This window comes from Colletes latitarsis, chromosome 5 (assembly GCF_051014445.1).
Source record: "Colletes latitarsis isolate SP2378_abdomen chromosome 5, iyColLati1, whole genome shotgun sequence".
NCBI lineage: Eukaryota > Metazoa > Arthropoda > Insecta > Hymenoptera > Colletidae > Colletes > Colletes latitarsis.
Genome location: NC_135138.1, coordinates 13,794,991 through 13,867,079, shown reverse-complemented (window position 1 = coordinate 13,867,079; position 72,089 = coordinate 13,794,991). Strand labels below are relative to the sequence as shown.

The window sequence follows — 72,089 nt, the reverse complement described above, 5'->3', positions numbered from 1 at the left end:
TTTTTTATACATACTAGTAATTTCACTATAATTTTACTATAACTCTGACAATTAAATATTCACTCAATTTCAATGATCAGATGAAATTGAATGATTTTAATTTCATTATTAAGTAAATTTTTTTATACATACTAGTAATTTCACTATAATTTTACTATAACTCTGATAATTAAATATTCACTCAATTTCAATGATCAGATGAAATTGAATGATTTTAATTTCATTATTAAGTAAATTTTTTTATACATACTAATAATTTCACTATAATTTTACTATAACTCTGACAATTAAATATTCACTCAATTTCAATGATCAGATGAAATTGAATGATTTTAATTTCATTATTAAATAAATTTTTTTATACATACTAGTAATTTCACTATAATTTTGCTATAACTCTGATAATTAAATATTCACTCAATTTCAATGATCAGATGAAATTGAATGATTTTAATTTCATTATTAAGTAAATTTTTTTATACATACTAGTAATTTCACTATAATTTTACTATAACTCTGATAATTAAATATTCACTCAATTTCAATGATCAAATGAAATTGAATGATTTTAATTTCATTATTAAGTAAATTTTTTTATACATACTAGTAATTTCACTATAATTTTACTATAACTCTGATAATTAAATATTCACTCAATTTCAATGATCAGATGAAATTGAATGATTTTAATTTCATTATTAAGTAAATTTTTTTATACATACTAGTAATTTCACTATAATTTTACTATAACTCTGATAATTAAATATTCACTCAATTTCAATGATCAGATGAAATTGAATGATTTTAATTTCATTATTAAGTAAATTTTTTTATACATACTAGTAATTTCACTATAATTTTGCTATAACTCTGATAATTAAATATTCACTCAATTTCAATGATCAGATGAAATTGAATGATTTTAATTTCATTATTAAGTAAATTTTTTTATACATACTAGTAATTTCACTATAATTTTACTATAACTCTGATAATTAAATATTCACTCAATTTCAATGATCAGATGAAATTGAATGATTTTAATTTCATTATTAAGTAAATTTTTTTATACATACTAGTAATTTCACTATAATTTTACTATAACTCTGATAATTAAATATTCACTCAATTTCAATGATCAGATGAAATTGAATGATTTTAATTTCATTATTAAGTAAATTTTTTTATACATACTAGTAATTTCACTATAATTTTACTATAACTCTGATAATTAAATATTCACTCAATTTCAATGATCAGATGAAATTGAATGATTTTAATTTCATTATTAAGTAAATTTTTTTATACATACTAGTAATTTCACTATAATTTTGCTATAACTCTGATAATTAAATATTCACTCAATTTCAATGATCAGATGAAATTGAATGATTTTAATTTCATTATTAAGTAAATTTTTTTATACATACTAATAATTTCACTATAATTTTACTATAACTCTGACAATTAAATATTCACTCAATTTCAATGATCAGATGAAATTGAATGATTTTAATTTCATTATTAAGTAAATTTTTTTATACATACTAATAATTTCACTATAATTTTACTATAACTCTGACAATTAAATATTCACTCAATTTCAATGATCAGATGAAATTGAATGATTTTAATTTCATTATTAAGTAAATTTTTTTATACATACTAGTAATTTCACTATAATTTTACTATAACTCTGATAATTAAATATTCACTCAATTTCAATGATCAGATGAAATTGAATGATTTTAATTTCATTATTAAGTAAATTTTTTTATACATACTAGTAATTTCACTATAATTTTACTATAACTCTGATAATTAAATATTCACTCAATTTCAATGATCAGATGAAATTGAATGATTTTAATTTCATTATTAAGTAAATTTTTTTATACATACTAGTAATTTCACTATAATTTTGCTATAACTCTGATAATTAAATATTCACTCAATTTCAATGATCAGATGAAATTGAATGATTTTAATTTCATTATTAAGTAAATTTTTTTATACATACTAGTAATTTCACTATAATTTTACTATAACTCTGATAATTAAATATTCACTCAATTTCAATGATCAGATGAAATTGAATGATTTTAATTTCATTATTAAGTAAATTTTTTTATACATACTAGTAATTTCACTATAATTTTGCTATAATTCTGATAATTAAATATTCACTCAATTTCAATGATCAGATGAAATTGAATGATTTTAATTTCATTATTAAGTAAATTTTTTTATACATACTAGTAATTTCACTATAATTTTACTATAACTCTGATAATTAAATATTCACTTAATTTCAATGATCAGATGAAATTGAATGATTTTAATTTCATTATTAAGTAAATTTTTTTATACATACTAGTAATTTCACTATAATTTTGCTATAACTCTGATAATTAAATATTCACTCAATTTCAATGATCAGATGAAATTGAATGATTTTAATTTCATTATTAAGTAAATTTTTTTATACATACTAGTAATTTCACTATAATTTTACTATAACTCTGATAATTAAATATTCACTCAATTTCAATAAATCAAAATTTATTTATAATATAATTAAATTTTTATATATTACAATAAAAATTAAATTAATTAAAGAAAATAATCAAAATTTATTTTATAATATAATTAAATTTTTATATATTACAATAAAAATTAAATTAATTAAAGAAAATAATCAAAATTTACTTTATAATATAATTAAATTTTTATATATTACAATAAAAATTAAATTAATTAAGGAAAATAATCAAAATTTATTTTATAATATAATTAAATTTTTATATATTATAATAAAAATTAAATTAATTAAAGAAAATAATCAAAATTTATTTTATTTAAATAATAATTTTTATATAAACAATAATAATTAAATATATAAATATGTATTTATTACATTAAATTTTTTTTTTTTTTTTATATTAATAAATTTTTTAATATGAATAATTCAAATTATAAATTCATAAAATATATAATTTATATTTTATAATATAATTTATAATTTAATAATAATAAATTTAATATAATAAATATTTATCTATTAATAAATATTTAATCGATATATATATATATAATTATTGTTATAAAGAAAAAAAAATAAATTATAGATTAATATACATATTATACATAATAAATATGTTAATCTATATATAATTATCTATAAATCTTGAGATCTATATACATCTATCAATATATACTAAGAGTCTAATTATACATAATTATCTATGGATTTATCGAATATATAATTTATATTATAAAATATAATCCACAATTTAATAACAATAAATTTAATATAATAAATATTTATCTATTAATAAATATTTAATTGATATATATATATATAATTATTGTTATATAGAAAAAAAAATAAATTATAGATTAATATACATATTATACATAATAAATATGTTAATCTATATATAATTATCTATAAATCTTGAGATCTATATACATCTATCAATATATACTAAGAGTCTAATTATATATAATTATCTATGGATTTATCGAATATATAATTTATATTATAAAATATAATCCACAATTTAATAACAATAGATTTAATATAATAAATATTTATTTATTAATAAATATTTAATTAATATATATATATATAATTATTGTTATAAAGAAAAAAAAATAAATTATAGATTAATATACATATTATACATAATAAATATGTTAATCTATATATAATTATCTATAAATCTTGAGATCTATATACATCTATCAATATATACTAAGAGTCTAATTATATATAATTATCTATGGATTTATCGAATATATAATTTATATTATAAAATATAATCCACAATTTAATAACAATAGATTTAATATAATAAATATTTATCTATTAATAAATATTTAATTGATATATATATATATAATTATTGTTATAAAGAAAAAAAATAAATTATAGATTAATATACATATTATACATAATAAATATGTTAATCTATATATAATTATCTATAAATCTTGAGATCTATATACATCTATTAATATATACTAAGAGTCTAATTATATATAATTATCTATGGATTTATCGAATATATAATTTATATTATAAAATATAATCCACAATTTAATAACAATAGATTTAATATAATAAATATTTATTTATTAATAAATATTTAATCGATATATATATATATAATTATTGTTATAAAGAAAAAAAAATAAATTATAGATTAATATACATATTATACATAATAAATATGTTAATCTATATATAATTATCTATAAATCTTGAGATCTATATACATCTATCAATATATACTAAGAGTCTAATTATATATAATTATCTATGGATTTATCGAATATATAATTTATATTATAAAATATAATCCACAATTTAATAATAATAGATTTAATATAATAAATATTTATTTATTAATAAATATTTAATCGATATATATATATATAATTATTGTTATAAAAGAAAAAAAATAAATTATAGATTAATATACATATTATACATAATAAATATGTTAATCTATATATAATTATCTATAAATCTTGAGATCTATATACATCTATCAATATATACTAAGAGTCTAATTATATATAATTATCTATGGATTTATCGAATATATAATTTATATTATAAAATATAATCCACAATTTAATAACAATAGATTTAATATAATAAATATTTATCTATTAATAAATATTTAATCGATATATATATATATAATTATTGTTATAAAAGAAAAAAAATAAATTATAGATTAATATATATATTATACATAATAAATATGTTAATCTATATATAATTATCTATAAATCTTGAGATCTATATACATCTATTAATATATACTAAGAGTCTAATTATACATAATTATCTATGGATTTATCAAATATATAATTTATATTATAAAATATAATCCATAATTTAATAATAATAAATTTAATACAATAAATATTTATTTATTAATAAATATTTAATTGATATATATATATATATAATTTATTTTTTTTAATATAATATTAATTATATACATATATATATATATATAATTTATTTATTTATTATATAATATTAATTATATATATATATATATATCAATTAAATATCTATTAATAAATAAATATTTATTGTATTAAATTTATTATTATTAAATTATGGATTATATTTTATAATATAGATTATATATTCGATAAATCCATAGATAATTATGTATAATTAGACTCTTAGTATATATTGATAGATGTATATAGATCTCAAGATTTATAGATAATTATATATAGATTAACATATTTATTATGTATAATATGTATATTAATCTATAATTTATTTTTTTTTCTTTATAATAATAATTATATATATATATATCGATTAAATATTTATTAATAGATAAATATTTATTATATTAAATCTATTGTTATTAAATTGTGGATTATATTTTATAATATAAATTATATATTCGATAAATCCATAGATAATTATATATAATTAGACTCTTAGTATATATTGATAGATGTATATAGATCTCAAGATTTATAGATAATTATATATAGATTAACATATTTATTATGTATAATATGTATATTAATCTATAATTTATTTTTTTTTCTTTATAACAATAATTATATATATATATATTAATTAAATATTTATTAATAAATAAATATTTATTATATTAAATTTATTATTATTAAATTGTGGATTATATTTTATAATATAAATTATATATTTGATAAATCCATAGATAATTATGTATAATTAGACTCTTAGTATATATTGATAGATGTATATAGATCTCAAGATTTATAGATAATTATATATAGATTAACATATTTATTATGTATAATATGTATATTAATCTATAATTTATTTTTTTTTCTTTATAACAATAATTATATATATATATATTAATTAAATATTTATTAATAGATAAATATTTATTATATTAAATTTATTATTATTAAATTGTGGATTATATTTTATAATATAAATTATATATTCGATAAATCCATAGATAATTATGTATAATTAGACTCTTAGTATATATTGATAGATGTATATAGATCTCAAGATTTATAGATAATTATATATAGATTAACATATTTATTATGTATAATATGTATATTAATCTATAATTTATTTTTTTTTCTTTATAACAATAATTATATATATATATATCGATTAAATATTTATTAATAGATAAATATTTATTATATTAAATTTATTATTATTAAATTATAAATTATATTATAAAATATAAATTATATATTTTATGAATTTATAATTTGAATTATTCATATTAAAAAATTTATTAATATAAAAAAAAAAAAAAAATTTAATGTAATAAATACATATTTATATATTTAATTATTATTGTTTATATAAAAATTATTATTTAAATAAAATAAATTTTGATTATTTTCTTTAATTAATTTAATTTTTATTATAATATATAAAAATTTAATTATATTATAAAATAAATTTTGATTATTTTCCTTAATTAATTTAATTTTTATTGTAATATATAAAAATTTAATTATATTATAAAGTAAATTTTGATTATTTTCTTTAATTAATTTAATTTTTATTGTAATATATAAAAATTTAATTATATTATAAAATAAATTTTGATTATTTTCTTTAATTAATTTAATTTTTATTGTAATATATAAAAATTTAATTATATTATAAATAAATTTTGATTTATTGAAATTGAGTGAATATTTAATTATCAGAGTTATAGTAAAATTATAGTGAAATTACTAGTATGTATAAAAAAATTTACTTAATAATGAAATTAAAATCATTCAATTTCATCTGATCATTGAAATTGAGTGAATATTTAATTATCAGAGTTATAGCAAAATTATAGTGAAATTACTAGTATGTATAAAAAAATTTACTTAATAATGAAATTAAAATCATTCAATTTCATCTGATCATTGAAATTAAGTGAATATTTAATTATCAGAGTTATAGTAAAATTATAGTGAAATTACTAGTATGTATAAAAAAATTTACTTAATAATGAAATTAAAATCATTCAATTTCATCTGATCATTGAAATTGAGTGAATATTTAATTATCAGAATTATAGCAAAATTATAGTGAAATTACTAGTATGTATAAAAAAATTTACTTAATAATGAAATTAAAATCATTCAATTTCATCTGATCATTGAAATTGAGTGAATATTTAATTATCAGAGTTATAGTAAAATTATAGTGAAATTACTAGTATGTATAAAAAAATTTACTTAATAATGAAATTAAAATCATTCAATTTCATCTGATCATTGAAATTGAGTGAATATTTAATTATCAGAGTTATAGCAAAATTATAGTGAAATTACTAGTATGTATAAAAAAATTTACTTAATAATGAAATTAAAATCATTCAATTTCATCTGATCATTGAAATTGAGTGAATATTTAATTATCAGAGTTATAGTAAAATTATAGTGAAATTACTAGTATGTATAAAAAAATTTACTTAATAATGAAATTAAAATCATTCAATTTCATCTGATCATTGAAATTGAGTGAATATTTAATTATCAGAGTTATAGTAAAATTATAGTGAAATTATTAGTATGTATAAAAAAATTTATTTAATAATGAAATTAAAATCATTCAATTTCATCTGATCATTGAAATTGAGTGAATATTTAATTGTCAGAGTTATAGTAAAATTATAGTGAAATTACTAGTATGTATAAAAAAATTTACTTAATAATGAAATTAAAATCATTCAATTTCATCTGATCATTGAAATTGAGTGAATATTTAATTATCAGAGTTATAGCAAAATTATAGTGAAATTACTAGTATGTATAAAAAAATTTACTTAATAATGAAATTAAAATCATTCAATTTCATCTGATCATTGAAGTTGAGTGAATATTTAATTATCAGAGTTATAGTAAAATTATAGTGAAATTACTAGTATGTATAAAAAAAATTTATTTAATAATGAAATTAAAATCATTCAATTTCATCTGATCATTGAAATTGAGTGAATATTTAATTATCAGAGTTATAGCAAAATTATAGTGAAATTACTAGTATGTATAAAAAAATTTACTTAATAATGAAATTAAAATCATTCAATTTCATCTGATCATTGAAATTGAGTGAATATTTAATTATCAGAGTTATAGTAAAATTATAGTGAAATTACTAGTATGTATAAAAAAAATTTATTTAATAATGAAATTAAAATCATTCAATTTCATCTGATCATTGAAATTGAGTGAATATTTAATTATCAGAGTTATAGTAAAATTATAGTGAAATTACTAGTATGTATAAAAAAATTTACTTAATAATGAAATTAAAATCATTCAATTTCATCTGATCATTGAAATTGAGTGAATATTTAATTATCAGAGTTATAGTAAAATTATAGTGAAATTACTAGTATGTATAAAAAAATTTACTTAATAATGAAATTAAAATCATTCAATTTCATCTGATCATTGAAATTGAGTGAATATTTAATTATCAGAGTTATAGTAAAATTATAGTGAAATTACTAGTATGTATAAAAAAATTTACTTAATAATGAAATTAAAATCATTCAATTTCATCTGATCATTGAAATTGAGTGAATATTTAATTATCAGAGTTATAGTAAAATTATAGTGAAATTACTAGTATGTATAAAAAAATTTACTTAATAATGAAATTAAAATCATTCAATTTCATCTGATCATTGAAATTGAGTGAATATTTAATTGTCAGAGTTATAGTAAAATTATAGTGAAATTATTAGTATGTATAAAAAAATTTACTTAATAATGAAATTAAAATCATTCAATTTCATCTGATCATTGAAATTGAGTGAATATTTAATTATCAGAGTTATAGTAAAATTATAGTGAAATTACTAGTATGTATAAAAAAATTTACTTAATAATGAAATTAAAATCATTCAATTTCATCTGATCATTGAAATTGAGTGAATATTTAATTATCAGAGTTATAGTAAAATTATAGTGAAATTACTAGTATGTATAAAAAAATTTACTTAATAATGAAATTAAAATCATTCAATTTCATCTGATCATTGAAATTGAGTGAATATTTAATTATCAGAGTTATAGTAAAATTATAGTGAAATTACTAGTATGTATAAAAAAATTTACTTAATAATGAAATTAAAATCATTCAATTTCATCTGATCATTGAAATTGAGTGAATATTTAATTATCAGAGTTATAGTAAAATTATAGTGAAATTACTAGTATGTATAAAAAAATTTACTTAATAATGAAATTAAAATCATTCAATTTCATCTGATCATTGAAATTGAGTGAATATTTAATTATCAGAGTTATAGTAAAATTATAGTGAAATTACTAGTATGTATAAAAAAATTTACTTAATAATGAAATTAAAATCATTCAATTTCATCTGATCATTGAAATTGAGTGAATATTTAATTGTCAGAGTTATAGTAAAATTATAGTGAAATTACTAGTATGTATAAAAAAATTTACTTAATAATGAAATTAAAATCATTCAATTTCATCTGATCATTGAAATTGAGTGAATATTTAATTATCAGAGTTATAGTAAAATTATAGTGAAATTACTAGTATGTATAAAAAAATTTACTTAATAATGAAATTAAAATCATTCAATTTCATCTGATCATTGAAATTGAGTGAATATTTAATTATCAGAGTTATAGTAAAATTATAGTGAAATTACTAGTATGTATAAAAAAATTTACTTAATAATGAAATTAAAATCATTCAATTTCATCTGATCATTGAAATTGAGTGAATATTTAATTATCAGAGTTATAGTAAAATTATAGTGAAATTACTAGTATGTATAAAAAAATTTACTTAATAATGAAATTAAAATCATTCAATTTCATCTGATCATTGAAATTGAGTGAATATTTAATTATCAGAGTTATAGTAAAATTATAGTGAAATTACTAGTATGTATAAAAAAATTTACTTAATAATGAAATTAAAATCATTCAATTTCATCTGATCATTGAAATTGAGTGAATATTTAATTATCAGAGTTATAGCAAAATTATAGTGAAATTACTAGTATGTATAAAAAAATTTACTTAATAATGAAATTAAAATCATTCAATTTCATCTGATCATTGAAATTGAGTGAATATTTAATTATCAGAGTTATAGCAAAATTATAGTGAAATTACTAGTATGTATAAAAAAATTTACTTAATAATGAAATTAAAATCATTCAATTTCATCTGATCATTGAAATTGAGTGAATATTTAATTATCAGAGTTATAGTAAAATTATAGTGAAATTACTAGTATGTATAAAAAAATTTACTTAATAATGAAATTAAAATCATTCAATTTCATCTGATCATTGAAATTGAGTGAATATTTAATTATCAGAGTTATAGTAAAATTATAGTGAAATTACTAGTATGTATAAAAAAATTTACTTAATAATGAAATTAAAATCATTCAATTTCATCTGATCATTGAAATTGAGTGAATATTTAATTATCAGAGTTATAGTAAAATTATAGTGAAATTACTAGTATGTATAAAAAAATTTACTTAATAATGAAATTAAAATCATTCAATTTCATCTGATCATTGAAATTGAGTGAATATTTAATTATCAGAGTTATAGCAAAATTATAGTGAAATTACTAGTATGTATAAAAAAATTTACTTAATAATGAAATTAAAATCATTCAATTTCATCTGATCATTGAAATTGAGTGAATATTTAATTATCAGAGTTATAGTAAAATTATAGTGAAATTACTAGTATGTATAAAAAAATTTACTTAATAATGAAATTAAAATCATTCAATTTCATCTGATCATTGAAATTGAGTGAATATTTAATTATCAGAGTTATAGTAAAATTATAGTGAAATTACTAGTATGTATAAAAAAATTTACTTAATAATGAAATTAAAATCATTCAATTTCATCTGATCATTGAAATTGAGTGAATATTTAATTATCAGAGTTATAGTAAAATTATAGTGAAATTACTAGTATGTATAAAAAAATTTACTTAATAATGAAATTAAAATCATTCAATTTCATCTGATCATTGAAATTGAGTGAATATTTAATTATCAGAGTTATAGTAAAATTATAGTGAAATTACTAGTATGTATAAAAAAATTTACTTAATAATGAAATTAAAATCATTCATTTGATAAAATTTTAGTTTATTATAAAATTTTTCTATTACGATGAAAAGATTTAATTAAAAATTAAAAGTTTTAATAAAAATTTAATTTTAGTTTTATTATTAATTAATTATTTTAATATTTATATAAATTTTTTTTTTATTATAAATTTTTAAATAAAATTTATAAAAATTATTTAAATTTTATATTTAAAAAATAAATGAAAATTTTATTTAGGAAAAAAAAATTAATAGAAGATAATTTAGTGCCAGCATCTGCGGTTAAACTACATCTATAAATTAATAATAACAATTTTAAATAAATTTAATAAAAAAAAATTAAATAAATAATTAATTATAATTTTAGTGAAATAATAATATAATTTTAAATTTATTTATTAAATTTAGTTATTTTGTAAATTTTATTAAAAACTAGGATTAGATACCCTATTATTAAAAAAGAAATTATACAATTGATTATTAAATGTTAATCATTAAAATTAAAATATTTGGCGGTTAAATAATATTTTAGAGGAACTTGTGAATTAATTTGATGATCCACGATAAGATTTACTTAATTTAATTTTTATGTATTGTTGTTTTTAAAAATTTTAATAAAAATATTTTTATTAAATTTAATTTAAATTATAATTCAAATCAAAATGTAGAATAATTAAGATTTAATGAGTTACAATAAAATTTATATTTAAGGATAATTTATTTTAATATAAATTTTAAAAAGGATTTAAAAGTAAATAATTTTAAATTAAAATTATTGAAAGTTGTAAATTTAATGTACAAATCGCCCGTCATTTTCATATAAAAATTGGAAAAAGTCGTAACAAAGTAAAAGTATTGGAAAATGTTTTTAGTTTAAGAATAAATAATTAATTAATAATTTATTTTTAAATAAATTTAAATAATAATTTTTATTCTAAAAATATTTATTTTATATATATAATATATATATATATATATATATATATATATATATTATTTTAAAGTTTAATTTAATTTAATAATAATTAAAGTAATTTTAAATATAAATTTGTTTAAGTAAATATTTTAAATAAATTTTTTATATTAATAAGTATTGTAAAAGTTTTAAATAATTTTAAATAAAAAAAAAAATTATTTTTGTACCTTTTGTATCAGGGTTTATTAATTATAATTATATATATATATATTTCTCGAAAATAAAAGAGCTAAATAAATATAATTTTTTATGTAAAATAATTAATTATTAATATTTATTTAGAAATTATACGTTATTCGATTTTATTGATATCTAGTTTTTTTTGAAATGAATTTAATTCATATATTTAATAAAAATTTATTTTATAATAAAATAAAATTTATTAAATATAAAAAAATTATGGGATAAACTTTAATTTTAAAATTATTATTTAAAATATTTATTTAAATATATTTATATTCATAAAATTTGTTAATATTAAAAAAAATTTAATAATTTATAAAATTTAAATATTTAAAGATTTATTAATAAAATATAAATTAATAAAAAAAAATTAATTAAAATTAAATTAAATTAATTTATAATGATAAAATTAGTAAATTTTATTATATTAATATATTTATTTAATTTATAAATATAATATAGGAATTAAGCAAAAATTATATTCACCTGTTTATCAAAAACATGTCTTTTTGTTAATAATTTAAAGTCAATTCTGCTCAATGAATTAAATTTTAAATAGCTGCAGTATTTTGACTGTACAAAGGTAGCATAATAAATAGGTTTTTAATTGGAATCTTGTATGAAAGAGTTAATGAAATATAAACTATCTTTATTATAAAAATTAAATTTTAATTTTAAGTAAAAATGCTTAAATAATATTAAGGGACGATAAGACCCTATAGAATTTTATATAATTTTATTAATATTAATATTTTAAATTGATATTAATAAAATTATATTTTATTGGGAGGATATTTAAATTTATTAAACTTTAAAATAATTAATAATCAATAATTATTGTTTAAATAAATGAATTTTATTAAAAATTAATAGATAAATTACCTTAGGGATAACAGTGTAATATCTTTGGAAAGATCATATTAATAAAGATGATTACAACCTCGATGTTGAATTAAGATAAATTTTAAATGCAGTAGTTTAAAAATTAAGTCTGTTCGACTTTTAAAATCTTACATGATTTGAGTTCAGATCGGCGTAAGCCAGATCGGTTTCTATCTTTAATAAAAATAAATATTTTTGTACGAAAGGACTCTATATTTAAAATAATTTTTTATTAATTAATAAATATTTTTATTAATTATTTTAGCAAATTAGTGCAATTAAATTTAGAATTTAGTATAAATATAATTTATTATATAAATAATAATTTATTCTTTATTAAATTATATATATATAAGTTTAATTTATTTATTTTTATTAATTTTAATAAATTTAATAGCTGTTGCATTTTTAACATTATATGAACGAAAAATTTTAGGTTATATTCAAGATCGAAAAGGTCCAAATAAATCTGGATTTATAGGATTATTTCAACCAATTAATGATGCTATAAAATTATTATTTAAAGAATTTTTTATTTTAAAAAATTCAAATTTTTATCAATATATATTTTGTCCTATATTAATTTTAATTTTATCTTTTATATTATGATTAGTAACACCTTTTTATTTTAATTTATATAATAATAATTTTTCAATTTTATTTATATTAAGAATTTTAAGATTTAGTGTTTTTCCTATAATAATTATAGGATGATCTTCAAATTCTAATTATTCTATGTTAGGATCAATTCGATCTATTGCACAATCTATTTCTTATGAAATTAGATTATTTTTAATATTATTAATTATAATATTATTAACTGAAAGTATATCTTTTTACAATTTTATTATTTTTCAAAAATATATTAAATTTTGTATTCTTTTATTTCCTTTATATTTAATATTTATATTAAATATATTAATAGAATTAAATCGTACACCATTTGATTTAATTGAAGGTGAATCAGAATTAATTTCTGGATTTAATACTGAATATTTTAGAAGACAATTTACTATAATTTTTATAGCTGAATATTTAAGAATTAGATTTGCAAGAATAATTTTAAGTATTATATTTTTTGGATTTGATATATATTCAATTAAATTTTTATTAATTTATTATTTTCATTTATTATTAATTATTTGAATACGTGGAGTTTTACCTCGTATTCGATATGATGAATTAATATATTTATGTTGAAAAACTTTTTTACCTATAACTTTAATATATTTATTTTTTATTTTTATATTTAAACAATTTTCTAATATTATATTATAAATTAAAATATTAAATAAATTTTTAATTTGTAATTTAATAATTATATAAATATAATTATTATTATAAAATTTAAGTTTATAGAAGTTTATAATATTCTATCTTATATTTTCAAAATATATGCTTAATTCAAGCTCATAAACTTAAAATTTTATGCTTATTTTATTTAAAATTTTAATATAATAATATTATCTCAAAATTTATTAAATATTGAATTTAATAAAAAATATGAGAAATATAATAATGAAAATAATTGTCTTAAATTAGTGTAAGGATATTCAATTAATTGACTACCTAATCAAGTTAATAAAATAAATACATTAACAAATATTCAAAACATAATTTTATTAATTGGATAAAATTTACTTGATTTAATATTATAATTATTAATAATTGGTAAAAAATATAAAATTAAAATTGATATAAATAACATTAATACTCCTCCTAATTTATTTGGAATAGCTCGTAAAATTGAATATGCAAATAAAAAATATCATTCTGGTTTAATATGTTCTGGTGTAATTATAGAATTTGCTATAATAAAATTATCTGGGTCACTTAAATAATAAGGAATTTGTATAACAATAATAAAATTAATATATAAAATTAAAATAAATCCTATAATATCTTTAATAAAAAAATAAGGATAAAAAGGAATTTTATAGATATTACTATCTATACCTATTGGGTTATTTGATCCATTTAAATGTAAATAAAATAAATGTAAAATTACTATAAATATAATAATTAAAGGTAAAATAAAATGAAATGAATAAAAACGATTTAATGTCGCATTATTAATTGAAAATCCCCCTCAAATTCATTCAACAATATCTTGCCCAATATATGGTAATGCGGATAATAAATTTGTAATTACAGTTGCACCTCAAAAAGATATTTGTCCTCATGGTAATACATATCCTAAAAAAGCCGTAGCTATAGAAAGTAATAAAATTACAATTCCAATAAATCATACATTAATTGATTTAAATGAATGATAATAGATATTTCGTCCAATATGTATATACATACAAATAAAATATATTGAAGCTCCATTTATATGAATTAAACGAATTAATCAACCTTTATTAACATCTTTTATAATATGAATAACTCTTTCAAAAGCATAATTAATATTTGGACAATAATGTAATGATAATAATAACCCTGAAATAATCTGAATTATTAAATATAATCCTAATAATGATCCAAAGTTTCATAAAATATTAATATTTAATGGAGTTGGTAAAATAATTAATGAATTATTAAAAATTTTAAGTAATGAATTAACTTTAAATAATTTAATGAATTTATTTTTCATTAATTAAATATAATATTTTTTATATTATTAATTTTTAATTTTTCGTAATGATTTAAATTTAATTAATGATATTTTTATAATTAAATTTAAACAATAAATTAAATAAGTAATTGAAATAAAAATAAAAATACAATTAGGAAATTTATATAATAATTTAATTGAATAATTAATATTTTTAAATATAATTTTATTTATTATAAAATCAATTGAAATATAATTATAATATGTATAAATTATAATTAAAATTATAATAATATATATTAATAAAATTGAATAATATTCATAAGTAAATATAATTATCTTATAATTATTAATTAATCTAGTAAAATATATAAATATAATTATTAATCCTCCAATTATTGAAATAAAAATTATATAACTATATATATTTATATTTATATCTAAATTAATTAATAATAATATATTTACAATATAAAAAACTAAAATTATTATAAATATTAATGGGTGTAAATTAATTTTTATTATTGAAAATCTAATTAATATAATTAAATTTGAAACAATAATTAATTTAATTAAAATTATTATTTTTGGTATTATTATTATCATTTTAAAATTAAAATTATTATTTATAAATTAACAAAAAATAGTTTATTTAAAATATTAATTTTGGGAATTAAAGATAAAATATTCTTTTTTTTTTGAAAATTAAGATTGTTTTAAATAAATATTATTTTTTTTAATTTACAAAATTAATGTTTTTAAATAAACTATAAAACTTAATTTAATTTTAAATATTCAAAATAAATATATAAAATATGATTTTATTGGTGATATATTATTTAATTATCACTTTTTTTATTTAATAATATTTTTAGGAATAGTATTAATTTTTAAATTTAAAGATTCATTATTAATAATTTTAATTAGAATTGAATTTATAATTATATTAAATATTGTAATAACTATCTATTTAAAAATTATATATTTTGATGAATGATTATTTTTATTCTATATTGTATTTTCTATTTGTGAAAGAGTATTAGGTTTATCTTTAATTATTAATTTAATATATAAATATGGAAATCAAAATATTAGAATAATAAATTTAATATGGTAATAATAATTAAAATATTAAAATAATTAAATTTAATATGGTAATAATAATTTTATTTAATACATTTGCTTTAATTTATATATATAATTTTTATAAATATAAATTTATAATAAGAAATTTAATTAATATAATATTAATTATATTAATTATAAATTATGATTTATTTATTGAATGAAATAAATATAGATTTAATTTTAGATTAAATAATTATTCTTTTATAATGATTATTTTAAGATTATGAATTTTTAGTATTATTATTATATCATTAAGATTAAAAATAATTAATTTTAATTTATTTATTAATTTTTTATTAATTTTATTAATTAATTTAATTTTATTTTTTATATCTAATAATGTTTTAATATTTTATTTTTTTTTTGAAGTTAGATTAATTTTAATATTTTTAATAATTATTTATTGAGGAATAGGTGAAATACGAATTTTAGCGAGAATATATTTAATATTTTATACTTTATTTTTTTCTTTACCATTTTTATTATTTTTATTTTTAATAATTTTAAATAAAAATTATATTATATTTAATATAATAGAAATAGAATTATTTATTTGTAATAATTATCTATTTATATTTATAATTTTATCTTTTTTAGTTAAAATTCCAATTTTTGGTATACATAATTGATTATTAAAAGCTCATGTAGAAGCTCCTGTATATTGTTCAATAATTTTAGCTTCTATTATATTAAAATTAGGAACATATGGATTATTACGATTTATTTTAATTTTTTACAATAATTTAATATTTATTAAAATTTATATTATAATTATTAGTATAACTGGGGGTATTATTTTAAGAATTTTATGTTTACGTCAAATTGATATAAAAATTTTGGTTGCATATTCTTCAGTAGTTCATATAAGTATTTTAATTAGTAGATTAATAACTTTAAAAAATTTAAGTTTATATAGATGTTATTTAACAATAATTTCTCATGGTTTATGTTCATCAGGATTATTTTATATAGTAAATTTATTTTATAAAGAAACAAATAGCCGATTAATAATTATTAATAAAGGTATTATAAATATTACTTCAAAAATATCATTATTATGATTTTTATTATGTTCTTCTAATATATCTGCTCCTTTATCATTAAATTTAATTAGAGAAATTTTTACTATAATAATTTTATATAATTGATGTAATTCATTAATTTTTATATTAATATTAATTAGATTTTTAAGATTTATTTATTCTTTATATTTATTTAGATATATAAATCATGGAAAAATAAATTTTTATTTAAAAATTAAAAATTTTAAGTTTTTAGAATTTTTAGTAATTATTTTACATTGATTACCTTTAAATTTTATATTTTTAAATTTAGATTTATTTATATAATTTAATTGTAATAAAAATATTTATTTAAATTTAAATTAATATATATATATATATTATATATATATATATATATTAATATATATATAATTAAAAATCAATTTAAATAGTTTAAATAAAAATATTGAATTGTGGATTCAATGATGTATAAAAATACTTTAAATTATATTATTAATAATTATTTATAGTTTATTTATATTAATTTTAAGTTTTATATTAATAATTATAGGAATATATTTTTATATATTTAAATTTAATATATATATTGAATGATTAATATTAAATTTTAATAGAATAAAAATTGAATTTTTAATTTTTTTAGATTATATAAGATTAATTTTTTTAAGAATTGTAATATTAATTTCTTCTATAGTAATATTATATAGAATTGAATATATAAAATCAGAAATTTTTATTAAACGATTTATTTATTTAGTAATATTATTTGTAATTTCAATATGTTTAATAATTTTAAGTCCAAATATTTTTAGAATTATATTAGGTTGAGATGGTTTAGGATTAATTTCTTATTGTTTAATTATTTTTTATCAAAATTATAATTCATATAATTCAGGATTTTTAACAATTTTGTGTAATCGAATTGGAGATGTTAGATTATTATTAATAATTTGTATATTCATAAATTTAGGTTCTTGAAATGGATTAATTTATAATAATAATTTTTATAATAATATATTAAATTTTATATTAATTTTAACAGCTATAACTAAAAGTGCTCAAATACCTTTTTCTTTATGATTACCTGCTGCTATAACAGCCCCTACTCCAGTTTCTTCATTAGTTCATTCATCAACATTAGTTACTGCAGGTGTATATTTATTAATTCGATATAATAAATTATTTATAATAAATATAAATATTAATATATATATATTATATATTTCTTTAATAACAACTTTTATAGCAAGATTAATAGCTAATTTTGAATATGATTTAAAAAAAATTATTGCTTTATCAACATTAAGGCAATTAGGTTTAATAATATTAACTTTAAGTATTAATTATTATGAATTAGCATTTTTTCATATAATTATTCATGCTTTATTTAAATCATTAATATTTTTATGTGCTGGAGATTTTATTCATTTAATAAATAATAATCAAGATATTCGTAAATATGGTAATATATTAATAATTACACCAATAAAAAGATTAATTATAATTTTAAGTTTAATTATATTAATAGGATTTCCATTTTTATCTGGATTTTATTCAAAAGATTTAATTATTGAAATATTTATAAATAAAAAATTAAATTATATTTTTTATTTAATTTTTATTATTTCAATAATATTAACAATTAGATATAGAATTCGAATAATTTTATGATTAATATTTTTTAATAATAATTTTATTCCTATAATTTATTTTAAAGAAAATAAATTAATAATTTTTTGTATAATAATATTATTAATATTATCTTTTTTTTTTAGATATAATATATTTAAATTAATTTATATTAAATATTTATTTAATATATATATATTAGATAAAATAATAATTTTAAATTTTTATATTTATGGATTTTGAATTAGTTTATTAATGTATAATTTCAATATATATTTATTTAAAAATTTAATAAATTTTATTATAACAATATTTTTTTCTATATATATATTTAAATATAGATATAAAAATTTATTTAATATTATATATAAATATGAAATTTTAATAGAAAAAGGATGATTTGAAAGATTTATAGGTATATATATATTGAAATTAATATATATATTTAATATATTTAATAATAAATATATATTTAATAAATTAGAATTTATTGTTATTATAAATTTTTATACTATTATATTATTATTATTTATTTGAATTTTATAAATTATTTAAATAGCTTAAATATAAAAGTATAATATTGAAAATATTAAGATAAATAAATTTTTTAAATAGAAATATTAATGAATAATCATTAATTTTTAAGTTAGAAGCTTAAATTATTATATTTCAAATTTATATAATTTAAACAAAATATTATATTTTCAATATAAAAATAATATAAATTAATTTTATTTATAAATAATTATAAAAATTAATAATTTTTAATTGGAATATTTAATTCAATTAAATTATTAACAATAATTTACCTCTAATTTTTTGGTTTCAATTAAATTTAGATATTAATAATTTATTTATTAAATTTTTAAATGCAATTTAAATGTTATTATATTAACTAATATCCAAATTAAAAATTATATAAAGTAAAAATTTACATTTAATTTCGAATTAAAAATTTGATTATTAAAATTAATCTATATAATAAATTAATTTAATCAATTTAAATAACCTAAATATCATTCTATTAATAAACCAATAATTAATATTAATAAAAAATATATAAATATAATTATTGAAATTAAAGATATAAATTCTTTTATTACAAAAATTAATGGTAAAATTAATATAATTTCAACATCAAAAATTAAAAAAATTAATGAAATTAAAAAAAAATTATTAGAAAATGGTAATCGTCTATTAGATAAAGGATCAAATCCACATTCAATTGGTAAAATTTTTTCTCGATTTTTTTTATACCTTATTTTAAAATATAAATTTATAAATGTTAATAATAAACAAATAAATATAATAATAAATAATATAAATATATAATTAAAAATTATATATATTATTATTAATAAATTTTTTAATTGGAAGTTAATCGTAATAATTTTTATACTATATATATATATATTAATTAATTTAATATATTCATCAATAAATAAATATATAAACAAATAATCAAATAATATCTACAAAATGTCAATATCAAGATGAAGCTTCAAAATGAAAATGATGAATTTTAGAAAAATGATTAATTGATATACGAAATAAACATGTTATTAAAAATAAAATACCAATAATTACATGTGTTCCATGAAATCCTGTTAATAAATAAAAAATAGATCCAAAAATTCTATCATTAATACAAAATTTTGATTCATTATATTCTAAATATTGTAATAATGAAAAATAAATTCCTAATAAAATTGTACATAATAATCAAAATTTTCTATATCTTAATTTATTATTTAATAATAAATTATGACTTAAAGTAATTATAAATCCAGATGAAATTAAAATAATTGAATTTAATAATGGAATATCATAAGGATTAAATATTAAAATATTTTTAGGAGGTCATAAATTACCAATTTCAATATTAGGTGAAATACATCTATGAAAATAAGTTCAAAATATTGAAATAAAAAAAAATAATTCTGAAATAATAAATAAAATTATTCTAAATTTTATTATTATTATTACTTTTAATGTATGAAATCCTTGATAAGTTCTTTCCCGAATAATATCTCGTCATCATTGAAATATTATTATTATTAAAATTAATATATTTAATAATATAAAAAATAATTTATTTAATATAAATCAATTTAATACTCTTATTAATAAATTTATTAAAGATAAAGAAGTTATTAAAGGTCATGGCCTTAATGTAACTAAATGAAAAGGATGATTTGAATTTATCATTTTAATATTTAATTTTAATTAGATTCATTAAAATATAATAAACTTAAAATTGAAAATACATATGATTGAATTATAGAAACTGAAATTTCTAAAATAAATAATATATTTTGTACAATAATAATTAAAGGTAAAAATAATAATATTAAATTATTTATTGATGATCCTATTAAAGATAATAATAAATGACCTGCTAATATATTAGCAGTTAATCGAATGGATAATGTTCATGGACGAATAATATTTCTAATTAATTCAATTAATACTATAAAATTTATTAAAAATATAGGTGTATTTAATGGAACTAAATGAATTAATATATAATTTAAATTTACACTTCATCCAAATAATATAAATCTTAATCATAAAGTTAAAGATAAAGATAAATTAATATTTAAATGACTTGTTGGTGTAAAATTATAAGGAAATAATCCTAATAAATTTATAAATAAAATTATTATTATTAAACTAATAAAAATAATAATATTAGATATATATTTAAATATTACTAATAATTTAAATTCATTAAAAATTAAATTAATTAATAATATAAATATTATTTGATAACGTGATAATTTAATTCAATATATTAATGGAATTAATATTAATACTATTATAATTATAATTCAATTTATTGATATATATATATTTGTTGAAGGATCAAAAATAGAAAATAAATTTGTTACCATTTATATATATAAATAAATAAATGTTTCTTATAAAATTTAATTTTTATAATTTTATTATAATTTATAAAATAAATTATAATTAAAATAATAAAAATTATAATTAATCTATAAATATACAAATTTAATCAATTTATTGGTATTATTTGTGGAATGAAAAAATTTTCATTAGAAGTAATTGTTAAATACTATTATTTGGTTTAAGAGACCAATTCTTACATTTCAGACATCTAATGAAAAAAATATTGATTATATATTATTCAATAACTTTAAAATGACATTTTAATATTATTATTTAACTAATTTTTTATAATAATATATAATTAATTATTTATATTAATTCAATTTATAAAATTTGAACAATTAGTTCTTTCTAATACAATTGGTATAAATCTATGATTAGCTCCACAAATTTCTGAACATTGTCCAAAAAATAAACCTGATCGTATTGAAATTAAAGTTATTTGATTAATACGTCCTGGAATTGAATCTATTTTTATTCCTAATGATGGAATTGTTCAAGAATGAATAACATCTAATGATGTAGTTAATAAACGAATAGGAATATTATAAGGGATAATTAATCGATTATCAACATCTAATAAACGAAATAAATCTAATTTATCTAAATCTTTAATTATATAAGAATCAAAATTAAAATTTTTAAATTCAGGATATTCATAACTTCAATATCATTGATGTCCAATAGCTTTAATTGTAAAAAAAATAGGATTCCATATTTCATCAATAAAATATAATGTTTTTAATGAAGGAAAAGCAATAATTATTAAAATTAATATAGGTAAAATTGTTCATACAATCTCAATTAAATGATGCTTTAACAAATATCGATTTATAAATTCATTAGTTATAATATCTAATATAATTAATAATGTAAATGTAATAATTATAATTATTATAATTATAGTAATATTATAAAATAAATTTAAATTATTAGAAAATGGTGAACTTGGATCTTGAAAAGAAAATATTTTTCAATGTGAAATTATTAATAAAAAATTATAATTTTTATTTAAGAATCTTAAGTTCATTGCACTTATCTGCCATATTAATTATTAATAAATATTTTTAATTTTTTTTATAATTATAAAATTATTTATAATATATAAAATTTTATTTATTCTTTTTATTATATATAATTTTAATAATAAAAGGTAATTCATTAAATGAATGATCTAAAGGAGGATAATTTTGTAATCATTCTAAAGAACATTGATAAAATTTAAAAATAATTAATCGTTTAGCAATTAATCTTTCTATAATAATATAAATTAATAAAATTAATCTATTTAATGAAATTAAAGATCCTAAAGAAGATAATAAATTTCAACAATAATATGAATCAGGATAATCAGAATATCGTCGAGGTATTCCTATTAATCCTAAAAAATGTTGAGGGAAAAAAGTTAAATTTACTCCAATAAATATTAATAAAAATTGAATAATTAATCATTTTTTATTTAAAATTAAACCAGTAAAAATTGGATATCAATAAATAAATCTTGCAATAATAGAAAATACTGCCCCTATAGATAATACATAATGAAAATGTGCTACTACATAATACGTATCATGTAAAATAATATCAATAGATGAATTAGATAATATAATTCCAGTTAATCCTCCTATCGTAAATAAAAAAATAAATCCTATTGATCATAAAATAGAAGGATTAATAATTAATTTAGATCCATAATATGTTGCTATTCATCTAAAAACTTTAATTCCAGTAGGAATAGCAATAATTATAGTTGCTGAAGTAAAATAAGCTCGTGTATCAACATCTAATCCAACTGTAAATATATGATGAGCTCATACAATAAATCCTAAAAATCCAATCCCTAATATTGCATAAATTATTCCAATATTACCAAATGTTTCCTTTTTACCACTTTCATTAAAAATAATATGTGAAATTAATCCAAATCCAGGTAAAATTAAAATATAAACTTCAGGGTGACCAAAAAATCAAAATAAATGTTGATAAAGTACAGGATCTCCTCCACCTGAAGGGTCAAAAAATGAAGTATTTAAATTACGATCAGTTAATAATATTGTAATTGCACCAGCTAATACAGGTAAAGATAATAATAATAAAATTGTTGTAATAAAAACAGATCATGAAAATAAAGATAATTGATCATAATTTAAATTATAATTTTTTATTATTAAAATTGTTACAATAAAATTTATTGATCCTATAATAGATGAAATACCTGCAATATGTAAAGAAAAAATAGTTAAATCAACAGATAAAGAAGAATGATACATTAATGAAGATAATGGAGGATAAATAGTTCATCCTGTTCCTCTTCCTCTATATAAAATACTACTTATTAATAATAAAATTAATGAAGGGGGTAATAATCAAAATCTTATATTATTTATTCGTGGAAATGCTATATCTGGTGCACCAATTATTAATGGAATTAATCAATTTCCAAATCCTCCAATTAAAAAAGGTATAACTATAAAAAAAATTATAATAAAAGCATGAGAAGTAACAATAGAATTATAAATTTGATCATTATTAATTCATATACCTGGTGAACTTAATTCCATACGAATAATTATTCTTAATGAAGAACCAATTATTCCAGTTCATATAGCAAAAATAAAATATAGTATCCCAATATTCTTATGATTTGTTGAATAAAATCATTTAAAAATATAATAAATATTTATTAAAATTTACAATTATATTATATTTTTAAATTTGAAATTTAATAGTTTATTTTAACTTAAAATTTTATATTTATATTTAATATTAAAATTAAATTATAATAATTCATAAAATTAATAAATTTAAATAATATTGTGTCTGAAAAAGAAGTAAATTGTAAATTTATTTATAAAGATAAAAATTCTTTCTATATTAAAAATTATTATTTATTTTTAATTAAATTTTTATAAGTTAAAATAAACTATTAAATTGCAAATTTAAAAATATTAAAAATTTAATTAAAAATTTATTAAATCTCAATATATAAATATAATATACATATAAATATAATTATAAATAAAATTAATAATAATCATTTAGGAATAATTGTATTAATTATAATCTTATAAGAATAAGATTTAATTTTTGAATTTAAATAATGATTAAATAAAAATAAATTTAAATAAGTTCATGTTATTAAAGTTCTAGAAATTAATATAGCAACTAATACAATCATTAAATTGTCATAATTTATAATTAAACTTTCTAATAATATCCATTTTATTAAAAATGTTAATATTGGAGGAAATCTAGAATATATAATTATTAAAAATATTATTAATATTTTTAATGATTTACTTAAATTTAAATCGTAAACATCAAATTTATTATCAATATTTAATATACCTAATAATCGAAATAATAATAATGTTATTAAAGTGTATAAAATTATATAAATAATAAATAATTTTATAGATATCATTATTAATAATAACAATAAACATGTATGAATTATTGAAGAATAAATTATAATGTATTTTAAAGAATTAGTATTTAAAACTAAAAGTCTAGAATATAATAAATTAAAAATAATAAATCCAATTATATGATCATCTAATTTTAATATTAAATGTATTAAATAAATAGGTTGAATTTTTAAAATAGTAGAAAAAATAAATAAATTTATTCAATTTATATATTTTGAAGATATTAAAAATCAAAAATTTACAGGATATAAACCTATTTTTATATATAATATAAAATAAGTAATAGCAATATGTAAATTATCTATTTCTTCTAAATTAAGAATATTTTTTATAATAATACTAAAATATAATAATAAAGAAGTAATTATAGAAACTATAAAATAAAAAACTGCAGAATTTATATCCTTTTCAATAATTAAAATATAAACTATAGTAAAACTTACAATTTCTATTAATATTCAAACAATAATACAATTATTAAATAATAAAGATACAATTCTTAAAAAAAAAATTAAAAAAATTAACAATTTTAATTTAACATCATATTTTAAAGTTTTTTTAATATAAAATTAAATAAATTTTTTATTTAATTTAATAATTAATAATTTTAATTTAAATTTTTAATAAAATATAATAATAAAAATTTAATTTATATAAATATTTCATCAAAATATTCCTTTTTCAGGCATATTACTAAAATTTTTAAAAATTATATTTTAGTGTTTAAGCACATAAAATTTTGAATTTTATAGAATTAATTAAATTAATAAATATATTAATTATATAATATTTATTATTTTTTTTATTTATTATATAAAAGATATTCAAAATCTATATTTAGGGTATGAACCTAATAACTTTATTTATTTAGTTTATCTATATAAATAAATATATTAAATAAAAATAATTTTAATTTCATTATTAAGTAAATTTTTTTATACATACTAGTAATTTCACTATAATTTTGCTATAACTCTAATAATTAAATATTCACTCAATTTCAATGATCAGATGAAATTGAATGATTTTAATTTCATTATTAAATAAATTTTTTTATACATACTAGTAATTTCACTATAATTTTGCTATAACTCTGATAATTAAATATTCACTCAATTTCAATGATCAGATGAAATTGAATGATTTTAATTTCATTATTAAGTAAATTTTTTTATACATACTAGTAATTTCACTATAATTTTACTATAACTCTGATAATTAAATATTCACTCAATTTCAATGATCAGATGAAATTGAATGATTTTAATTTCATTATTAAGTAAATTTTTTTATACATACTAGTAATTTCACTATAATTTTACTATAACTCTGATAATTAAATATTCACTCAATTTCAATGATCAGATGAAATTGAATGATTTTAATTTCATTATTAAGTAAATTTTTTTATACATACTAGTAATTTCACTATAATTTTGCTATAACTCTGATAATTAAATATTCACTCAATTTCAATGATCAGATGAAATTGAATGATTTTAATTTCATTATTAAGTAAATTTTTTTATACATACTAGTAATTTCACTATAATTTTACTATAACTCTGATAATTAAATATTCACTCAATTTCAATGATCAGATGAAATTGAATGATTTTAATTTCATTATTAAGTAAATTTTTTTATACATACTAGTAATTTCACTATAATTTTACTATAACTCTGATAATTAAATATTCACTCAATTTCAATGATCAGATGAAATTGAATGATTTTAATTTCATTATTAAGTAAATTTTTTTATACATACTAGTAATTTCACTATAATTTTACTATAACTCTGATAATTAAATATTCACTCAATTTCAATGATCAGATGAAATTGAATGATTTTAATTTCATTATTAAGTAAATTTTTTTATACATACTAGTAATTTCACTATAATTTTGCTATAACTCTGATAATTAAATATTCACTCAATTTCAATGATCAGATGAAATTGAATGATTTTAATTTCATTATTAAGTAAATTTTTTTATACATACTAGTAATTTCACTATAATTTTGCTATAACTCTGATAATTAAATATTCACTCAATTTCAATGATCAGATGAAATTGAATGATTTTAATTTCATTATTAAGTAAATTTTTTTATACATACTAGTAATTTCACTATAATTTTGCTATAACTCTGATAATTAAATATTCACTCAATTTCAATGATCAGATGAAATTGAATGATTTTAATTTCATTATTAAGTAAATTTTTTTATACATACTAGTAATTTCACTATAATTTTACTATAACTCTGATAATTAAATATTCACTCAATTTCAATGATCAGATGAAATTGAATGATTTTAATTTCATTATTAAGTAAATTTTTTTATACATACTAGTAATTTCACTATAATTTTACTATAACTCTGACAATTAAATATTCACTCAATTTCAATGATCAGATGAAATTGAATGATTTTAATTTCATTATTAAGTAAATTTTTTTATACATACTAGTAATTTCACTATAATTTTACTATAACTCTGATAATTAAATATTCACTCAATTTCAATGATCAGATGAAATTGAATGATTTTAATTTCATTATTAAGTAAATTTTTTTATACATACTAGTAATTTCACTATAATTTTACTATAACTCTGATAATTAAATATTCACTCAATTTCAATGATCAGATGAAATTGAATGATTTTAATTTCATTATTAAGTAAATTTTTTTATACATACTAATAATTTCACTATAATTTTACTATAACTCTGACAATTAAATATTCACTCAATTTCAATGATCAGATGAAATTGAATGATTTTAATTTCATTATTAAGTAAATTTTTTTATACATACTAGTAATTTCACTATAATTTTACTATAACTCTGATAATTAAATATTCACTCAATTTCAATGATCAGATGAAATTGAATGATTTTAATTTCATTATTAAGTAAATTTTTTTATACATACTAGTAATTTCACTATAATTTTACTATAACTCTGATAATTAAATATTCACTCAATTTCAATGATCAGATGAAATTGAATGATTTTAATTTCATTATTAAGTAAATTTTTTTATACATACTAGTAATTTCACTATAATTTTACTATAACTCTGATAATTAAATATTCACTCAATTTCAATGATCAGATGAAATTGAATGATTTTAATTTCATTATTAAGTAAATTTTTTTATACATACTAGTAATTTCACTATAATTTTGCTATAACTCTGATAATTAAATATTCACTCAATTTCAATGATCAGATGAAATTGAATGATTTTAATTTCATTATTAAGTAAATTTTTTTATACATACTAATAATTTCACTATAATTTTACTATAACTCTGACAATTAAATATTCACTCAATTTCAATGATCAGATGAAATTGAATGATTTTAATTTCATTATTAAGTAAATTTTTTTATACATACTAATAATTTCACTATAATTTTACTATAACTCTGACAATTAAATATTCACTCAATTTCAATGATCAGATGAAATTGAATGATTTTAATTTCATTATTAAGTAAATTTTTTTATACATACTAGTAATTTCACTATAATTTTACTATAACTCTGATAATTAAATATTCACTCAATTTCAATGATCAGATGAAATTGAATGATTTTAATTTCATTATTAAGTAAATTTTTTTATACATACTAGTAATTTCACTATAATTTTACTATAACTCTGATAATTAAATATTCACTCAATTTCAATGATCAGATGAAATTGAATGATTTTAATTTCATTATTAAGTAAATTTTTTTATACATACTAGTAATTTCACTATAATTTTACTATAACTCTGATAATTAAATATTCACTCAATTTCAATGATCAGATGAAATTGAATGATTTTAATTTCATTATTAAGTAAATTTTTTTATACATACTAGTAATTTCACTATAATTTTACTATAACTCTGATAATTAAATATTCACTCAATTTCAATGATCAGATGAAATTGAATGATTTTAATTTCATTATTAAGTAAATTTTTTTATACATACTAGTAATTTCACTATAATTTTACTATAACTCTGATAATTAAATATTCACTCAATTTCAATGATCAGATGAAATTGAATGATTTTAATTTCATTATTAAGTAAATTTTTTTATACATACTAGTAATTTCACTATAATTTTACTATAACTCTGATAATTAAATATTCACTCAATTTCAATGATCAAATGAAATTGAATGATTTTAATTTCATTATTAAGTAAATTTTTTTATACATACTAGTAATTTCACTATAATTTTGCTATAACTCTGATAATTAAATATTCACTCAATTTCAATGATCAGATGAAATTGAATGATTTTAATTTCATTATTAAGTAAATTTTTTTATACATACTAGTAATTTCACTATAATTTTACTATAACTCTGATAATTAAATATTCACTCAATTTCAATGATCAGATGAAATTGAATGATTTTAATTTCATTATTAAGTAAATTTTTTTATACATACTAGTAATTTCACTATAATTTTGCTATAACTCTGATAATTAAATATTCACTCAATTTCAATGATCAGATGAAATTGAATGATTTTAATTTCATTATTAAGTAAATTTTTTTATACATACTAGTAATTTCACTATAATTTTACTATAACTCTGATAATTAAATATTCACTCAATTTCAATGATCAGATGAAATTGAATGATTTTAATTTCATTATTAAGTAAATTTTTTTATACATACTAGTAATTTCACTATAATTTTGCTATAATTCTGATAATTAAATATTCACTCAATTTCAATGATCAGATGAAATTGAATGATTTTAATTTCATTATTAAGTAAATTTTTTTATACATACTAGTAATTTCACTATAATTTTACTATAACTCTGATAATTAAATATTCACTTAATTTCAATGATCAGATGAAATTGAATGATTTTAATTTCATTATTAAGTAAATTTTTTTATACATACTAGTAATTTCACTATAATTTTGCTATAACTCTGATAATTAAATATTCACTCAATTTCAATGATCAGATGAAATTGAATGATTTTAATTTCATTATTAAGTAAATTTTTTTATACATACTAGTAATTTCACTATAATTTTACTATAACTCTGATAATTAAATATTCACTCAATTTCAATGATCAGATGAAATTGAATGATTTTAATTTCATTATTAAGTAAATTTTTTTATACATACTAGTAATTTCACTATAATTTTACTATAACTCTGATAATTAAATATTCACTCAATTTCAATGATCAGATGAAATTGAATGATTTTAATTTCATTATTAAGTAAATTTTTTTATACATACTAATAATTTCACTATAATTTTACTATAACTCTGACAATTAAATATTCACTCAATTTCAATGATCAGATGAAATTGAATGATTTTAATTTCATTATTAAGTAAATTTTTTTATACATACTAATAATTTCACTATAATTTTACTATAACTCTGACAATTAAATATTCACTCAATTTCAATGATCAGATGAAATTGAATGATTTTAATTTCATTATTAAGTAAATTTTTTTATACATACTAGTAATTTCACTATAATTTTACTATAACTCTGATAATTAAATATTCACTCAATTTCAATGATCAGATGAAATTGAATGATTTTAATTTCATTATTAAATAAATTTTTTTTATACATACTAGTAATTTCACTATAATTTTACTATAACTCTGATAATTAAATATTCACTCAATTTCAATGATCAGATGAAATTGAATGATTTTAATTTCATTATTAAGTAAATTTTTTTATACATACTAGTAATTTCACTATAATTTTGCTATAACTCTGATAATTAAATATTCACTCAATTTCAATGATCAGATGAAATTGAATGATTTTAATTTCATTATTAAATAAATTTTTTTTATACATACTAGTAATTTCACTATAATTTTACTATAACTCTGATAATTAAATATTCACTCAACTTCAATGATCAGATGAAATTGAATGATTTTAATTTCATTATTAAGTAAATTTTTTTATACATACTAGTAATTTCACTATAATTTTGCTATAACTCTGATAATTAAATATTCACTCAATTTCAATGATCAGATGAAATTGAATGATTTTAATTTCATTATTAAGTAAATTTTTTTATACATACTAGTAATTTCACTATAATTTTACTATAACTCTGACAATTAAATATTCACTCAATTTCAATGATCAGATGAAATTGAATGATTTTAATTTCATTATTAAGTAAATTTTTTTATACATACTAATAATTTCACTATAATTTTACTATAACTCTGATAATTAAATATTCACTCAATTTCAATGATCAGATGAAATTGAATGATTTTAATTTCATTATTAAGTAAATTTTTTTATACATACTAGTAATTTCACTATAATTTTACTATAACTCTGATAATTAAATATTCACTCAATTTCAATGATCAGATGAAATTGAATGATTTTAATTTCATTATTAAGTAAATTTTTTTATACATACTAATAATTTCACTATAATTTTGCTATAACTCTGATAATTAAATATTCACTCAACTTCAATGATCAGATGAAATTGAATGATTTTAATTTCATTATTAAGTAAATTTTTTTATACATACTAGTAATTTCACTATAATTTTGCTATAACTCTGATAATTAAATATTCACTCAATTTCAATGATCAGATGAAATTGAATGATTTTAATTTCATTATTAAGTAAATTTTTTTATACATACTAGTAATTTCACTATAATTTTACTATAACTCTGATAATTAAATATTCACTCAATTTCAATGATCAGATGAAATTGAATGATTTTAATTTCATTATTAAATAAATTTTTTTATACATACTAGTAATTTCACTATAATTTTGCTATAACTCTGATAATTAAATATTCACTCAATTTCAATGATCAGATGAAATTGAATGATTTTAATTTCATTATTAAGTAAATTTTTTTATACATACTAGTAATTTCACTATAATTTTACTATAACTCTGACAATTAAATATTCACTCAATTTCAATGATCAGATGAAATTGAATGATTTTAATTTCATTATTAAGTAAATTTTTTTATACATACTAGTAATTTCACTATAATTTTACTATAACTCTGATAATTAAATATTCACTCAATTTCAATAAATCAAAATTTATTTATAATATAATTAAATTTTTATATATTACAATAAAAATTAAATTAATTAAAGAAAATAATCAAAATTTATTTTATAATATAATTAAATTTTTATATATTACAATAAAAATTAAATTAATTAAAGAAAATAATCAAAATTTACTTTATAATATAATTAAATTTTTATATATTACAATAAAAATTAAATTAATTAAGGAAAATAATCAAAATTTATTTTATAATATAATTAAATTTTTATATATTATAATAAAAATTAAATTAATTAAAGAAAATAATCAAAATTTATTTTATTTAAATAATAATTTTTATATAAACAATAATAATTAAATATATAAATATGTATTTATTACATTAAATTTTTTTTTTTTTTTTATATTAATAAATTTTTTAATATGAATAATTCAAATTATAAATTCATAAAATATATAATTTATATTTTATAATATAATTTATAATTTAATAACAATAAATTTAATATAATAAATATTTATCTATTAATAAATATTTAATCGATATATATATATATAATTATTGTTATAAAGAAAAAAGATAAATTATAGATTAATATACATATTATACATAATAAATATGTTAATTTATATATAATTATCTATAAATCTTGAGATCTATATACATCTATCAATATATACTAAGAGTCTAATTATATATAATTATCTATGGATTTATCGAATATATAATTTATATTATAAAATATAATCCACAATTTAATAACAATAGATTTAATATAATAAATATTTATTTATTAATAAATATTTAATCGATATATATATATATAATTATTGTTATAAAGAAAAAAAAATAAATTATAGATTAATATATATATTATACATAATAAATATGTTAATCTATATATAATTATCTATAAATCTTGAGATCTATATACATCTATTAATATATACTAAGAGTCTAATTATACATAATTATCTATGGATTTATCGAATATATAATTTATATTATAAAATATAATCCACAATTTAATAATAATAAATTTAATATAATAAATATTTATCTATTAATAAATATTTAATTAATATATATATATATAATTATTGTTATAAAGAAAAAAAAATAAATTATAGATTAATATACATATTATACATAATAAATATGTTAATCTATATATAATTATCTATAAATCTTGAGATCTATATACATCTATCAATATATACTAAGAGTCTAATTATACATAATTATCTATGGATTTATCAAATATATAATTTATATTATAAAATATAATCCACAATTTAATAATAATAAATTTAATATAATAAATATTTATTTATTAATAAATATTTAATTAATATATATATATATAATTATTGTTATAAAGAAAAAAAAATAAATTATAGATTAATATACATATTATACATAATAAATATGTTAATCTATATATAATTATCTATAAATCTTGAGATCTATATACATCTATCAATATATACTAAGAGTCTAATTATATATAATTATCTATGGATTTATCGAATATATAATTTATATTATAAAATATAATCCACAATTTAATAACAATAAATTTAATATAATAAATATTTATCTATTAATAAATATTTAATCGATATATATATATATAATTATTATTATAAAGAAAAAAAAATAAATTATAGATTAATATACATATTATACATAATAAATATGTTAATCTATATATAATTATCTATAAATCTTGAGATCTATATACATCTATCAATATATACTAAGAGTCTAATTATACATAATTATCTATGGATTTATCGAATATATAATCTATATTATAAAATATAATCCATAATTTAATAATAATAAATTTAATACAATAAATATTTATTTATTAATAAATATTTAATTGATATATATATATATATAATTAATATTATATAATAAATAAATAAATTATATATATATATATATATGTATATAATTAATATTATATTAAAAAAAATAAATTATATATATATATATATCAATTAAATATTTATTAATAAATAAATATTTATTGTATTAAATTTATTATTATTAAATTATGGATTATATTTTATAATATAAATTATATATTTGATAAATCCATAGATAATTATGTATAATTAGACTCTTAGTATATATTAATAGATGTATATAGATCTCAAGATTTATAGATAATTATATATAGATTAACATATTTATTATGTATAATATATATATTAATCTATAATTTATTTTTTTTCTTTTATAACAATAATTATATATATATATATCGATTAAATATTTATTAATAGATAAATATTTATTATATTAAATCTATTGTTATTAAATTGTGGATTATATTTTATAATATAAATTATATATTCGATAAATCCATAGATAATTATATATAATTAGACTCTTAGTATATATTGATAGATGTATATAGATCTCAAGATTTATAGATAATTATATATAGATTAACATATTTATTATGTATAATATGTATATTAATCTATAATTTATTTTTTTTCTTTTATAACAATAATTATATATATATATATCGATTAAATATTTATTAATAAATAAATATTTATTATATTAAATCTATTATTATTAAATTGTGGATTATATTTTATAATATAAATTATATATTCGATAAATCCATAGATAATTATATATAATTAGACTCTTAGTATATATTGATAGATGTATATAGATCTCAAGATTTATAGATAATTATATATAGATTAACATATTTATTATGTATAATATGTATATTAATCTATAATTTATTTTTTTTTCTTTATAACAATAATTATATATATATATATCGATTAAATATTTATTAATAAATAAATATTTATTATATTAAATCTATTGTTATTAAATTGTGGATTATATTTTATAATATAAATTATATATTCGATAAATCCATAGATAATTATATATAATTAGACTCTTAGTATATATTAATAGATGTATATAGATCTCAAGATTTATAGATAATTATATATAGATTAACATATTTATTATGTATAATATGTATATTAATCTATAATTTATTTTTTTTCTTTATAACAATAATTATATATATATATATCAATTAAATATTTATTAATAGATAAATATTTATTATATTAAATCTATTGTTATTAAATTGTGGATTATATTTTATAATATAAATTATATATTCGATAAATCCATAGATAATTATATATAATTAGACTCTTAGTATATATTGATAGATGTATATAGATCTCAAGATTTATAGATAATTATATATAGATTAACATATTTATTATGTATAATATGTATATTAATCTATAATTTATTTTTTTTTCTTTATAACAATAATTATATATATATATATCGATTAAATATTTATTAATAAATAAATATTTATTATATTAAATCTATTATTATTAAATTGTGGATTATATTTTATAATATAAATTATATATTCGATAAATCCATAGATAATTATATATAATTAGACTCTTAGTATATATTGATAGATGTATATAGATCTCAAGATTTATAGATAATTATATATAGATTAACATATTTATTATGTATAATATGTATATTAATCTATAATTTATTTTTTTTTCTTTATAACAATAATTATATATATATATATCAATTAAATATTTATTAATAGATAAATATTTATTATATTAAATTTATTGTTATTAAATTGTGGATTATATTTTATAATATAAATTATATATTCGATAAATCCATAGATAATTATATATAATTAGACTCTTAGTATATATTGATAGATGTATATAGATCTCAAGATTTATAGATAATTATATATAAATTAACATATTTATTATGTATAATATGTATATTAATCTATAATTTATTTTTTTTCTTTATAACAATAATTATATATATATATATCAATTAAATATTTATTAATAGATAAATATTTATTATATTAAATTTATTGTTATTAAATTGTGGATTATATTTTATAATATAAATTATATATTCGATAAATCCATAGATAATTATGTATAATTAGACTCTTAGTATATATTGATAGATGTATATAGATCTCAAGATTTATAGATAATTATATATAGATTAACATATTTATTATGTATAATATGTATATTAATCTATAATTTATTTTTTTTTCTTTATAACAATAATTATATATATATATATCGATTAAATATTTATTAATAGATAAATATTTATTATATTAAATTTATTATTATTAAATTATAAATTATATTATAAAATATAAATTATATATTTTATGAATTTATAATTTGAATTATTCATATTAAAAAATTTATTAATATAAAAAAAAAAAAAAAATTTAATGTAATAAATACATATTTATATATTTAATTATTATTGTTTATATAAAAATTATTATTTAAATAAAATAAATTTTGATTATTTTCTTTAATTAATTTAATTTTTATTATAATATATAAAAATTTAATTATATTATAAAATAAATTTTGATTATTTTCTATTGTTAATAGGAGGACAATAGGAGATCCGCAGTGGTCCACATTGGAAAGTATACCCACAGATAACAGTAACAGAATAACTTTATTATAACAAAACAGAATACATTACGTGTCGCTACGAGAGCTCAAGACGATCTAGGGATCGCACGCCGCGAAGCTTCGTTTAAGTAGCGGTTCGCTTGACAATTGCCGATCGCCGAAAGAGCTAGAACGCGATCGGTCCACGTGTGCAGGCCAGGCCGTGTGCAAACCACGCCGTGTGCAAACCACGCCGTGTGCAAGGCGAACCGTTAACGGCTTTCGTCTCGTAATACAATGTAACGCGGCGGCTTCCCATGACAACACTTCCCCTCGAGACGGAAACGTTTGACGGTCTCGCTTTATGTCGGGAAGTCTAATCCAAGTCTTTTGGACATCTCTTTATGTTTCGGACCCGGTAGTCCTTTCGTAAACACATCGGCAATCATTTCGCCGGTTGGTATGTATTTTAATTTTATCTCTTTCTCTTTCAAAACGTCACGGACGAAATGATGCCTTACATCGATATGTTTTGTACGATTGTGAAATACAGGATTTTCCGCGAGCCTAATCGCACCCTGATTGTCGCAATATAAATCGATTTTTGATTTTGATTCGAAACCTAATTCGGAGAAAAAACGCCGCAAGTATATGGCCTCTTTTGCGGCCTCGCTCATGCTCATATACTCTGCCTCAACGGAAGAGAGAGCAACTGTTTTTTGTTTCTTGGATACCCAAGAAATCGCGGCACCTGCGAGATTAAAACAATATCCCGTGAAGGATTTTCGATCCTCCGTACAGTTTCCCCAGTCGGCGTCCGCGTATCCATTTATTGGCGCGCCGCTGGCTTCGTATCTAAGGCCTACGTCGGAGGTACCCTTTAAATAACGCAAAACACGCTTCGCTTCAACCCAATGAGTTTTGTTGAAACAATTGTTAAATTGGCTTAGCGCGCCAACCGCGTGGGCTATGTCGGGTCTAGTAGCAACTGCCAGGTACATAAGTGAACCTAATAGTTCGCGAAACGGCAAATCTTTTTGATCTTCGCCCGAATTTTCAGTTTCTTTTCGCAGCTTTCTACTTAAGTCTAACGGAGTCGATACCGGTTTACAATTTGACATACCAAAACGTTCCAGTAGGTCTTCTATATAACCTCGCTGGTGCATTTCTATCGCTTGTTCGGAACGATTAAATTCTATTCCTAGACAGCATTTTACGTCGTTTAAATCCCTGATTTCGAAAATGTTTCTAATATGAGACTTGAAGTTGTTTATCTTTTCAAGATCGCGGGAAACTATTAAGATATCGTCCACGTAAACGAGAACTATCAAAATATCTTCCGCTTGCCCGCGATAATAAACACAAGGATCGGCCTTGCTCGGAATTAATCCAAATTCTTTTAATTCTCTATCTAAACGACAATGCCAACTACGACCGGCCTGTTTTAAACCGTATAAAGCTTTTCGCAATGAACAAACTTTGTTTCCGTTTCTTAGACTACGCCGCATTGCGATAGCTTTTGCTTTTACACCACTATCTTTTCCGGTTTCAGCTAAAATGTCTAAGGCTTTCTCAACGTGACGGGGAACCTCCATAAAAATCTCTTCGTCGAGATTACCATTTAAATATGCTGATGTCACGTCTATTTGATGAATTTTCATACCATATTCGGCTGCAAGAGCAGCCATAATTCTAACTGATTCCAAACGCGCAACCGGGGCAAAAGTTTCGCAAAAGTCAATCCCGTAACGTTGAGAGAATCCGCGTGCTACTATCCTCGCTTTCCGACGGTCGATTTCACCGTTCGGCTTATATTTATTTCGTAGTACGATACGACTTCCGATTACCTTAGCATTCTTTGGACGCTCGACGATTTTCCAGGTATCGTTTTTTAATATCGATCCTAACTCGGTGGCAATGGCCTGATGCCATTCGTCCGTATCCGGGCCTGCGATGGCTCGCTCTAAAGAAATCTCGGTCATTAAGGCTTCTACCGCGGTATTTCCAACTTGTACAGTGCTATACTCTTTTCGGGGTCTTCCCCTCAAGCCTGTAAGTATTTTCCTCGGTCGGCCTTTACCTCTCCGAGACTGTACATCTTCGCGATTATTACGGTTCGCGTTTGACTCGCTTGAGCCGTCGCTTGATTCGCCCGCGTCGTCCCCGTTATCGATAGCATCGCGTCGATAAGATAGATCAACGTCAAAAATCGCGTTGTTTTCCCGTTTCTCACAATCTATATTATCCGCTGGGACATCTTCGGAAGAGATGTTTTCTAAATTAGAATTAATGTCTACTTCCTTTTTATTTACATTGTAACTCTCGAGAAATTTTACGTCGCGCGCAATTTCTACTCGCTTGTCTTCCTTATTCCATATTCTATATCCCTTCGAATTTTCAGCGTATCCAAGAAAAGTACCCTTTAACGATCGCGGTGCAAACTTCCCCTTGTTCGGATCGCTGTTTAGGAAATAAACGTCGCATCCAAAATCGCGAAAATATCTCACATTAGGTAACTTTCCGTAAAGTTTTTCAAATGGAGATTTTCCGACTAATACTCTCGACGGGCATCGATTACGAATATAATTTGCCGTCGATACGGCCTCCGCCCAGAACGATCGCGGCAAACCGGATTGCGCGATTAGACATCTCGCTGTTTCTATAATTGTCCGATTCTTTCGCTCGGCTACTCCGTTTTGCTGTGGATTATACGCGACCGATAACCTACGCTTTATACCGTTATCCTTTAGAAATTTGTCGAAACGCGAATTTACATACTCTTTCCCGTTGTCCGACTGGAGCATTTTAATTTTCCGATCAGTCTGCTTTTCGATGTAGGTTTTGAAGTCCCTAAACGCATCGAAAACCTGATCTTTCGATTTTACAAATCGTATTTCGCACCATCGCGAATGATCGTCGATAAAAGTTACGAAATATTTATTCCCCCCACGCGATTGCGTTCGCATAGGGCCGCATACGTCGCTATGAATTATTTCTAAAATGTCCGTCGCGCGTTTCGATTTTTCGGGGAAAGGTGCTCGCGTCATTTTATTTTCGATGCAGACCTCGCAACGCAATGGTCGTTTAAAATTTTTAACATTACCGCTCGGTATGATGCGTCTGCGTCTCGCCTCCATTAAATCTTGTTGATTTAAATGCCCGAGCCGCCGGTGCCACATCTCGACTGCATCGATGCGTTGAGATTTCGTCGCACCCTCGTCCGTTACCATGGCTCGATCCGGAAGGCCCTTCTGCTCCATGTAGTATAGGCCGTCCCTGCGAGTGGCGATCAGCTGGCCGTTGCCCGCTGCATCGATGACTGTCGCTCGATCCTTTGTGAACAGCACCTTGTATCCACGATCCGTAATTCTCCCGACCGATAATAGGTTCGTTCGGAGGTCCGGTACGTGCAAGGTTCCTTCCATCGTAAGGTTCTTTTTCGAACCCATTTGATCGACGACTACGCGCACAGTTCCACTCGCGGTAATGTCGGTCGACGCGTTGCTCGCGAGATTTAGTTTTCCGCGTGGTCGTTTGTCGATTTTCTCAAAACGGCTTAAATTTTTGCACAAATGTGATGTACTGCCGCTATCCAAACACCATAATTCGCTGCTCGCGTCAGATATCGATCGCGCCACTTCGCAGTTTTGTCCGAATTCCGAAGTATATAACGAAAAATTACTATTTGCACTACCGGCCGAATGTTTCGAGTTTCCACCACTTTTGCGGCACTCGGACGCTATATGTCCAAATTTTCGACACCGAAAACATTTCACTCGCGATCGACCATCACTGGTATTTTCTGACACTGTGTTAAAGTTTTTCTTACCGTGATTCGACTTCGCATGTTTCCCGGCAATCATGGCATTCGGCACCATATCATGCGCTTCATTTTTACGCGCATCGCTCTCTTCGATAATTTTTATTCGCAAAGCATCGGGGGCCGGCAACTCGTCGCGTGACTCGATCGCGCAACGGAAATTTTCGAAATTGTGCGGCAAACTGTATAGTAGCAAAATCGCTAACAAATCTGCGTTTACCTCGACGTCCATTTCACTAAGCTTGTCCACGGCATCGAAGAACCTCCTGAGGTGTTCGCGAACATCTTCGCCCTCGTTCATACGCTGCAGAGTTAATTTCTTCAGCAGCGTGGCTTTGCGCGCAGGTCCCCGTGACTGATATATTTGCCCAAGTTTCTGCCATACTTCGTTCGATGTACTGCAGTTCTTCACTTGCTTCAGTTCCGACGGGTTGATCGAGAGTATTATATCAGACATTGCCTTTTCATCGTTTTCAACCCACTTGCGAAAAGCTGCCTCTGTTGCTGGATCGTCGGCCGTCACTGTTGGTGCTTTCTTTTCACCGCAGACGTAACACCAAGCATCGTTCTTGATCAGCAATGCACGCATCTGAATTTTCCAGGTGTCATAGTTCTCCTTGTTGAGAGCTTCGATCTTCACGAGACTCGCCATTGTTCACTTGATATTCGTAATCACTTACACTGAACTCGAACGAGAATGCACGCGGTGACCGACACCTATTTCGTTATCTGGGCTTTCCGAAAGACACGATATTCTGGGCCCATAACCTATTGTTAATAGGAGGACAATAGGAGATCCGCAGTGGTCCACATTGGAAAGTATACCCACAGATAACAGTAACAGAATAACTTTATTATAACAAAACAGAATACATTACGTGTCGCTACGAGAGCTCAAGACGATCTAGGGATCGCACGCCGCGAAGCTTCGTTTAAGTAGCGGTTCGCTTGACAATTGCCGATCGCCGAAAGAGCTAGAACGCGATCGGTCCACGTGTGCAGGCCAGGCCGTGTGCAAACCACGCCGTGTGCAAACCACGCCGTGTGCAAGGCGAACCGTTAACGGCTTTCGTCTCGTAATACAATGTAACGCGGCGGCTTCCCATGACAACATTTTCCTTAATTAATTTAATTTTTATTGTAATATATAAAAATTTAATTATATTATAAAGTAAATTTTGATTATTTTCTTTAATTAATTTAATTTTTATTGTAATATATAAAAATTTAATTATATTATAAAATAAATTTTGATTATTTTCTTTAATTAATTTAATTTTTATTGTAATATATAAAAATTTAATTATATTATAAATAAATTTTGATTTATTGAAATTGAGTGAATATTTAATTATCAGAGTTATAGTAAAATTATAGTGAAATTACTAGTATGTATAAAAAAATTTACTTAATAATGAAATTAAAATCATTCAATTTCATCTGATCATTGAAATTGAGTGAATATTTAATTATCAGAGTTATAGCAAAATTATAGTGAAATTACTAGTATGTATAAAAAAATTTACTTAATAATGAAATTAAAATCATTCAATTTCATCTGATCATTGAAATTAAGTGAATATTTAATTGTCAGAGTTATAGTAAAATTATAGTGAAATTACTAGTATGTATAAAAAAATTTACTTAATAATGAAATTAAAATCATTCAATTTCATCTGATCATTGAAATTGAGTGAATATTTAATTATCAGAATTATAGCAAAATTATAGTGAAATTACTAGTATGTATAAAAAAATTTACTTAATAATGAAATTAAAATCATTCAATTTCATCTGATCATTGAAATTGAGTGAATATTTAATTATCAGAGTTATAGTAAAATTATAGTGAAATTACTAGTATGTATAAAAAAATTTACTTAATAATGAAATTAAAATCATTCAATTTCATCTGATCATTGAAATTGAGTGAATATTTAATTATCAGAGTTATAGTAAAATTATAGTGAAATTACTAGTATGTATAAAAAAATTTACTTAATAATGAAATTAAAATCATTCAATTTCATCTGATCATTGAAATTGAGTGAATATTTAATTATCAGAGTTATAGTAAAATTATAGTGAAATTACTAGTATGTATAAAAAAATTTACTTAATAATGAAATTAAAATCATTCAATTTCATTTGATCATTGAAATTGAGTGAATATTTAATTATCAGAGTTATAGTAAAATTATAGTGAAATTACTAGTATGTATAAAAAAATTTACTTAATAATGAAATTAAAATCATTCAATTTCATCTGATCATTGAAATTGAGTGAATATTTAATTATCAGAGTTATAGTAAAATTATAGTGAAATTACTAGTATGTATAAAAAAATTTACTTAATAATGAAATTAAAATCATTCAATTTCATCTGATCATTGAAATTGAGTGAATATTTAATTATCAGAGTTATAGCAAAATTATAGTGAAATTACTAGTATGTATAAAAAAATTTACTTAATAATGAAATTAAAATCATTCAATTTCATTTGATCATTGAAATTGAGTGAATATTTAATTATCAGAGTTATAGTAAAATTATAGTGAAATTATTAGTATGTATAAAAAAATTTACTTAATAATGAAATTAAAATCATTCAATTTCATCTGATCATTGAAATTGAGTGAATATTCAATTATCAGAGTTATAGTAAAATTATAGTGAAATTACTAGTATGTATAAAAAAATTTACTTAATAATGAAATTAAAATCATTCAATTTCATCTGATCATTGAAATTGAGTGAATATTTAATTATCAGAGTTATAGTAAAATTATAGTGAAATTACTAGTATGTATAAAAAAATTTACTTAATAATGAAATTAAAATCATTCAATTTCATCTGATCATTGAAATTGAGTGAATATTTAATTATCAGAGTTATAGCAAAATTATAGTGAAATTACTAGTATGTATAAAAAAATTTACTTAATAATGAAATTAAAATCATTCAATTTCATCTGATCATTGAAATTGAGTGAATATTTAATTATCAGAGTTATAGTAAAATTATAGTGAAATTACTAGTATGTATAAAAAAATTTACTTAATAATGAAATTAAAATCATTCAATTTCATCTGATCATTGAAATTGAGTGAATATTTAATTATCAGAGTTATAGCAAAATTATAGTGAAATTACTAGTATGTATAAAAAAATTTACTTAATAATGAAGTTAAAATCATTCAATTTCATTTGATCATTGAAATTGAGTGAATATTTAATTATCAGAGTTATAGTAAAATTATAGTGAAATTATTAGTATGTATAAAAAAATTTACTTAATAATGAAATTAAAATCATTCGATTTCATCTGATCATTGAAATTGAGTGAATATTTAATTATCAGAGTTATAGTAAAATTATAGTGAAATTACTAGTATGTATAAAAAAATTTACTTAATAATGAAATTAAAATCATTCAATTTCATCTGATCATTGAAATTGAGTGAATATTTAATTATCAGAGTTATAGTAAAATTATAGTGAAATTACTAGTATGTATAAAAAAATTTACTTAATAATGAAATTAAAATCATTCAATTTCATCTGATCATTGAAATTGAGTGAATATTTAATTGTCAGAGTTATAGTAAAATTATAGTGAAATTACTAGTATGTATAAAAAAATTTACTTAATAATGAAATTAAAATCATTCAATTTCATCTGATCATTGAAATTGAGTGAATATTTAATTATCAGAGTTATAGTAAAATTATAGTGAAATTACTAGTATGTATAAAAAAATTTACTTAATAATGAAATTAAAATCATTCAATTTCATCTGATCATTGAAATTGAGTGAATATTTAATTGTCAGAGTTATAGTAAAATTATAGTGAAATTATTAGTATGTATAAAAAAATTTACTTAATAATGAAATTAAAATCATTCAATTTCATCTGATCATTGAAATTGAGTGAATATTTAATTATCAGAGTTATAGTAAAATTATAGTGAAATTACTAGTATGTATAAAAAAATTTACTTAATAATGAAATTAAAATCATTCAATTTCATCTGATCATTGAAATTGAGTGAATATTTAATTATCAGAGTTATAGTAAAATTATAGTGAAATTACTAGTATGTATAAAAAAATTTACTTAATAATGAAATTAAAATCATTCAATTTCATCTGATCATTGAAATTGAGTGAATATTTAATTATCAGAGTTATAGCAAAATTATAGTGAAATTACTAGTATGTATAAAAAAATTTACTTAATAATGAAATTAAAATCATTCAATTTCATCTGATCATTGAAATTGAGTGAATATTTAATTATCAGAGTTATAGTAAAATTATAGTGAAATTACTAGTATGTATAAAAAAATTTCCTTAATAATGAAATTAAAATCATTCAATTTCATCTGATCATTGAAATTGAGTGAATATTTAATTATCAGAGTTATAGTAAAATTATAGTGAAATTACTAGTATGTATAAAAAAATTTACTTAATAATGAAATTAAAATCATTCAATTTCATCTGATCATTGAAATTGAGTGAATATTTAATTATCAGAGTTATAGTAAAATTATAGTGAAATTACTAGTATGTATAAAAAAATTTACTTAATAATGAAATTAAAATCATTCAATTTCATCTGATCATTGAAATTGAGTGAATATTTAATTATCAGAGTTATAGCAAAATTATAGTGAAATTACTAGTATGTATAAAAAAATTTATTTAATAATGAAATTAAAATCATTCAATTTCATCTGATCATTGAAATTGAGTGAATATTTAATTGTCAGAGTTATAGTAAAATTATAGTGAAATTATTAGTATGTATAAAAAAATTTACTTAATAATGAAATTAAAATCATTCAATTTCATCTGATCATTGAAATTGAGTGAATATTTAATTATCAGAGTTATAGTAAAATTATAGTGAAATTACTAGTATGTATAAAAAAATTTACTTAATAATGAAATTAAAATCATTCAATTTCATCTGATCATTGAAATTGAGTGAATATTTAATTATCAGAGTTATAGTAAAATTATAGTGAAATTACTAGTATGTATAAAAAAATTTACTTAATAATGAAATTAAAATCATTCAATTTCATCTGATCATTGAAATTGAGTGAATATTTAATTGTCAGAGTTATAGTAAAATTATAGTGAAATTACTAGTATGTATAAAAAAATTTACTTAATAATGAAATTAAAATCATTCAATTTCATCTGATCATTGAAATTAAGTGAATATTTAATTATCAGAGTTATAGTAAAATTATAGTGAAATTACTAGTATGTATAAAAAAATTTACTTAATAATGAAATTAAAATCATTCAATTTCATCTGATCATTGAAATTGAGTGAATATTTAATTATCAGAATTATAGCAAAATTATAGTGAAATTACTAGTATGTATAAAAAAATTTACTTAATAATGAAATTAAAATCATTCAATTTCATCTGATCATTGAAATTGAGTGAATATTTAATTATCAGAGTTATAGTAAAATTATAGTGAAATTACTAGTATGTATAAAAAAATTTACTTAATAATGAAATTAAAATCATTCAATTTCATCTGATCATTGAAATTGAGTGAATATTTAATTATCAGAGTTATAGCAAAATTATAGTGAAATTACTAGTATGTATAAAAAAATTTACTTAATAATGAAATTAAATTCATTCAATTTCATCTGATCATTGAAATTGAGTGAATATTTAATTATCAGAGTTATAGTAAAATTATAGTGAAATTACTAGTATGTATAAAAAAATTTACTTAATAATGAAATTAAAATCATTCAATTTCATCTGATCATTGAAATTGAGTGAATATTTAATTATCAGAGTTATAGCAAAATTATAGTGAAATTACTAGTATGTATAAAAAAATTTACTTAATAATGAAATTAAAATCATTCAATTTCATTTGATCATTGAAATTGAGTGAATATTTAATTATCAGAGTTATAGTAAAATTATAGTGAAATTATTAGTATGTATAAAAAAATTTACTTAATAATGAAATTAAAATCATTCAATTTCATCTGATCATTGAAATTGAGTGAATATTCAATTATCAGAGTTATAGTAAAATTATAGTGAAATTACTAGTATGTATAAAAAAATTTACTTAATAATGAAATTAAAATCATTCAATTTCATCTGATCATTGAAATTGAGTGAATATTTAATTATCAGAGTTATAGTAAAATTATAGTGAAATTACTAGTATGTATAAAAGAATTTACTTAATAATGAAATTAAAATCATTCAATTTCATCTGATCATTGAAATTGAGTGAATATTTAATTGTCAGAGTTATAGTAAAATTATAGTGAAATTACTAGTATGTATAAAAAAATTTACTTAATAATGAAATTAAAATCATTCAATTTCATCTGATCATTGAAATTGAGTGAATATTTAATTATCAGAGTTATAGTAAAATTATAGTGAAATTACTAGTATGTATAAAAAAATTTACTTAATAATGAAATTAAAATCATTCAATTTCATCTGATCATTGAAATTGAGTGAATATTTAATTATCAGAGTTATAGTAAAATTATAGTGAAATTACTAGTATGTATAAAAAAATTTACTTAATAATGAAATTAAAATCATTCAATTTCATCTGATCATTGAAATTGAGTGAATATTTAATTGTCAGAGTTATAGTAAAATTATAGTGAAATTATTAGTATGTATAAAAAAATTTACTTAATAATGAAATTAAAATCATTCAATTTCATCTGATCATTGAAATTGAGTGAATATTTAATTGTCAGAGTTATAGTAAAATTATAGTGAAATTATTAGTATGTATAAAAAAATTTACTTAATAATGAAATTAAAATCATTTAATTTCATCTGATCATTGAAATTGAGTGAATATTTAATTATCAGAGTTATAGCAAAATTATAGTGAAATTACTAGTATGTATAAAAAAATTTACTTAATAATGAAATTAAAATCATTCAATTTCATCTGATCATTGAAATTGAGTGAATATTTAATTATCAGAGTTATAGTAAAATTATAGTGAAATTACTAGTATGTATAAAAAAATTTACTTAATAATGAAATTAAAATCATTCAATTTCATCTGATCATTGAAATTGAGTGAATATTTAATTATCAGAGTTATAGTAAAATTATAGTGAAATTACTAGTATGTATAAAAAAATTTACTTAATAATGAAATTAAAATCATTCAATTTCATCTGATCATTGAAATTGAGTGAATATTTAATTATCAGAGTTATAGTAAAATTATAGTGAAATTACTAGTATGTATAAAAAAATTTACTTAATAATGAAATTAAAATCATTCAATTTCATCTGATCATTGAAATTGAGTGAATATTTAATTATCAGAGTTATAGCAAAATTATAGTGAAATTACTAGTATGTATAAAAAAATTTACTTAATAATGAAATTAAAATCATTCAATTTCATCTGATCATTGAAATTGAGTGAATATTTAATTATCAGAGTTATAGTAAAATTATAGTGAAATTACTAGTATGTATAAAAAAATTTACTTAATAATGAAATTAAAATCATTCAATTTCATCTGATCATTGAAATTGAGTGAATATTTAATTATCAGAGTTATAGTAAAATTATAGTGAAATTACTAGTATGTATAAAAAAATTTACTTAATAATGAAATTAAAATCATTCAATTTCATCTGATCATTGAAATTGAGTGAATATTTAATTATCAGAGTTATAGTAAAATTATAGTGAAATTACTAGTATGTATAAAAAAATTTACTTAATAATGAAATTAAAATCATTCAATTTCATCTGATCATTGAAATTGAGTGAATATTTAATTATCAGAGTTATAGCAAAATTATAGTGAAATTACTAGTATGTATAAAAAAATTTATTTAATAATGAAATTAAAATCATTCAATTTCATCTGATCATTGAAATTGAGTGAATATTTAATTGTCAGAGTTATAGTAAAATTATAGTGAAATTATTAGTATGTATAAAAAAATTTACTTAATAATGAAATTAAAATCATTCAATTTCATCTGATCATTGAAATTGAGTGAATATTTAATTATCAGAGTTATAGTAAAATTATAGTGAAATTACTAGTATGTATAAAAAAATTTACTTAATAATGAAATTAAAATCATTCAATTTCATCTGATCATTGAATTTGAGTGAATATTTAATTATCAGAGTTATAGTAAAATTATAGTGAAATTACTAGTATGTATAAAAAAATTTACTTAATAATGAAATTAAAATCATTCAATTTCATCTGATCATTGAAATTGAGTGAATATTTAATTGTCAGAGTTATAGTAAAATTATAGTGAAATTACTAGTATGTATAAAAAAATTTACTTAATAATGAAATTAAAATCATTCAATTTCATCTGATCATTGAAATTGAGTGAATATTTAATTATCAGAGTTATAGTAAAATTATAGTGAAATTACTAGTATGTATAAAAAAATTTACTTAATAATGAAATTAAAATCATTCAATTTCATCTGATCATTGAAATTGAGTGAATATTTAATTATCAGAGTTATAGCAAAATTATAGTGAAATTACTAGTATGTATAAAAAAATTTACTTAATAATGAAATTAAAATCATTCAATTTCATCTGATCATTGAAATTGAGTGAATATTTAATTATCAGAGTTATAGCAAAATTATAGTGAAATTACTAGTATGTATAAAAAAATTTACTTAATAATGAAATTAAAATCATTCAATTTCATCTGATCATTGAAATTGAGTGAATATTTAATTCTCAGAGTTATAGCAAAATTATAGTGAAATTACTAGTATGTATAAAAAAATTTACTTAATAATGAAATTAAAATCATTCAATTTCATCTGATCATTGAAATTGAGTGAATATTTAATTATCAGAGTTATAGTAAAATTATAGTGAAATTACTAGTATGTATAAAAAAATTTACTTAATAATGAAATTAAAATCATTCAATTTCATCTGATCATTGAAATTGAGTGAATATTTAATTATCAGAGTTATAGTAAAATTATAGTGAAATTACTAGTATGTATAAAAAAATTTACTTAATAATGAAATTAAAATCATTCAATTTCATCTGATCATTGAAATTGAGTGAATATTTAATTATCAGAGTTATAGTAAAATTATAGTGAAATTACTAGTATGTATAAAAAAATTTACTTAATAATGAAATTAAAATCATTCAATTTCATCTGATCATTGAAATTGAGTGAATATTTAATTATCAGAGTTATAGCAAAATTATAGTGAAATTACTAGTATGTATAAAAAAATTTACTTAATAATGAAATTAAAATCATTCAATTTCATCTGATCATTGAAATTGAGTGAATATTTAATTATCAGAGTTATAGTAAAATTATAGTGAAATTACTAGTATGTATAAAAAAATTTACTTAATAATGAAATTAAAATCATTCAATTTCATCTGATCATTGAAATTGAGTGAATATTTAATTATCAGAGTTATAGTAAAATTATAGTGAAATTACTAGTATGTATAAAAAAATTTACTTAATAATGAAATTAAAATCATTCAATTTCATCTGATCATTGAAATTGAGTGAATATTTAATTATCAGAGTTATAGCAAAATTATAGTGAAATTACTAGTATGTATAAAAAAATTTATTTAATAATGAAATTAAAATCATTCAATTTCATCTGATCATTGAAATTGAGTGAATATTTAATTATCAGAGTTATAGCAAAATTATAGTGAAATTACTAGTATGTATAAAAAAATTTACTTAATAATGAAATTAAAATTATTTTTATTTAATATATTTATTTATATAAATAAACTAAATAAATAAAGTTATTAGGTTCATACCCTAAATATAGATTTTGAATATCTTTTATATAATAAATAAAAAAAATAATAAATATTATATAATTAATATATTTATTAATTTAATTAATTCTATAAAATTCAAAATTTTATGTGCTTAAACACTAAAATATAATTTTTAAAAATTTTAGTAATATGCCTGAAAAAGGAATATTTTGATGAAATATTTATATAAATTAAATTTTTATTATTATATTTTATTAAAAATTTAAATTAAAATTATTAATTATTAAATTAAATAAAAAATTTATTTAATTTTATATTAAAAAAACTTTAAAATATGATGTTAAATTAAAATTGTTAATTTTTTTAATTTTTTTTTTAAGAATTGTATCTTTATTATTTAATAATTGTATTATTGTTTGAATATTAATAGAAATTGTAAGTTTTACTATAGTTTATATTTTAATTATTGAAAAGGATATAAATTCTGCAGTTTTTTATTTTATAGTTTCTATAATTACTTCTTTATTATTATATTTTAGTATTATTATAAAAAATATTCTTAATTTAGAAGAAATAGATAATTTACATATTGCTATTACTTATTTTATATTATATATAAAAATAGGTTTATATCCTGTAAATTTTTGATTTTTAATATCTTCAAAATATATAAATTGAATAAATTTATTTATTTTTTCTACTATTTTAAAAATTCAACCTATTTATTTAATACATTTAATATTAAAATTAGATGATCATATAATTGGATTTATTATTTTTAATTTATTATATTCTAGACTTTTAGTTTTAAATACTAATTCTTTAAAATACATTATAATTTATTCTTCAATAATTCATACATGTTTATTGTTATTATTAATAATGATATCTATAAAATTATTTATTATTTATATAATTTTATACACTTTAATAACATTATTATTATTTCGATTATTAGGTATATTAAATATTGATAATAAATTTGATGTTTACGATTTAAATTTAAGTAAATCATTAAAAATATTAATAATATTTTTAATAATTATATATTCTAGATTTCCTCCAATATTAACATTTTTAATAAAATGGATATTATTAGAAAGTTTAATTATAAATTATGACAATTTAATGATTGTATTAGTTGCTATATTAATTTCTAGAACTTTAATAACATGAACTTATTTAAATTTATTTTTATTTAATCATTATTTAAATTCAAAAATTAAATCTTATTCTTATAAGATTATAATTAATACAATTATTCCTAAATGATTATTATTAATTTTATTTATAATTATATTTATATGTATATTATATTTATATATTGAGATTTAATAAATTTTTAATTAAATTTTTAATATTTTTAAATTTGCAATTTAATAGTTTATTTTAACTTATAAAAATTTAATTAAAAATAAATAATAATTTTTAATATAGAAAGAATTTTTATCTTTATAAATAAATTTACAATTTACTTCTTTTTCAGACACAATATTATTTAAATTTATTAATTTTATGAATTATTATAATTTAATTTTAATATTAAATATAAATATAAAATTTTAAGTTAAAATAAACTATTAAATTTCAAATTTAAAAATATAATATAATTGTAAATTTTAATAAATATTTATTATATTTTTAAATGATTTTATTCAACAAATCATAAGAATATTGGGATACTATATTTTATTTTTGCTATATGAACTGGAATAATTGGTTCTTCATTAAGAATAATTATTCGTATGGAATTAAGTTCACCAGGTATATGAATTAATAATGATCAAATTTATAATTCTATTGTTACTTCTCATGCTTTTATTATAATTTTTTTTATAGTTATACCTTTTTTAATTGGAGGATTTGGAAATTGATTAATTCCATTAATAATTGGTGCACCAGATATAGCATTTCCACGAATAAATAATATAAGATTTTGATTATTACCCCCTTCATTAATTTTATTATTAATAAGTAGTATTTTATATAGAGGAAGAGGAACAGGATGAACTATTTATCCTCCATTATCTTCATTAATGTATCATTCTTCTTTATCTGTTGATTTAACTATTTTTTCTTTACATATTGCAGGTATTTCATCTATTATAGGATCAATAAATTTTATTGTAACAATTTTAATAATAAAAAATTATAATTTAAATTATGATCAATTATCTTTATTTTCATGATCTGTTTTTATTACAACAATTTTATTATTATTATCTTTACCTGTATTAGCTGGTGCAATTACAATATTATTAACTGATCGTAATTTAAATACTTCATTTTTTGACCCTTCAGGTGGAGGAGATCCTGTACTTTATCAACATTTATTTTGATTTTTTGGTCACCCTGAAGTTTATATTTTAATTTTACCTGGATTTGGATTAATTTCACATATTATTTTTAATGAAAGTGGTAAAAAGGAAACATTTGGTAATATTGGAATAATTTATGCAATATTAGGGATTGGATTTTTAGGATTTATTGTATGAGCTCATCATATATTTACAGTTGGATTAGATGTTGATACACGAGCTTATTTTACTTCAGCAACTATAATTATTGCTATTCCTACTGGAATTAAAGTTTTTAGATGAATAGCAACATATTATGGATCTAAATTAATTATTAATCCTTCTATTTTATGATCAATAGGATTTATTTTTTTATTTACGATAGGAGGATTAACTGGAATTATATTATCTAATTCATCTATTGATATTATTTTACATGATACGTATTATGTAGTAGCACATTTTCATTATGTATTATCTATAGGGGCAGTATTTTCTATTATTGCAAGATTTATTTATTGATATCCAATTTTTACTGGTTTAATTTTAAATAAAAAATGATTAATTATTCAATTTTTATTAATATTTATTGGAGTAAATTTAACTTTTTTCCCTCAACATTTTTTAGGATTAATAGGAATACCTCGACGATATTCTGATTATCCTGATTCATATTATTGTTGAAATTTATTATCTTCTTTAGGATCTTTAATTTCATTAAATAGATTAATTTTATTAATTTATATTATTATAGAAAGATTAATTGCTAAACGATTAATTATTTTTAAATTTTATCAATGTTCTTTAGAATGATTACAAAATTATCCTCCTTTAGATCATTCATTTAATGAATTACCTTTTATTATTAAAATTATATATAATAAAAAGAATAAATAAAATTTTATATATTATAAATAATTTTATAATTATAAAAAAAATTAAAAATATTTATTAATAATTAATATGGCAGATAAGTGCAATGAACTTAAGATTCTTAAATAAAAATTATAATTTTTTATTAATAATTTCACATTGAAAAATATTTTCTTTTCAAGATCCAAGTTCACCATTTTCTAATAATTTAAATTTATTTTATAATATTACTATAATTATAATAATTATAATTATTACATTTACATTATTAATTATATTAGATATTATAACTAATGAATTTATAAATCGATATTTGTTAAAGCATCATTTAATTGAGATTGTATGAACAATTTTACCTATATTAATTTTAATAATTATTGCTTTTCCTTCATTAAAAACATTATATTTTATTGATGAAATATGGAATCCTATTTTTTTTACAATTAAAGCTATTGGACATCAATGATATTGAAGTTATGAATATCCTGAATTTAAAAATTTTAATTTTGATTCTTATATAATTAAAGATTTAGATAAATTAGATTTATTTCGTTTATTAGATGTTGATAATCGATTAATTATCCCTTATAATATTCCTATTCGTTTATTAACTACATCATTAGATGTTATTCATTCTTGAACAATTCCATCATTAGGAATAAAAATAGATTCAATTCCAGGACGTATTAATCAAATAACTTTAATTTCAATACGATCAGGTTTATTTTTTGGACAATGTTCAGAAATTTGTGGAGCTAATCATAGATTTATACCAATTGTATTAGAAAGAACTAATTGTTCAAATTTTATAAATTGAATTAATATAAATAATTAATTATATATTATTATAAAAAATTAGTTAAATAATAATATTAAAATGTCATTTTAAAGTTATTGAATAATATATAATCAATATTTTTTTCATTAGATGTCTGAAATGTAAGAATTGGTCTCTTAAACCAAATAATAGTATTTAACAATTACTTCTAATGAAAATTTTTTCATTCCACAAATAATACCAATAAATTGATTAAATTTGTATATTTATAGATTAATTATAATTTTTATTATTTTAATTATAATTTATTTTATAAATTATAATAAAATTATAAAAATTAAATTTTATAAGAAACATTTATTTATTTATATATATAAATGGTAACAAATTTATTTTCTATTTTTGATCCTTCAACAAATATATATATATCAATAAATTGAATTATAATTATAATAGTATTAATATTAATTCCATTAATATATTGAATTAAATTATCACGTTATCAAATAATATTTATATTATTAATTAATTTAATTTTTAATGAATTTAAATTATTAGTAATATTTAAATATATATCTAATATTATTATTTTTATTAGTTTAATAATAATAATTTTATTTATAAATTTATTAGGATTATTTCCTTATAATTTTACACCAACAAGTCATTTAAATATTAATTTATCTTTATCTTTAACTTTATGATTAAGATTTATATTATTTGGATGAAGTGTAAATTTAAATTATATATTAATTCATTTAGTTCCATTAAATACACCTATATTTTTAATAAATTTTATAGTATTAATTGAATTAATTAGAAATATTATTCGTCCATGAACATTATCCATTCGATTAACTGCTAATATATTAGCAGGTCATTTATTATTATCTTTAATAGGATCATCAATAAATAATTTAATATTATTATTTTTACCTTTAATTATTATTGTACAAAATATATTATTTATTTTAGAAATTTCAGTTTCTATAATTCAATCATATGTATTTTCAATTTTAAGTTTATTATATTTTAATGAATCTAATTAAAATTAAATATTAAAATGATAAATTCAAATCATCCTTTTCATTTAGTTACATTAAGGCCATGACCTTTAATAACTTCTTTATCTTTAATAAATTTATTAATAAGAGTATTAAATTGATTTATATTAAATAAATTATTTTTTATATTATTAAATATATTAATTTTAATAATAATAATATTTCAATGATGACGAGATATTATTCGGGAAAGAACTTATCAAGGATTTCATACATTAAAAGTAATAATAATAATAAAATTTAGAATAATTTTATTTATTATTTCAGAATTATTTTTTTTTATTTCAATATTTTGAACTTATTTTCATAGATGTATTTCACCTAATATTGAAATTGGTAATTTATGACCTCCTAAAAATATTTTAATATTTAATCCTTATGATATTCCATTATTAAATTCAATTATTTTAATTTCATCTGGATTTATAATTACTTTAAGTCATAATTTATTATTAAATAATAAATTAAGATATAGAAAATTTTGATTATTATGTACAATTTTATTAGGAATTTATTTTTCATTATTACAATATTTAGAATATAATGAATCAAAATTTTGTATTAATGATAGAATTTTTGGATCTATTTTTTATTTATTAACAGGATTTCATGGAACACATGTAATTATTGGTATTTTATTTTTAATAACATGTTTATTTCGTATATCAATTAATCATTTTTCTAAAATTCATCATTTTCATTTTGAAGCTTCATCTTGATATTGACATTTTGTAGATATTATTTGATTATTTGTTTATATATTTATTTATTGATGAATATATTAAATTAATTAATATATATATATATAGTATAAAAATTATTACGATTAACTTCCAATTAAAAAATTTATTAATAATAATATATATAATTTTTAATTATATATTTATATTATTTATTATTATATTTATTTGTTTATTATTAACATTTATAAATTTATATTTTAAAATAAGGTATAAAAAAAATCGAGAAAAAATTTTACCAATTGAATGTGGATTTGATCCTTTATCTAATAGACGATTACCATTTTCTAATAATTTTTTTTTAATTTCATTAATTTTTTTAATTTTTGATGTTGAAATTATATTAATTTTACCATTAATTTTTGTAATAAAAGAATTTATATCTTTAATTTCAATAATTATATTTATATATTTTTTATTAATATTAATTATTGGTTTATTAATAGAATGATATTTAGGTTATTTAAATTGATTAAATTAATTTATTATATAGATTAATTTTAATAATCAAATTTTTAATTCGAAATTAAATGTAAATTTTTACTTTATATAATTTTTAATTTGGATATTAGTTAATATAATAACATTTAAATTGCATTTAAAAATTTAATAAATAAATTATTAATATCTAAATTTAATTGAAACCAAAAAATTAGAGGTAAATTATTGTTAATAATTTAATTGAATTAAATATTCCAATTAAAAATTATTAATTTTTATAATTATTTATAAATAAAATTAATTTATATTATTTTTATATTGAAAATATAATATTTTGTTTAAATTATATAAATTTGAAATATAATAATTTAAGCTTCTAACTTAAAAATTAATGATTATTCATTAATATTTCTATTTAAAAAATTTATTTATCTTAATATTTTCAATATTATACTTTTATATTTAAGCTATTTAAATAATTTATAAAATTCAAATAAATAATAATAATATAATAGTATAAAAATTTATAATAACAATAAATTCTAATTTATTAAATATATATTTATTATTAAATATATTAAATATATATATTAATTTCAATATATATATACCTATAAATCTTTCAAATCATCCTTTTTCTATTAAAATTTCATATTTATATATAATATTAAATAAATTTTTATATCTATATTTAAATATATATATAGAAAAAAATATTGTTATAATAAAATTTATTAAATTTTTAAATAAATATATATTGAAATTATACATTAATAAACTAATTCAAAATCCATAAATATAAAAATTTAAAATTATTATTTTATCTAATATATATATATTAAATAAATATTTAATATAAATTAATTTAAATATATTATATCTAAAAAAAAAAGATAATATTAATAATATTATTATACAAAAAATTATTAATTTATTTTCTTTAAAATAAATTATAGGAATAAAATTATTATTAAAAAATATTAATCATAAAATTATTCGAATTCTATATCTAATTGTTAATATTATTGAAATAATAAAAATTAAATAAAAAATATAATTTAATTTTTTATTTATAAATATTTCAATAATTAAATCTTTTGAATAAAATCCAGATAAAAATGGAAATCCTATTAATATAATTAAACTTAAAATTATAATTAATCTTTTTATTGGTGTAATTATTAATATATTACCATATTTACGAATATCTTGATTATTATTTATTAAATGAATAAAATCTCCAGCACATAAAAATATTAATGATTTAAATAAAGCATGAATAATTATATGAAAAAATGCTAATTCATAATAATTAATACTTAAAGTTAATATTATTAAACCTAATTGCCTTAATGTTGATAAAGCAATAATTTTTTTTAAATCATATTCAAAATTAGCTATTAATCTTGCTATAAAAGTTGTTATTAAAGAAATATATAATATATATATATTAATATTTATATTTATTATAAATAATTTATTATATCGAATTAATAAATATACACCTGCAGTAACTAATGTTGATGAATGAACTAATGAAGAAACTGGAGTAGGGGCTGTTATAGCAGCAGGTAATCATAAAGAAAAAGGTATTTGAGCACTTTTAGTTATAGCTGTTAAAATTAATATAAAATTTAATATATTATTATAAAAATTATTATTATAAATTAATCCATTTCAAGAACCTAAATTTATGAATATACAAATTATTAATAATAATCTAACATCTCCAATTCGATTACACAAAATTGTTAAAAATCCTGAATTATATGAATTATAATTTTGATAAAAAATAATTAAACAATAAGAAATTAATCCTAAACCATCTCAACCTAATATAATTCTAAAAATATTTGGACTTAAAATTATTAAACATATTGAAATTACAAATAATATTACTAAATAAATAAATCGTTTAATAAAAATTTCTGATTTTATATATTCAATTCTATATAATATTACTATAGAAGAAATTAATATTACAATTCTTAAAAAAATTAATCTTATATAATCTAAAAAAATTAAAAATTCAATTTTTATTCTATTAAAATTTAATATTAATCATTCAATATATATATTAAATTTAAATATATAAAAATATATTCCTATAATTATTAATATAAAACTTAAAATTAATATAAATAAACTATAAATAATTATTAATAATATAATTTAAAGTATTTTTATACATCATTGAATCCACAATTCAATATTTTTATTTAAACTATTTAAATTGATTTTTAATTATATATATATTAATATATATATATATATATAATATATATATATATATTAATTTAAATTTAAATAAATATTTTTATTACAATTAAATTATATAAATAAATCTAAATTTAAAAATATAAAATTTAAAGGTAATCAATGTAAAATAATTACTAAAAATTCTAAAAACTTAAAATTTTTAATTTTTAAATAAAAATTTATTTTTCCATGATTTATATATCTAAATAAATATAAAGAATAAATAAATCTTAAAAATCTAATTAATATTAATATAAAAATTAATGAATTACATCAATTATATAAAATTATTATAGTAAAAATTTCTCTAATTAAATTTAATGATAAAGGAGCAGATATATTAGAAGAACATAATAAAAATCATAATAATGATATTTTTGAAGTAATATTTATAATACCTTTATTAATAATTATTAATCGGCTATTTGTTTCTTTATAAAATAAATTTACTATATAAAATAATCCTGATGAACATAAACCATGAGAAATTATTGTTAAATAACATCTATATAAACTTAAATTTTTTAAAGTTATTAATCTACTAATTAAAATACTTATATGAACTACTGAAGAATATGCAACCAAAATTTTTATATCAATTTGACGTAAACATAAAATTCTTAAAATAATACCCCCAGTTATACTAATAATTATAATATAAATTTTAATAAATATTAAATTATTGTAAAAAATTAAAATAAATCGTAATAATCCATATGTTCCTAATTTTAATATAATAGAAGCTAAAATTATTGAACAATATACAGGAGCTTCTACATGAGCTTTTAATAATCAATTATGTATACCAAAAATTGGAATTTTAACTAAAAAAGATAAAATTATAAATATAAATAGATAATTATTACAAATAAATAATTCTATTTCTATTATATTAAATATAATATAATTTTTATTTAAAATTATTAAAAATAAAAATAATAAAAATGGTAAAGAAAAAAATAAAGTATAAAATATTAAATATATTCTCGCTAAAATTCGTATTTCACCTATTCCTCAATAAATAATTATTAAAAATATTAAAATTAATCTAACTTCAAAAAAAAAATAAAATATTAAAACATTATTAGATATAAAAAATAAAATTAAATTAATTAATAAAATTAATAAAAAATTAATAAATAAATTAAAATTAATTATTTTTAATCTTAATGATATAATAATAATACTAAAAATTCATAATCTTAAAATAATCATTATAAAAGAATAATTATTTAATCTAAAATTAAATCTATATTTATTTCATTCAATAAATAAATCATAATTTATAATTAATATAATTAATATTATATTAATTAAATTTCTTATTATAAATTTATATTTATAAAAATTATATATATAAATTAAAGCAAATGTATTAAATAAAATTATTATTACCATATTAAATTTAATTATTTTAATATTTTAATTATTATTACCATATTAAATTTATTATTCTAATATTTTGATTTCCATATTTATATATTAAATTAATAATTAAAGATAAACCTAATACTCTTTCACAAATAGAAAATACAATATAGAATAAAAATAATCATTCATCAAAATATATAATTTTTAAATAGATAGTTATTACAATATTTAATATAATTATAAATTCAATTCTAATTAAAATTATTAATAATGAATCTTTAAATTTAAAAATTAATACTATTCCTAAAAATATTATTAAATAAAAAAAGTGATAATTAAATAATATATCACCAATAAAATCATATTTTATATATTTATTTTGAATATTTAAAATTAAATTAAGTTTTATAGTTTATTTAAAAACATTAATTTTGTAAATTAAAAAAAATAATATTTATTTAAAACAATCTTAATTTTCAAAAAAAAAAGAATATTTTATCTTTAATTCCCAAAATTAATATTTTAAATAAACTATTTTTTGTTAATTTATAAATAATAATTTTAATTTTAAAATGATAATAATAATACCAAAAATAATAATTTTAATTAAATTAATTATTGTTTCAAATTTAATTATATTAATTAGATTTTCAATAATAAAAATTAATTTACACCCATTAATATTTATAATAATTTTAGTTTTTTATATTGTAAATATATTATTATTAATTAATTTAGATATAAATATAAATATATATAGTTATATAATTTTTATTTCAATAATTGGAGGATTAATAATTATATTTATATATTTTACTAGATTAATTAATAATTATAAGATAATTATATTTACTTATGAATATTATTCAATTTTATTAATATATATTATTATAATTTTAATTATAATTTATACATATTATAATTATATTTCAATTGATTTTATAATAAATAAAATTATATTTAAAAATATTAATTATTCAATTAAATTATTATATAAATTTCCTAATTGTATTTTTATTTTTATTTCAATTACTTATTTAATTTATTGTTTAAATTTAATTATAAAAATATCATTAATTAAATTTAAATCATTACGAAAAATTAAAAATTAATAATATAAAAAATATTATATTTAATTAATGAAAAATAAATTCATTAAATTATTTAAAGTTAATTCATTACTTAAAATTTTTAATAATTCATTAATTATTTTACCAACTCCATTAAATATTAATATTTTATGAAACTTTGGATCATTATTAGGATTATATTTAATAATTCAGATTATTTCAGGGTTATTATTATCATTACATTATTGTCCAAATATTAATTATGCTTTTGAAAGAGTTATTCATATTATAAAAGATGTTAATAAAGGTTGATTAATTCGTTTAATTCATATAAATGGAGCTTCAATATATTTTATTTGTATGTATATACATATTGGACGAAATATCTATTATCATTCATTTAAATCAATTAATGTATGATTTATTGGAATTGTAATTTTATTACTTTCTATAGCTACGGCTTTTTTAGGATATGTATTACCATGAGGACAAATATCTTTTTGAGGTGCAACTGTAATTACAAATTTATTATCCGCATTACCATATATTGGGCAAGATATTGTTGAATGAATTTGAGGGGGATTTTCAATTAATAATGCGACATTAAATCGTTTTTATTCATTTCATTTTATTTTACCTTTAATTATTATATTTATAGTAATTTTACATTTATTTTATTTACATTTAAATGGATCAAATAACCCAATAGGTATAGATAGTAATATCTATAAAATTCCTTTTTATCCTTATTTTTTTATTAAAGATATTATAGGATTTATTTTAATTTTATATATTAATTTTATTATTGTTATACAAATTCCTTATTATTTAAGTGACCCAGATAATTTTATTATAGCAAATTCTATAATTACACCAGAACATATTAAACCAGAATGATATTTTTTATTTGCATATTCAATTTTACGAGCTATTCCAAATAAATTAGGAGGAGTATTAATGTTATTTATATCAATTTTAATTTTATATTTTTTACCAATTATTAATAATTATAATATTAAATCAAGTAAATTTTATCCAATTAATAAAATTATGTTTTGAATATTTGTTAATGTATTTATTTTATTAACTTGATTAGGTAGTCAATTAATTGAATATCCTTACACTAATTTAAGACAATTATTTTCATTATTATATTTCTCATATTTTTTATTAAATTCAATATTTAATAAATTTTGAGATAATATTATTATATTAAAATTTTAAATAAAATAAGCATAAAATTTTAAGTTTATGAGCTTGAATTAAGCATATATTTTGAAAATATAAGATAGAATATTATAAACTTCTATAAACTTAAATTTTATAATAATAATTATATTTATATAATTATTAAATTACAAATTAAAAATTTATTTAATATTTTAATTTATAATATAATATTAGAAAATTGTTTAAATATAAAAATAAAAAATAAATATATTAAAGTTATAGGTAAAAAAGTTTTCCAACATAAATATATTAATTCATCATATCGAATACGAGGTAAAACTCCACGTATTCAAATAATTAATAATAAATGAAAATAATAAATTAATAAAAATTTAATTGAATATATATCAAATCCAAAAAATATAATACTTAAAATTATTCTTGCAAATCTAATTCTTAAATATTCAGCTATAAAAATTATAGTAAATTGTCTTCTAAAATATTCAGTATTAAATCCAGAAATTAATTCTGATTCACCTTCAATTAAATCAAATGGTGTACGATTTAATTCTATTAATATATTTAATATAAATATTAAATATAAAGGAAATAAAAGAATACAAAATTTAATATATTTTTGAAAAATAATAAAATTGTAAAAAGATATACTTTCAGTTAATAATATTATAATTAATAATATTAAAAATAATCTAATTTCATAAGAAATAGATTGTGCAATAGATCGAATTGATCCTAACATAGAATAATTAGAATTTGAAGATCATCCTATAATTATTATAGGAAAAACACTAAATCTTAAAATTCTTAATATAAATAAAATTGAAAAATTATTATTATATAAATTAAAATAAAAAGGTGTTACTAATCATAATATAAAAGATAAAATTAAAATTAATATAGGACAAAATATATATTGATAAAAATTTGAATTTTTTAAAATAAAAAATTCTTTAAATAATAATTTTATAGCATCATTAATTGGTTGAAATAATCCTATAAATCCAGATTTATTTGGACCTTTTCGATCTTGAATATAACCTAAAATTTTTCGTTCATATAATGTTAAAAATGCAACAGCTATTAAATTTATTAAAATTAATAAAAATAAATAAATTAAACTTATATATATATAATTTAATAAAGAATAAATTATTATTTATATAATAAATTATATTTATACTAAATTCTAAATTTAATTGCACTAATTTGCTAAAATAATTAATAAAAATATTTATTAATTAATAAAAAATTATTTTAAATATAGAGTCCTTTCGTACAAAAATATTTATTTTTATTAAAGATAGAAACCGATCTGGCTTACGCCGATCTGAACTCAAATCATGTAAGATTTTAAAAGTCGAACAGACTTAATTTTTAAACTACTGCATTTAAAATTTATCTTAATTCAACATCGAGGTTGTAATCATCTTTATTAATATGATCTTTCCAAAGATATTACACTGTTATCCCTAAGGTAATTTATCTATTAATTTTTAATAAAATTCATTTATTTAAACAATAATTATTGATTATTAATTATTTTAAAGTTTAATAAATTTAAATATCCTCCCAATAAAATATAATTTTATTAATATCAATTTAAAATATTAATATTAATAAAATTATATAAAATTCTATAGGGTCTTATCGTCCCTTAATATTATTTAAGCATTTTTACTTAAAATTAAAATTTAATTTTTATAATAAAGATAGTTTATATTTCATTAACTCTTTCATACAAGATTCCAATTAAAAACCTATTTATTATGCTACCTTTGTACAGTCAAAATACTGCAGCTATTTAAAATTTAATTCATTGAGCAGAATTGACTTTAAATTATTAACAAAAAGACATGTTTTTGATAAACAGGTGAATATAATTTTTGCTTAATTCCTATATTATATTTATAAATTAAATAAATATATTAATATAATAAAATTTACTAATTTTATCATTATAAATTAATTTAATTTAATTTTAATTAATTTTTTTTTATTAATTTATATTTTATTAATAAATCTTTAAATATTTAAATTTTATAAATTATTAAATTTTTTTTAATATTAACAAATTTTATGAATATAAATATATTTAAATAAATATTTTAAATAATAATTTTAAAATTAAAGTTTATCCCATAATTTTTTTATATTTAATAAATTTTATTTTATTATAAAATAAATTTTTATTAAATATATGAATTAAATTCATTTCAAAAAAAACTAGATATCAATAAAATCGAATAACGTATAATTTCTAAATAAATATTAATAATTAATTATTTTACATAAAAAATTATATTTATTTAGCTCTTTTATTTTCGAGAAATATATATATATATAATTATAATTAATAAACCCTGATACAAAAGGTACAAAAATAATTTTTTTTTTTATTTAAAATTATTTAAAACTTTTACAATACTTATTAATATAAAAAATTTATTTAAAATATTTACTTAAACAAATTTATATTTAAAATTACTTTAATTATTATTAAATTAAATTAAACTTTAAAATAATATATATATATATATATATTATATATATAAAATAAATATTTTTAGAATAAAAATTATTATTTAAATTTATTTAAAAATAAATTATTAATTAATTATTTATTCTTAAACTAAAAACATTTTCCAATACTTTTACTTTGTTACGACTTTTTCCAATTTTTATATGAAAATGACGGGCGATTTGTACATTAAATTTACAACTTTCAATAATTTTAATTTAAAATTATTTACTTTTAAATCCTTTTTAAAATTTATATTAAAATAAATTATCCTTAAATATAAATTTTATTGTAACTCATTAAATCTTAATTATTCTACATTTTGATTTGAATTATAATTTAAATTAAATTTAATAAAAATATTTTTATTAAAATTTTTAAAAACAACAATACATAAAAATTAAATTAAGTAAATCTTATCGTGGATCATCAAATTAATTCACAAGTTCCTCTAAAATATTATTTAACCGCCAAATATTTTAATTTTAATGATTAACATTTAATAATCAATTGTATAATTTCTTTTTTAATAATAGGGTATCTAATCCTAGTTTTTAATAAAATTTACAAAATAACTAAATTTAATAAATAAATTTAAAATTATATTATTATTTCACTAAAATTATAATTAATTATTTATTTAATTTTTTTTTATTAAATTTATTTAAAATTGTTATTATTAATTTATAGATGTAGTTTAACCGCAGATGCTGGCACTAAATTATCTTCTATTAATTTTTTTTTCCTAAATAAAATTTTCATTTATTTTTTAAATATAAAATTTAAATAATTTTTATAAATTTTATTTAAAAATTTATAATAAAAAAAAAATTTATATAAATATTAAAATAATTAATTAATAATAAAACTAAAATTAAATTTTTATTAAAACTTTTAATTTTTAATTAAATCTTTTCATCGTAATAGAAAAATTTTATAATAAACTAAAATTTTATCAAATGAATGATTTTAATTTCATTATTAAGTAAATTTTTTTATACATACTAGTAATTTCACTATAATTTTACTATAACTCTGATAATTAAATATTCACTCAATTTCAATGATCAGATGAAATTGAATGATTTTAATTTCATTATTAAGTAAATTTTTTTATACATACTAGTAATTTCACTATAATTTTACTATAACTCTGATAATTAAATATTCACTCAATTTCAATGATCAGATGAAATTGAATGATTTTAATTTCATTATTAAGTAAATTTTTTTATACATACTAGTAATTTCACTATAATTTTACTATAACTCTGATAATTAAATATTCACTCAATTTCAATGATCAGATGAAATTGAATGATTTTAATTTCATTATTAAGTAAATTTTTTTATACATACTAGTAATTTCACTATAATTTTACTATAACTCTGATAATTAAATATTCACTCAATTTCAATGATCAGATGAAATTGAATGATTTTAATCTCATTATTAAGTAAATTTTTTTATACATACTAGTAATTTCACTATAATTTTGCTATAACTCTGATAATTAAATATTCACTCAATTTCAATGATCAGATGAAATTGAATGATTTTAATTTCATTATTAAGTAAATTTTTTTATACATACTAGTAATTTCACTATAATTTTACTATAACTCTGATAATTAAATATTCACTCAATTTCAATGATCAGATGAAATTGAATGATTTTAATTTCATTATTAAGTAAATTTTTTTATACATACTAGTAATTTCACTATAATTTTACTATAACTCTGATAATTAAATATTCACTCAATTTCAATGATCAGATGAAATTGAATGATTTTAATTTCATTATTAAGTAAATTTTTTTATACATACTAGTAATTTCACTATAATTTTACTATAACTCTGATAATTAAATATTCACTCAATTTCAATGATCAGATGAAATTGAATGATTTTAATTTCATTATTAAGTAAATTTTTTTATACATACTAGTAATTTCACTATAATTTTGCTATAACTCTGATAATTAAATATTCACTCAATTTCAATGATCAGATGAAATTGAATGATTTTAATTTCATTATTAAGTAAATTTTTTTATACATACTAGTAATTTCACTATAATTTTACTATAACTCTGATAATTAAATATTCACTCAATTTCAATGATCAGATGAAATTGAATGATTTTAATTTCATTATTAAGTAAATTTTTTTATACATACTAATAATTTCACTATAATTTTACTATAACTCTGATAATTAAATATTCACTCAATTTCAATGATCAGATGAAATTGAATGATTTTAATTTCATTATTAAGTAAATTTTTTTATACATACTAGTAATTTCACTATAATTTTACTATAACTCTGATAATTAAATATTCACTCAATTTCAATGATCAGATGAAATTGAATGATTTTAATTTCATTATTAAGTAAATTTTTTTATACATACTAGTAATTTCACTATAATTTTACTATAACTCTGATAATTAAATATTCACTCAATTTCAATGATCAGATGAAATTGAATGATTTTAATTTCATTATTAAGTAAATTTTTTTATACATACTAGTAATTTCACTATAATTTTACTATAACTCTGATAATTAAATATTCACTCAATTTCAATGATCAGATGAAATTGAATGATTTTAATTTCATTATTAAGTAAATTTTTTTATACATACTAGTAATTTCACTATAATTTTACTATAACTCTGATAATTAAATATTCACTCAATTTCAATGATCAGATGAAATTGAATGATTTTAATTTCATTATAAAGTAAATTTTTTTATACATACTAGTAATTTCACTATAATTTTACTATAACTCTGATAATTAAATATTCACTCAATTTCAATGATCAGATGAAATTGAATGATTTTAATTTCATTATTAAGTAAATTTTTTTATACATACTAGTAATTTCACTATAATTTTACTATAACTCTGATAATTAAATATTCACTCAATTTCAATGATCAGATGAAATTGAATGATTTTAATTTCATTATTAAGTAAATTTTTTTATACATACTAGTAATTTCACTATAATTTTACTATAACTCTGATAATTAAATATTCACTCAATTTCAATGATCAGATGAAATTGAATGATTTTAATTTCATTATTAAGTAAATTTTTTTATACATACTAGTAATTTCACTATAATTTTGCTATAACTCTGATAATTAAATATTCACTCAATTTCAATGATCAGATGAAATTGAATGATTTTAATTTCATTATTAAGTAAATTTTTTTATACATACTAGTAATTTCACTATAATTTTACTATAACTCTGATAATTAAATATTCACTCAATTTCAATGATCAGATGAAATTGAATGATTTTAATTTCATTATTAAGTAAATTTTTTTATACATACTAGTAATTTCACTATAATTTTACTATAACTCTGATAATTAAATATTCACTCAATTTCAATGATCAGATGAAATTGAATGATTTTAATTTCATTATTAAGTAAATTTTTTTATACATACTAGTAATTTCACTATAATTTTGCTATAACTCTGATAATTAAATATTCACTCAATTTCAATGATCAGATGAAATTGAATGATTTTAATTTCATTATTAAGTAAATTTTTTTATACATACTAGTAATTTCACTATAATTTTACTATAACTCTGATAATTAAATATTCACTCAATTTCAATGATCAGATGAAATTGAATGATTTTAATTTCATTATTAAGTAAATTTTTTTATACATACTAGTAATTTCACTATAATTTTACTATAACTCTGATAATTAAATATTCACTCAATTTCAATGATCAGATGAAATTGAATGATTTTAATTTCATTATTAAGTAAATTTTTTTATACATACTAGTAATTTCACTATAATTTTACTATAACTCTGATAATTAAATATTCACTCAATTTCAATGATCAGATGAAATTGAATGATTTTAATTTCATTATTAAGTAAATTTTTTTATACATACTAGTAATTTCACTATAATTTTGCTATAACTCTGATAATTAAATATTCACTCAATTTCAATGATCAGATGAAATTGAATGATTTTAATTTCATTATTAAGTAAATTTTTTTATACATACTAGTAATTTCACTATAATTTTACTATAACTCTGATAATTAAATATTCACTCAATTTCAATGATCAGATGAAATTGAATGATTTTAATTTCATTATTAAGTAAATTTTTTTATACATACTAATAATTTCACTATAATTTTACTATAACTCTGATAATTAAATATTCACTCAATTTCAATGATCAGATGAAATTGAATGATTTTAATTTCATTATTAAGTAAATTTTTTTATACATACTAGTAATTTCACTATAATTTTACTATAACTCTGATAATTAAATATTCACTCAATTTCAATGATCAGATGAAATTGAATGATTTTAATTTCATTATTAAGTAAATTTTTTTATACATACTAGTAATTTCACTATAATTTTACTATAACTCTGATAATTAAATATTCACTCAATTTCAATGATCAGATGAAATTGAATGATTTTAATTTCATTATTAAGTAAATTTTTTTATACATACTAGTAATTTCACTATAATTTTACTATAACTCTGATAATTAAATATTCACTCAATTTCAATGATCAGATGAAATTGAATGATTTTAATTTCATTATTAAGTAAATTTTTTTATACATACTAGTAATTTCACTATAATTTTACTATAACTCTGATAATTAAATATTCACTCAATTTCAATGATCAGATGAAATTGAATGATTTTAATTTCATTATTAAGTAAATTTTTTTATACATACTAGTAATTTCACTATAATTTTACTATAACTCTGATAATTAAATATTCACTCAATTTCAATGATCAGATGAAATTGAATGATTTTAATTTCATTATTAAGTAAATTTTTTTATACATACTAGTAATTTCACTATAATTTTACTATAACTCTGATAATTAAATATTCACTCAATTTCAATGATCAGATGAAATTGAATGATTTTAATTTCATTATTAAGTAAATTTTTTTATACATACTAGTAATTTCACTATAATTTTACTATAACTCTGATAATTAAATATTCACTCAATTTCAATGATCAGATGAAATTGAATGATTTTAATTTCATTATTAAGTAAATTTTTTTATACATACTAGTAATTTCACTATAATTTTACTATAACTCTGATAATTAAATATTCACTCAATTTCAATGATCAGATGAAATTGAATGATTTTAATTTCATTATTAAGTAAATTTTTTTATACATACTAGTAATTTCACTATAATTTTACTATAACTCTGATAATTAAATATTCACTCAATTTCAATGATCAGATGAAATTGAATGATTTTAATTTCATTATTAAGTAAATTTTTTTATACATACTAGTAATTTCACTATAATTTTGCTATAACTCTGATAATTAAATATTCACTCAATTTCAATGATCAGATGAAATTGAATGATTTTAATTTCATTATTAAGTAAATTTTTTTATACATACTAGTAATTTCACTATAATTTTACTATAACTCTGATAATTAAATATTCACTCAATTTCAATGATCAGATGAAATTGAATGATTTTAATTTCATTATTAAGTAAATTTTTTTATACATACTAATAATTTCACTATAATTTTACTATAACTCTGATAATTAAATATTCACTCAATTTCAATGATCAGATGAAATTGAATGATTTTAATTTCATTATTAAGTAAATTTTTTTATACATACTAGTAATTTCACTATAATTTTACTATAACTCTGATAATTAAATATTCACTCAATTTCAATGATCAGATGAAATTGAATGATTTTAATTTCATTATTGAGTAAATTTTTTTATACATACTAGTAATTTCACTATAATTTTACTATAACTCTGATAATTAAATATTCACTCAATTTCAATGATCAGATGAAATTGAATGATTTTAATTTCATTATTAAGTAAATTTTTTTATACATACTAGTAATTTCACTATAATTTTACTATAACTCTGATAATTAAATATTCACTCAATTTCAATGATCAGATGAAATTGAATGATTTTAATTTCATTATTAAGTAAATTTTTTTATACATACTAGTAATTTCACTATAATTTTACTATAACTCTGATAATTAAATATTCACTCAATTTCAATGATCAGATGAAATTGAATGATTTTAATTTCATTATTAAATAAATTTTTTTATACATACTAGTAATTTCACTATAATTTTACTATAACTCTGATAATTAAATATTCACTCAATTTCAATGATCAGATGAAATTGAATGATTTTAATTTCATTATTAAGTAAATTTTTTTATACATACTAGTAATTTCACTATAATTTTGCTATAACTC

The 72,089-nt window shown here is 16.8% G+C and overlaps 5 long non-coding RNA genes across 5 annotated transcripts; 3 read left to right on the top strand and 2 right to left on the bottom strand.

Annotated features, from left to right (window-relative positions):
- Window positions 1-14,363: 14,363 nt before the first annotated feature.
- On the bottom strand, window positions 14,364-62,816 carry LOC143341947 (uncharacterized). The gene is made up of 2 exons (XR_013079704.1): window positions 62,672-62,816; window positions 14,364-15,083 (listed from the first exon to the last, which is right to left on the bottom strand). It is a non-coding gene; the product is annotated as an uncharacterized LOC143341947 (long non-coding RNA).
- Window positions 15,065-63,495, top strand: LOC143341946 (uncharacterized). Its single transcript, XR_013079703.1, has 2 exons — window positions 15,065-15,209; window positions 62,798-63,495. It is a non-coding gene; the product is annotated as an uncharacterized LOC143341946 (long non-coding RNA).
- Window positions 18,308-59,581, top strand: LOC143341945 (uncharacterized). Its single transcript, XR_013079702.1, has 2 exons — window positions 18,308-19,344; window positions 58,447-59,581. It is a non-coding gene; the product is annotated as an uncharacterized LOC143341945 (long non-coding RNA).
- On the bottom strand, window positions 20,426-56,460 carry LOC143341944 (uncharacterized). Its single transcript, XR_013079701.1, has 2 exons — window positions 56,212-56,460; window positions 20,426-21,637 (listed from the first exon to the last, which is right to left on the bottom strand). It is a non-coding gene; the product is annotated as an uncharacterized LOC143341944 (long non-coding RNA).
- Window positions 25,891-54,396, top strand: LOC143341943 (uncharacterized). Its single transcript, XR_013079700.1, has 2 exons — window positions 25,891-26,021; window positions 51,767-54,396. It is a non-coding gene; the product is annotated as an uncharacterized LOC143341943 (long non-coding RNA).
- Window positions 63,496-72,089: the final 8,594 nt, after the last annotated feature.